This window comes from Lactuca saligna, chromosome 8 (genome assembly GCF_052625555.1).
Source record: "Lactuca saligna cultivar CGN05327 chromosome 8, ASM5262555v1, whole genome shotgun sequence".
Lineage (NCBI taxonomy): Eukaryota > Viridiplantae > Streptophyta > Magnoliopsida > Asterales > Asteraceae > Lactuca > Lactuca saligna.
Window position 1 is genome coordinate 66,401,378 of NC_136424.1, and position 72,089 is coordinate 66,473,466.

Consider the following 72,089-nt stretch of genomic DNA (forward strand, 5'->3'; position numbering starts at 1 on the left):
TAATAAAGTACTTTTTGTTTTTGTTTTTGACACATCCATACTTAGTAGTAGCAACAATAATGTACTTTTTGTTTTTGTTTATACCACATCCATACACACAAATACAATCACATATAAAAACATGGTCACACACAATGACAAACACATACAATGCTATAGTATTGTAATATGAAAACCCCCTTGACTATAACAACATATAATTTAAGTAGAATTATGTAAAATTATAAATAAAAAAATATATTGGTTCGTGGAAAATGAGTATTTAAAAATTATCAATATTTTTTATTAACTAAGTTTTTAGAATATTTTAAAGTTGTCAAGTAAATATTTTTATGTTTTAAAATGGTAACCAACTCATTTCTTCTTATGGTTAACTTTTGTATAGGTTAAATAGCTCACTTTTTTTTTTTTTTTTCAAATTTTATATTTTTGTCCAGATTTTAAATTTGATCTAACCTTAATATTTTGTTAAGAAAATTCGTATTTCTTAATTTGTTTTCCAACTTTTGCATTGCCTCATGGGTTAGCAAACCAATTTTTTAGTTGATTGTGTACACTTGAATTGAATTTGATGAAATCTGGAAAAAAAAAAAATAGATTAAACGACTAATCAATGTTTTATTATTTCCTTTGATTTTAAACGACTAATCAATGTTTTATTATTTCCTTTGATTTTAAACCATATTTATTATTTCATCAAATCCAAGGGTCGTACAATCATCGAGAAAATTTGGTTTGTTAATGTATGAAGCAATGTAAAAGTTGAAAAAATATTATTATTAACTTAAAAAAAACTTATAAATCTGTGTAAAAAATATTTAAAAACTTGTAGGAAAATATATACGTAGAAAACTAAATTTGGACGAATTCTTAACAAAAATTTAATTTATGACCAAATTTGCAATAAAAATTTAAATCTAAGCAAAAAATGTAAAATTTAGAAGTGGGGTGACCTATTATATCCGAGATAGCAAGTAACGAAATTTAAAAAAAAAAAAAAAAAGAAAGTTTGTTATCCTTTTAAAATATAAAATCGGCTACTTGATATTTTTAAGTTCTGAAAAATTAGTTCTAAAAAATAATGACAACTCTAAAAGAAAGTAGTCTTTATATATTTTGGAAGCTTACATACATGAAAATGAATATTTATAAAAATTGAAAACAAATTAAAAAAAAAAATTTATAAAGGAAATTTTTTAATAAGAATATACGTAACAACAAATATGTAAACTTAATAATTTTGTAAAAATGAACTTGTAAAAACATAGCTGTAAAAGAAGTTTTTTCAAAACAAGCCTAGTTTTAAAAACATATAAAAATAAAGTTGCCATTTTTTTTTATAAAAAAAGTTTAGACCAAACTCAAAGAACAAATAAAAAAAATGCCCAAATGGAAATATCTAAAAGCTGGATGGCCTATCATAGGTCCAAATTCTAAAAAAGTAAATAATATGGATTATTTCTGTAGTTTTTTCTCAAACAGGTACCATTTATAACTATTTGAGAACTACATGGACCAAAAAGAAAGATAACATTGTAGCTAAAGTGCGTTAGGAACTGTAGCTAAACGATTCAAGCCTAAGGTATCAGGTGTTTGAATTCGAAGGTTCGAGTCCCGTGGTAATATGAACCCATCATGGCCATAGTAAAATTATGGAGTAGTTTAGGTTTAGATGTGATTCATTTGTCGATTTAAAATATATATATATATATATATATATATATATATATATATATATATATATATATATATATATATATATATACTACTTATAAAAGAAATCTAATTATTTCTATAAATAGATTGAATATAATAATATTATTTTTTTAAAACGTCCAAACTATTAAAGCTTGAAGTACAACCCATTTATAATATAATAATATTAAAAATTTAACCATATCCTTTATCCCTTAAAAATCTCGTATCAAATTAATAGAAGAATTCATTTGCAAATTGAACCCGTCAATCTCAACACTTCAATCATTTGAAGCGGTCAATGTCAACAATTTATAGAGGATCTCTTCTCTCACATTGATAACAAACAATCTCATAATATCTATCTTCGTAATCCCTTCAAAGTAAGAAATATACGCACACTCTCTCGAAGAACCCTAACCAGTAACCAAGACAGTATAACCACCACCACCACAGCCGCTCTGCCTCCTTTCGCCTTCAATCAACCACTATCACGACTACCGCCCTTCCTCTCACCCACGACATGAACTTTCTTTTGGAACATAACATTTTTCTTTAAAAAAATATCGTTGAAAGAAGCTATTTGTCCCCGCCGCTGTGCGCGGGTAACGGCTAATATATATATATATATATATATATATATATATATATATATATATATATATATATATATATATATATATATATATATATTCAGAAAAGCTCGTTATTTCCGATTGAGGTGTTTGGTTTTGATATTATTCAATGTTTTGTTTTGTGGTGAAAATGGTGAAATGTAAACTGTAAAGCACTCGTAGCTGGTTACAGCAATTGTTTTAAAAATAAAATAAAATAAAATAAAAAATATTAATTTTGGTTTTGTTTTGAAGTTTTTTGCGGTTGTTCATCCAAAACACTTGAGACTAACTTGTATTTCATTTGTTTTGGGTGTGACGTAATAGAATTAAGAAAAAAGAAGCTACAAGATTTTAGTTGTCAATTTTGTTTGTTTGTTTTCTTTTCTTTTTAGAATCAAAACTGAAAACGTCCATCAACCCAACAATAATCGGAGATGATCTATCTCCTCCTAACCCGCCACCTTGAAGCTTCATTCCGGCCACCACCAGCACCACCCCGGTCTCTAGACCTAGAATGCTCATTTTGCATTCTCAACATTTCTGGCCTATTATTACTGTAATTATAACCATAGCTCCTCCGGCTATGATCCTCCCTCTCCCTCTCCCTCTCCCTCTCATCATATTCACGAGACCTAACCGGACTCTCCTCGGGGCTCCATGAATCAAACCCACGAGGATGATATCCTCCACTGTTGCTGTTTCTCCCCCACGAAGGACCCGGACCCGGACCCGGACCCGCCTCTCTTGTACCATATGCATTGTAGTTTGTACTACTATGATCAGCCGGAGCATATGGACTCTCCTGCCCCGCCCATGCATGCGACCCACCCACACCGGGTAAAAAGTAAGCATTAGAAGACGTGTTCACTCCATGAATGTTTCTCTGAGAAGAAGTTGCCTGTTGGGTCAAATTACTTGGTGCCGGAATGTTTCTCTGGTCAGGGACCACATCGGTGAATCTTTGATGATGCGTAATCGGAGCATTTGCATGTAATTGTTGGTGAGTCAGCAAACTGGTTTCTTGAAAATGGACACGTGGAATGGGGTAAGCGTCACCATTAACCGTCACACTTTGTCGGGAACTAAACTGATTTTTACCACTTTCCGCCCCCGCCCGCCATCCAATTCCACTCTGATAAACCAAAACAAAACCAACCAATCAGCAAACCATAAACTAAACCGTTTGAACTTATATTATATTTTTGTTTTAATGAAATATTATCCCGGTTTATTACTATCCCACAACCAAAATGGAGGAACCTTACGCATCGATCTTTCTTTGTTACCAAATCAATTATTGTGCAATTAATTTCAACCCATTATTTTTCAAACAAATTCACAGGCGTTATCAAGCATATTCGTTCTCGATTGTAAGGTCTTCCGGAAGATTTAAAAAAAGAGAGAGAGAGGGAGGAGAAAATGGGTCGATAATTATATAAACCATTATGGATTTGTACAAAACATGATAATGTTTTTTTATTATATAGTTGACATTGACGCACCGTTACAGGGTTGGTTGATGGAGTTGGAGATGGTAGAGATACTTCAACCACCCTCTTCTCCTCTGTTTTGGTTTTGTGTGGTTCATCAACTAATAAGCCGCTAACAAGGCTATCAATGGAGCCACCAGAAGCCGCATTGGCTTTCATGGCATCAAGAAGCTTCACCATTTGTGCATTGCTCAAGCTCCCACCTTGACCAGCCGTCAATGCAAACACAATCTGTGGGTTCTTAAGCAACACTGCCAACAGTTCAAGATCCGGACCGATGCTGCTCAGCTTGTTATTTTCAGATATTGTAACAGCTTCTGTTTGTGTGGGTTCCTGGGTTACCATTTTCATATTCTCATCGTCTTCATCAGGAAGCTGTTCAGTTGGGATTTCGGGTGTTAGGGAATCATCGTAGTCCATTTCTCGGTCCCATGGTTCTTTGGGATTTGCTGGGATTTCAAGATTTGTGTTGTAAAAAACTTCTTTTTCACGTTTCATTCGTTTGTTTTGGACCTCGACTTCTTTGCTGTTCTCTCCATAACACACACTCCACTCCTTATTCATCTTCATTTCTGCATACGTACACAATAAATAGTGAGCAACTTTCCCAAAACTCTTCTAGGTTTCAAGACTTGATGAATGAAAATTATTATATTGCCTGCTCTTTCTTTTTTAATTTGTTTGTTTTATCCATTTTAATTTTTTCCGTAGATCAGAAAAAACAAAGGACAACCGAGTTCACAAACATTGTTTTCTTTTCTTGAATCGTATAAACCAATGGATTGTTTCTACATGAAAATGAAAGCATGCCACGCCACACAAGACAGCTCAAAATTTTTTAGGCTAACTAACAATGATTACAGGCAGCTCAGTTAAAGAATGAAAGAAATAACAAATTCATGAATACTATCAGACTCGAGACAGAGCACTTGTCCATCCCAACACCCTGTCTACTAGGGTAGTCAGTTATGCATGGACAAATATGCCCCTGATATGATTGTGTTGGGACACAAACAATTAGTGACTTCCAATCCACGTGAATTAAGCCAATTTTTACATGCCAAGTAAATGTATACACTGCATCCATATTTGATGATCTTAGGATTCTAAACGTGAGAGATTCATGTTGCAATTTGCAAGTAAAAATGGAATGATCTTAGGATTCTAAACTCCAGGTGACGCCTGCTGTCTTTCCTAGGTCTTTTTTCTTTCAAATTGAAATCACTTTTCAAAAAATTATACAACTGCAAGGGTCTTGTTTTCAATTATTATCCTTCACAAATAACGTTTTTGACAAATTCACTCAAGACAGGTTTGTCTTTATCTTCCTCACTCGTTTTATGGGAATTGCACACACACACACACACACATGTGAATTTCACATCTTGCTCATTGTTTAGATTAAATTCTGTAAGTAATAAATATTCTATTCCTTAGTGAAAACTATGCATATAATGTCGTCTAATTATATTAGTTGAAGATCAATTGATAATCTTAATAAAGTATTTTGATCAAAAAGTGACAAACAAAACCAAACTGTACATTCAACAGCCAATAGAGTGACATCAGAAAGCACCACCCCATATCTCTAGTCTATAGAGCATCTCACATAAGAACCTCGTACATACTAGGAGAACAAATATTTGAATTGGGTCAACTGTTATGTACAAGTTGATTATTACAAATCGCATGTCTTATCAATTGGTTGGTTGTACAAATCTTGTACTGTGATGGCATTTCTAATATTATGTTTTTTATGTTGAAATAATAAATAAATAAATAAATAAGAGCTAAAACAGCATATGAAATACCAGCGACACAACTAAAAACACCCTACCCTGATTGTTTGAATACACTGGACATTTTTTGATCATGCTAAACCTGGATATATCTTCATTTTGTAAAGTTTCATAGGGCATAAAATGAAAATCCTGTGGCAGTTTGATGGAATTATATATAAAGTGCTAGTCTCTTTTGTACCCTCCATGGAACTGGATGATGAGATACCAGTTTGTTAACTTCGAATATAAGTTATATGCTACAGTAACAGAAACGCACTTGCAAGTACTTTATTCATGAATAATTTGTTTAAAATTTGTTCATTTTAGCTAAGAAACAATTTGACTTAGTTTGGTGGTGATTTTTATCGCCAACGGGTTACAGTCACATGGACAAAGTTTAAAAAACATAGCAAAAAGTCAAACAGGTTTAATTTGTCAAAAATTACCCAAACAATATCCAACTCCTGCAATCTCTTAAAACTAATTTATTGACTTGCACCCAAAAAAAAAAAAGTCCATTGTTTTATTATTTTTTATTGGTGTGGTCTTGCTTTTTCTGTCCCGTAATGATATGCTTGATCAGGCTTTCAGTCCCTGGGTTAGTTAGACGATTTTGCCCCCAACCCAATTGCTGCACAACCCACTTTCAACTCCTTCCACCTTGGGCATCAACCTCAACTGTTCTTCCCCTTGTCAATAAACTAACTACTAATCTTACTTATATTAATTAGATAGTATTGTAAAGAACTGAACCATCCTTGCTAGTTTGGATTTAGATTTATGTTTTAGTTTTAAATTTTATGGGTTTTGGTCGAATTTGAAGGTAAAATGGTCATATTTATGGATTTCACAAGGATTAAAAGCATGACCAAATATCATTATAGATTTAGAGGAACAGAAAAAAGCATTCAATGAAACTATTGTACCATATCCATAAAAAATCGGTAACCAGAAAACGAATTTTGTAATTAAGGATTGCTTTATTCATTATAATTAGTCCATTTTTTGGGTTCTATTTTAAAGTGTCTTTCGACCATGAACAGAAAGAAGCACAACGAATTCGCAATTGAACCTGCACACAGCCAGCTCCCAAAAATATATATATATAAATAAATAAAAAAATCTGAAAGTGAGTTTTATACCTGGTGGATTCACCCATGATATGAGTAAGCTCTTGCACTTCTTCCACGCAGGTTCCTCCACCTCCTGCACTTCATTCTTTACTAGCTCCTTCTTTTCCTCATCAACTTTAGGCTGAACCTGAACATGAGGGGTCTTAGGCTTAGCTGCTAAAGGAGTCACCATGCTAGAAGAGGAAGTAGCATGTTCCTCAACTTTAGGATGCACAGGAGCTTTAGATGATGAAGATGAAGATGATGAGGTGGCAGACATCAACACCCGAGGAACTTCAGTTTTCACGTGAGGGTGAGAGCCCACGTAACTTTCCCCGTACTTACTACGCATGAACTGAGCCCGTATTTTGGCTTTCTGTATATCATCAGCCGAAAGTGGACGTCCCTGTGCTGAAGGAAACAACCTTGTAACCTGTGGGCCCCGCCCACCTGCTCTTTGGCCGGGCTGCTCCACCAGCTGTACTTTCCTGCGTTCTTTGCCATCTAAAACATAGTTAAGGCGATAACTTAGTTTCACACATAAAATTAAATTACTTAGGGTCAAATTGGTAATTTTTTTTCTAATGCTGTTGGTCTCCATGGAAAAATGCATATAACCACAAGGATACGAGATGAAGATACGCCTTTAAGAAGCTTCATATTTGAGTCATCGGATGGTGATGCGAGCAATTTGATCGACTGTGACCTGTATGTATGAAATGGGATAATCAAGATTTATTGTTGAAAAGCCCTCGAGTCTGAATGTATACAAATGCTTCATACCTTGAGTTTTCAGAGTTCTCTAGCAATGAATATATCGCTGCCTATTTAAGAAAATATGTTTTAAGAGGTTAACAACTGTACGATGCAACTAAGCTTTTTTTCGCAAGAATAAACAGTTTCAAGACTTGAACTCACAGGGTTCTCAATTCTTGAGTGGAAAGATTCATTTTCCATAATTTCACCAATGCTATACAAGATCATAAAACAACAATGAATATAAAAACCATGGAAAATAATTAGGCACCTAAAAAAAACACGGAGAGATAGAAAGATGTGCTTGCCTTTGCTTCAGCAATATCTCATTTTGTGCATCAACTGCGGAAATGTTGGCATTGGGTTTTCTCATGGCTTGGCTTCTTGCAAACATTTTGCTCCATCTAGACAACAGACTTTTTGCCCTGTTTGAGACATCTGGTCTTCAAATCAGATAATGAGATTCAAATAACAAAAGAGCAAACACACAATGTCTTACTTTGTTCACAAACATATAAATTTGACAGCACCAACCAAAGAAAACACACCTGATACCCTGTAAAACCGAAGTTTATTGACACTTTGCAATATGGCTGACATGTGTGCTGGAAGAGCTTTATGTAATGGCAGGTGACAAAGAACCTAAACATGGCTCCATCAGTAGATGAAATAAATGTTACATTGTAAACAAGATCTTGGACAATATATGTACCCTAAGAATGACATGAAGAACACTGGTTTGTTCTTCGATTGCTGCTTCACTCAGCCACGAAGCTAAAATCATCACACCTCCATTTGTTAGAAACCTGTAGTTTCATGAAAGGATGATTAGACCATGAAGTTTCTACTCAACAGATAATGAAGTGGATGATAAATATATGAATACCAATAGAGCACTGAAGGATTTTGTATCTGCAAGATCCATTCCATCAATTTGACTTGTCCAGAAAAGGTTTCTTCTTTCCGCATCAGACTAAAAATATTGGCTGTAAAATACTTATCCGAGTCATCTGTATCAGGTAACACTTCATCTTGGGTGGAACATGAAGGTGCTTCAACACTGGATGGACCCACAGAGTTCAATGGAACAGGGTGATTAAGTGGGTCCACATTAGAGCTCAATGGCCCATCTTGATTTTGCACACATTCAGAAGATTGGTTTGCCTTCTCTCTTGATATGCGGATAAATCTCCGAACTCTCGAGCGTTGACTAGTAAAGAAGTCCCTCACCTTAGAATTATGAATAAGTTGAATTAATTATTATGGGTTTGGATGATACAAACTACTTTAAATGGGAACTTATATGCTTGGATGGGTAAACAAAAAATAAAGATAACTGGGAAACTAAACAGAAACCTGTGTTGCTGTTAAACCAAAAAGAGCACTAATTGCTCGGATTTCCTTCTTGCTGATTTCATCTTTGACAGAGAAAATTGATTGCATGTATTTTATTGCTTTTGGGTTCAGTAGATCCCTGGGTCTTTTCCCTGAAAAATAGAACAAAAAGAAAGGCACACTAAATGTCATTGCACGCTCCTGCAGACCTCTTAATACTACTAGTCTGCTATAAGCCTGTACATGAACCTTTTAATAGTTAATAACTTTAAAACAGTATAGAAGGACCAGATAGGTTTAAATTTTAGAAGACAACAGTGTACAAAAAAAAATGTTGGATCAAAATCAATAGCATCTAGGAAGGTTATGCAGCTTACCAATTTTAATTGAAAGAGCACCAGCTGCCTGCAATCATATCGCAAGACACATGATCAGCACACATACAATATATACTGTCAAAAGATAACTCGGTGCTTGGGATATGTATACAACAAAAGTAAATTTAAGTTTACAACTGGTTGCTAGTATTTCTTTGCTAACTAAAAAATTGCATTGCAGTTGCAATCTCTATAGAGCTCTATAGTGCAGACTCTACCCTTATGAACATAACAGATCTACTTGAAAAGTTGAAAGCAAAAGTCCATTGCACAGCACTCCTCCGTGTATAAACAAGAGGCTAACCATGCAATAAAACAAATACATCTATTTGGTGAATTTGGTTCACCTGCAACCTTGTTCTCAATTGAACTAAGTGTCAAACATTACCACCACCCTGTCCTCTGTGCTACAGAAACATCATCTCAAGTTCATTCCTAAATTCAATTACCCGTTTTCTCTCCCCTGTAAAGTCTAACACTAACAGTACTTACCAGCTGACATCTGAAAATATAAATTAGGAACTCCAAAAATAGAAAATACTTATAATTCATATCTCGATAAAGTATTCTTTTAACAAGTGACGCCTAATTTACTGCTTTTGAGCCATGTGCGGTGTATGTACAGATGCAACCCCTAATTAAAACAATTGAAGCCCTATCACATGAATTATTGTTATAAGACGAACAAAAATTCGAGTTCCCACGCACCATTTCTTGAGAGAGAGGGTTGACGCCGGTAAGTTTGCATTGCCTTGAAACGATGTTTTGCAGCTCACAGATCTGTTTGCTCAATAGTTCTTTCTGAGATTCCAACAGCCCCTCATACGACGTTGTCGTGTTCGACGGTACTACCAGAGCGAGCTGATGATTCGCGTTCGATATCGCCATCTCTTATTAATTCACCGAGCTAGATCAACATGATTACGAGAATAATTTGGGTTATGGTGCGAGATTGATGTTGATCGATGAGAAGTGTCGAGGATTAGGGTTAGGGTTTGGAAGAGAACGGTTTGTTTTGGGAACGTGCATCCTTCGCGATACAAAGACGAGGGGCCGGATACGGGAATGTGGGTATACCCACCATCCGGGGGTCACTACAACGGAATGCCATTTACATTATAATATTTATTTGGAACATTATAATTATATTTCATTCTTGGCAGATTCCTATATGGTCAAACATCAATGTTATATCCGGGACGTACATATTTGGTCTTCTATTGAAGTTCAACAAGGAGACCCATTGAGACCACTTCTTTTTGCCCTTGTGTTGCACCCACTCTTGCATGATATTAGAGATAATTGCAAGTTTATTCTCCATGCATGGTGCCTGGATGATGGCACACTTATTGGAGATTCTGAGGAGATGGCAAAAGCCTTAGACATCATTAAGGTTGTTGGCCCACAATTGGGCCTTTAGTTAAATATCAAGAAAACCGAGCTCTTTTGACCATCGTGTGGAAGGAAGCTGCGTGAGGGGCTATTCCCGGTTGGCATCGGGAGGCCTCCATTGGGGGTGAAACTTCTCGGGGGAGCTGTTAGCAGAGATGCTAGTTTCATTAGCAACTTAGTCATAAAGAGAGTTGAAAGCGTTGTGAATTTGACGCGTATTCTTCCACAATTGTCCGACCCCACAGAGTGAGCTCCTTCTACTTCGGTATTGTATGAGTATTGCTAAACTTTTATTTGGGATGAGGACGTGCTAACCCTTTCACATGGAGGAGGCGACGTTCTTCAATAATGGATTACACGGGGCGATTGAGGACATTGTGATTTTTGGTGGCCCCTTCTTTGGCGACTTACAGTGGCGACTTGCTTCCCTACCCATTCAGTTTGGTGGTTTGGGTCTATAATCGGCAGTAGAGGCTACCTCATATTCTTTTGTTGCCTCAAGGGCCCAATCTTGGGTATTGCAATACCACATCTTATGGGATAGCGACAATTATGGTATGGATTCTGATTATGCTTGTGCCTTAGATTCTCTTCGTAACAAGCTTTCGGACATTGACTTTAGCAGTTTTACTACTAAGGACACCGCCCCCCTATCCCAGAATACACTGGCGAGTGCCATTTTTAGTAAAATTATCCAAGATATGGAAATGAATTTCAATACGACGGCTCGACAGAAAACAATTTTCCAGTGTTTACGTGCACCACATGCTAAATATTTTCTTCTAGTTGTCCCTATAGATGAGCTTGGCCAACATATGTCTCAAGCGGAGTATCATACCATCTTCAGATATCGACTCATGATTCCAATATTCCCAGCCGATGGGATATATCGGTGTGCCGCAAGGCATGTTTGGACTATTTCGGCGAGCATGCAGTTCATTGCAAAGAACTCCCAGGGTTCAAATCCAGACACAATATGGTTAGGGATGTTTTGGTCGACATATGTAAGCGTGCCGGAGTTTCCGCCAAGAAAGAGGCTCCTGTGAATTTCCTAACTGACCCGACAGAAGGCAAGTCAACCCTTAGACCGGTTGATGTTTTGATTTTTGGATGGGTTGGAGGGAAACACACATGTATGGACCTTACAGGGGTATCCCCTTTCGTAAGTTTGAGGGCCGGGGGTTTTACAGCGGGACAAACTGGATTAAAAGCTGCTACTTGCAAGGTCACCAAACATGAGAAACGTTGCATGAAAAATCAGCACGTGTTCATACCATTTACATTTGATACTTCTGGTTTCCTTGCGCCGGATGCAGTTGAGCTTCTTAGTAGACTACAACGGATTATGCATAACCATGTTAATATCCCCTAGATCTATGAATGTAGTTTTTTAAAAAATTGGTTTTACCATACAAAAGGGCTTTGCGGCGCAACTTGTTGCTCGTTTGCCTTCTCATTCGTTGTATGATGATAACTAAAACAATTAACCTTCTCCTTATTAATAAAACAAATCAATGATAATTTTTTTTTAACTAAATTATTATAAAGGTTTTTAAGTTTATTGTGTCTTAGTTTTATTCTTATTTCCATCAAAGATATCTCTCTTCTATATGTATGTTCATATTCTTGGGTCGATTTAATCGAATATGATTTTTTTTTTTATATTAAATTTATTTGATGAGATATATTTATGATATGTGTTTTTAAGCTATTTGAATATATAAATCAAAATTTAAATAAGAATCACAAATCTCGAATATACATGGAAAAAAAATCAGCCAAACAAATAATTGAGATAAATGCTAACCTAAAATCTCGATGTTGGATAATTGAACTTTTAAACTTCTTTCCGTATGCGACGCTCTAATACCGCTTATTAGGAAATAAAATTAAAAAAAAAAAAAAAAAATCCCACCGTCAGGCGGCTAAATATCTAGAGTTATATAATGACAATTTTGTACCAGAAAAATTAAACAACAAAGCAGGGTGGACTCCGCCTACGAAATTGATTCCTCTTTGCTTCTCTATCGACGAATCGACGAAAACCTTTTTACGATGCACTAAGATTTTTGATCTCAGATTTTTCCCCTCCGTCGTATCGTAAAATCTCAGGTACTTATCGAGATCATTACTCTGTAAACTTACTTCATGATTCCGAGCAATCATTATGCATCGTCGTAATTCGATTTCACAGTCCTCATCGGAAACGCGTTTTTATTTCGTTGTTGGAGATTTTGTTTTATTTGCTCTGATTTGTGGAGGTTGATTGCTCTGCTTGTCTGTCGTAGATATAATATTATTGCAGAAAATATGTCCCGAAGTAAACTAGGGTTTGACTTGAATAATTGTTTGTGGGCTTGGGGTTTGGGTTTTATATCTGTACAAACATTAAGGATGTTGAGGATGCTATATATGTATGAATGGTTGGGGCACACACCTACATAGCTTCTGATATATTTGTTCATAAACGTTTAAAAGACTATCAACACCGTTTCCTCTCTATTATCTTGTTTGTTGTTTTATCGCAAAACAACAGTATATGTGAGGTAGTGCCCTAGCAGTGTCTCAGTATAACTGTTTGTATTTTTTCTTTTTACAATGTTTTAGGCAAAAAAGACTTTATGAAACTATATTTTGTTTCAGAAATTTCTTGAATTATTTACCCAAGTGTATGGACTTGGGGTTTATTATAGTTTATTCACTCTAATATGGCCTACAAACTTCCATTTAGCAGAACTGTTTGATCTTAAACCCACTTTCCAGCTCATTATCTGTTTGAAACATATCTTCTTGTTGATGTGCTTCTCAATCAATTTATTCCACCAGTTAAGGTGGTAAATGCATTGTTATGCTCTTTAGAAAGAGAAACCACCTCTCACTAAGATAAATCATCAAGGAAGGTGAATAATTAGGCTGTCATAGCACATTGCAAAGGAATCTGTAATCCCACAAAGGTTTGGATGGATGGATCATGGATAGTCTTTTATTTTTGTTATAACTGTCACTATTGAAATTTCATGTGATCTATTATGAGATTGTGTTATTGCTTTCTGGTGGAACAGGTGTCCTCTTTCAGCTGCTACCTTGCTGAAGGACTGGTGTGATTATGACGATGTCCCAGATGAAGACCATTGAGTTGGAGGAAGGATGGAGTTTCATGCAGACTGGCATACAGAAGCTGAAGAAAATTTTGGAAGGGCTTCCAGAACCACAGTTTAGCTCAGAAGAATACATGATGCTCTACACGTATTCTTATCTCCAGATTTATCTTTTTCTTTTTCCACCTCTGTAAAAGTCTCATCCCCTGGGATGGATTTACTACATTATGCTACTAATTTTTCTAAGATTTTGACTTAATCTAAATTGTCACTATTGTACAGCACCATCTATAACATGTGTACTCAAAAGCCTCCTCATGACTATTCCCAGCAGCTGTATGATAAATATAAGGAAGCTTTTGAAGATTATATTGGCTCTACGGTAACCCCCTTCTCTTTTTGTTTTGCTTTCAACACAAATTGCTATTGGTATGTAACAAAGCATGTGGTTTTGAATTAATCAATTAAAGAAATAAAACATTAGTAGACATCATGCACACATATAGCAGGTGACAGATAATGGAAAGTCAGATGGAATGTCTTCCTTAAGATTGATTTCTCCATGCTATTCTATACATGGCATACATACCTTTGCTATTGATTCTTACAGCTACATTTGACATCTTTCTTTTAAGGTATTGACATCATTAAGAGAGAAACACGATGAGTTCATGTTGCGGGAGCTTGTAAAGCGATGGGCAAATCATAAAGTAATGGTTAGGTGGCTTTCACGGTTTTTTCATTATCTTGATCGTTATTTCATTGCTCGAAGGTCCCTACCTGCACTCAATGAAGTTGGTCTGACTTGTTTTCGTGAATCGGTTAGTATTCTTTTTAACAGATAGTTAATAACAGGTTTTGGTTTCTTAATTGCTAAGTAATGGGATTTTTTTTTGGTGTACAGGTTTATGAAGAGGCTAAGGGTAAAGCTAAAGATGCTGTTATTGCACTTGTAAGTTGTTTTATTTGCTCATGCACCAATTTCTGTTGGTGATGTAGAGTTGAAGTTAACATTGCTTGTGATCCAGATTGATCAAGAACGTGAAGGAGAGCAGATTGATAGAGCATTATTGAAAAATGTCCTTGGTATATATGTTGAGATTGGAATGGGACAGATGGATTTCTATGAAAAAGACTTTGAAGCTGACATGCTTGTTGATTCTGCTGGTTATTATTCCCGGAAAGCATCAAACTGGATTGTGGAAGATTCATGTCCTGATTACATGTTGAAGGTATCTTCTGTTAAGCTTTTCCTCTTGTTAAAAATTACTGCTGTTTGTGTTACTGTTCCTGTCACTGTTAGGCTATTCCTTTTTCGCATTAAGAACTGTATCAGTAAAGTGGTTGAATAGGTGATGATGTCTATTTGGATAAAGTTTTGCGTACATAAGGTCTGTTTCTTTTCTAGACTGAATAATCCATCCGAATGAGACTAAAGGACCTTTTTAGTGTTACATTCCAAAAAACAAAATTCATTATTTTTTACAATATTAATCAGTTCTGGAGTGAGTGGAGTTGTGAGTAAAAAGAAGGCAATTAGGTAAGGGATTAGTATCTATGTATTATCTAAATACATTAAACCAAGTCTTATGGCTGGCTTAACCCATTAAGCCATTCTGTCCAGATCAAGTCCCTAACCCATTAAGCTCATTTAGTTAAAAAGAAATAGCCCCTTGGTGTTACAGTATTATGTAGGTATTTCATTTTTTTTGATCGAATTCTTGTATTGAACACAGGCTGAGGATTGTTTAAGAAGAGAAAAAGAAAGAGTAGCTCACTATCTGCATTCAAGCAGTGAATCAAAGCTGTTAGAGGTTTGGTTTTCTGAGATTCTTATGTGGAGTTAGTTAGTTTATGGCATTTCATTGTTCTAATTTAATGACTTGATATTTGTATATATATATATATATATATATATATATATATATATATATATATTCTTTTTACCCTTACAGAGAGTGCAAAACGAATTGTTGGTGGTATATAGCAGTCAATTACTTGAAAAAGAGCATTCTGGATGTCGTACATTGCTTCGAGATGATAAGGTATTTAAGGATTTTCATATTTAAGGAGCATCTGTATCATGATCCTTATCTAAATTTATTATCATGTTCATTAACAAACAGGTGGACGATCTGTCAAGGATGTATAGGCTCTTCTCTAAAATTCCCAAAGGATTAGATCCCGTTGCTAATATGTTCAAGCAGGTATTATTTTCCCCTTTTCCAGATTTCAGCTTTTGATGCTGATGATATGATTTGATTTGGTTATTGTTACTTTGGGGGTGATAGCATGTTACTGCTGAAGGAATGACTCTAGTCCAACAAGCTGAAGAGGCTGCAAGTAACAAGGTAAGATTCAACCCAACTTTTAATCTTTTTCTTATTAAGACATTGTACTTTGAAAAATCTACCCCAATCATGCTATTTAATCTTCTAGATTTTTCAAAGTACAATGCTGTAATGGAAAGAATTGGAAGTAGAATGCTATAATAAACAGATAAATGAAATATGTTGTTGTATTACATGTTTGCTTGACTAATTCTTGCAAATGGTTTTTTTTTACACAGGCGGAGAATGTTGGGGGTCCACAAGAGCAGGTAATTGAGTGTAAAAAATATGCAGAGGTTGTTGATTACCCACAAAAAGAAATATATAACATTTTCGATTTTTCAGGTGTTTGTTAGGAAAATAATTGAGTTGCATGACAAGTTCATGGCATATGTTACAGATTGCTTCATGAATCATACGCTATTTCACAAGGTCAGTACTATCATCTTTTTTGATCATTTTGTCTATTTCAGTATTAATTGATTTAGCAAACAATTTACCCTGTTTATGGTTTTTGTTTAGGCCCTAAAAGAGGCATTTGAAGTTTTCTGTAATAAAATTGTGGCTGGTTGCTCGAGTGCGGAGCTTCTGGCTTCATACTGTGACAATATCCTGAAAAAGGGGGGTAGTGAGAAGTTGAGTGATGAAGCAATTGAAGAAACCTTGGATAAGGTAGCCTTAACTGCTTTGCTTTTATTTGACATTGTTTGTGGCATGCGATTGTGATGACATGGACTTTGATTTTACAGGTGGTTAAGCTCCTTGCTTACATCAGCGATAAAGATCTTTTCGCGGAGTTTTATAGGTAGGTTATACTACATATATATAGTAAGATTAAGATTCATTTGTGGTGTTGTCACTTGTTTAGGAAAAAAAATTCATAAATTTTTTGCAGAAAGAAACTATCTCGGCGTTTGCTTTTTGATAAGAGTGCGAATGATGATCACGAAAGGTTGATACTGTCAAAGCTAAAACAGCAATGTGGTGGACAGTTTACATCAAAGATGGAGGGCATGGTGACGGATTTGGCATTGGCAAAGGAGAATCACAGTCAGTTTAACGACTACCTTTCCGGTAATGCTTTTGCCAATCCTGGAATTGATCTGACAGTCACTGTTTTGACTACGGGTTTCTGGCCAAGCTACAAATCCTCTGATCTTAGCCTACCTGCAGAAATGGTAAAAAAAAAAAAAAATTAATCAAACATGGGTTTCATCAACATGTTATACTTCTAGATACCTCTGATCTGATATATTGTTTTTTTGGGTTTGGGTTTCAGGTGAAATGTGTTGAAGTGTTTAAGGAGTTCTATCAGACGAAAACCAAACACAGAAAGCTGACCTGGATTTACTCTCTGGGGACATGCAATGTGAATGGTAAATTTGATCAGAAAACCATAGAGCTGATTTTGGGAACATACCAGGTAACGGTTTAGTGGAGGTTGTTTTGTTATTTTTTATTGCTTGTGTTTGTGGCTGATAGTTTGTTTGTTTCCAGGCAGCAGCACTGCTGCTGTTCAATGCTTCAGATAGACTAAGTTACTCGGATATCAAGACACAGCTAAATCTTGCTGATGAGGATGTGGTGAGATTACTCCAATCACTGTCGTGTGCCAAGTACAAGATTCTCATCAAGGAGCCAGCCTCGAGAACTGTTGCTGAAACCGATTCCTTCCACTTTAATTCAAAGTTCACTGATAGGATGAGGAGGATCAGGGTGCGAATGATTTCATTTCATTTTAGTTATGTGTATATAGTATAATTATTTTTGTGGATGACTGATGTGTGTGAATCAGATTCCTTTGCCACCTGTGGACGAGAGGAAGAAAGTTGTGGAGGATGTTGATAAGGACAGGCGATATGCGATAGATGCTTCCATTGTTCGCATCATGAAGTCGCGTAAGGTTCTTGGTCATCAACAGCTGGTGATGGAGTGTGTAGAGCAGCTAGGCCGCATGTTCAAGGTTAGGTCTATTCCATTTCCATATTTATTAATAAGCAAACATTTCTGGAGAGAGCAATAAGCAGTGAGCAATGATTTGATTGTATCTGTGCAGCCTGATTTCAAGGCGATAAAGAAGAGGATTGAAGATTTGATCACACGGGAGTACTTGGAGAGAGACAAGGAGAACCCTAATCTGTTCAAGTATTTGGCCTGATCCAGTCAATGGAATAGCTAGTGAATCACAATCACGTTTTGTTATCTCTGTGCTTACTACTACTACTGCTACTGCTACTTGTTTTGGCTTTTACTACCCCGTGAGCATTGAATGGGATAGGAATGGGTGGGGTCTGTGGATATATTTTCTTCTTTGACAATCACTTCACTTCATGTGCAGTTGACAATGACATATTGAAAATCTCTTATCTCAAATCTCAAATCTGTTAGGGACGAAGTAAATTTGATATTTTGATGAAAATGCTGAGCAAGGCCATTTTTATCAACTGATTTTTTAGGCATTCATTAGCCACGTAACAGTTGTGATAGTTTGGGCTTTCTTCCAACTGGTTTCCAATTCCAGTCCACTGTCTTGTCTTGATTTGGTAATGGCAGTAAGTGATAGATATTTGATAAATAGATGCTATCTTGATATAAAAAATCATAACTGGTATGACCGATAAAATCAGGCGTTTTTATTAAGCTGTCATTCAAGCAAGAGAGAAAGTAGTCCACTCTCGATGAGCCCTACAAGGAGGGCCGCTTGTTAGATAGCGAACTGCTACCCTAAAGGTAGGTAGCTACTCCTCATTTGCTTTCTAACAGTAAGTTGCCGAATAACTTTTCTCTCCTCTCCCATTCCATCCACTGAAGCATTAACTGTAAAGCCATAAACACGTAAAGGAAAGGCGTAACATTCTCAATTTCTCAAAACATCTTTCAAAGAGTGCATGAACTCTTTTGTAAACATTCATGAGGGTCCATAGTGTAGGTAGTTCACTTGATTTTTGTTGTGTGCTAATTGCTAAAAACATCCTTTCTCACGAGTTTATGGGTTTCGATTAAGGCAATTGAATTGAAAATATGGACATGTTCTTGTGGAGTATGCATGCAATTTGCTACACTTCATAGGAGGCCTACGCTGTTTTGGCTTTTTCCTATCCCCATCAATGAACAATTGAAAAAGAAAATATTATCACCTTTTTTGTTTGTAGATAGATACATAATTAAATATAGACATACCTATTCTATTGCTCATTGTGGGTTGCCAGAATTAGATGGTAAGGACCACTATCAAAACATCTACATATTATCTATGTGGTCTCACTTTTTTGTGTGGTTGGCCATTTATCTATGTTTCTGCTGAGTTTTTTTTGAGATAGAAGATTCAAGCAAGAAATTGATACATCTCTTATCAACGGTGATCTAGGTGGAACTTCTTTGGACAACATGCCAACTAATGCAACTATTAAAGGTTAAACTAGGGGCGTATGCATGATTGACTCTTGTAGGTCTCTCTATATATAAGGTGTGTTGGAGGATATATGTATGGTGATGGTGGAAACTGGATTCCTTATGAGTCGCATATGTTCACTTTACGAACTGATATTTTCACCATATGTCTGGGTTTATAGGAAATCCAGTCTAGGATAATCCAAAAGGACAATTGTGTATTAAAGCATAGAAACACAAGCTAAATGACTAGAGAGTTATGAGTTTGTTAAGATGAAGAAGAGTTGAAGAAAATGTTCTGTATCGACTCAAAAGAGTAGCCGTATATATACATGACATATTAGTGTTAAATCTTCTAAAGTAGTTATCCAAATCTCGAAATTAATGACATAATCAAGATTTGTCAATCTTACCACCGCAAGGGGCTCTGCCCCCTTAGCAAGTTAGACCTTGCTAGGGGTGGTTGTCCCTTGGACCCTGCAAGGGGGTCCACCCCTTTGACCTCCACTTTTTTGTTTTATCGGTTTATAATTTGATCTTATATATGCATGTAGTCTGCATTCCCCAACAAATAGTATATAGTACAAATGATAAGCCCCTTAGCTTACATATGAGTTCCCATTACACAAAATGCTAGGTGACACTAAAATCACCAATAATCCTCCCTCATTTCAGTGTAACACGTGAACAAACATAAAATTATCTTAACAAACCAACCCATTACATAAATGAAAATGTCAAAACGACTGGATTCCTATTTTAGTATCAAATAATTCAAATATTCAAGAGTCAGGGTGTTCTAAGAATTGAACCCTTCAACCCCAATTGAATACCTGAAAGTAAAATACATACTAGTTTATTGAACTTTTTAGCGAAATACAACTTGACACTATTATACAGACGTGTCCTAATCCTCTCATGATTGTATCGAGGCCAAGTCCTCAACTTTTTGAAATGCGGCTACACTTTATAATCACGTAGGTAATTCCTTTACTTCATGTAGCTACACATATATTTTACCAAAGAAATTATTAAGAAGTTAAACTTCAACATGGTCAACTTGCTGAACCGAACACATACTTGGGATGCATACCTTATGTGTTTAAATCTAAATAAGTGATAACTTTCCACATTGAATTCAACTCCTAATGTCATATTAGAAGGAAATTGAGTATCTCATCATTACATCATTAAATGGACTTTAATTCCATCCCAATAACAAACTTATACACAAGTCTCTTGTCAGATCTTTAGACAAGTGATCGGCCAAATTTTGTTGCGATTTCACAAACTCAACTGAAATCATACTATTCATGATTAGTTCTCTAATCATATTGTGTCTAACACCTAAGTGTCTAGACTTGCCATTATAAACTTGGCTTAGCTAAAGCGGCCACATTAAATGATAGATATATGTGCTATTGGTTTTGACCATAAAGGAATCTCACAGACCAAATTCCTTAGTCATTTTGCTTCTTTACAACCAACAACTAATGCAATAAACTCAGATTCTATTGTCGACTTTGTAATGCAAGATTGCTTCTTGGTAGCCCAGTAAATGACACTTCCCCCAAGCAAGAACACCCAACCAGTTGTTGAGGAATGGTCCTCCATGTTGGTTGTCGAACTTGCATCCAAATGACCTTCAGACCGAAGGACTTCCCAAGTAACTCAATCCATAATCTATGGTTCCCTTGACATTGCATACATCAAGCTACTAATAGCCTTATAGTATTCCAATTATGAAATAGAAATGTCAGTTTTCGGCATTAATTTTATACTTGCATCCATATGAGTGCTTATAGAAGAACAATCACTAAAATTGAACCGTTTGAGAATTTTCTCAACATAATGACTTTGAGTCATTACAAATCCCTTGTTTACCCTCTTAATTCTTATACCAAAAATTACATCAACCTCTCCCAAATATTTCATGGAGAATTTAGATGACAACAATTGCTTTGTTTCATCTATTTGATTTTGGTCAATACCAAAAATCAACATGTCATCTACATATAAGCAAAAGATCATGCTTGCACTAGTAGCATCATTAAATCTACTATAAACACATTTGTAACATTGGTTTAACTTGAAACCAAAAGACACAATAACCTTATCAAACTTTTGATGCCATTGTTTGGGTGCTTGTTTAAACCCATACAAAGATTTTACCAGTTTACAAAACATATGCTCTTTACCGGGCATAAAAAAACCTTCTGGTTGTTTTATGTAAACTTCTACATCAAGTTCATCATTTAAAAGTGATGTCTTAACATCTTTTTGATGGATAATCAGATTGTGGGTACTTTTCAAAGCAATCAACAATCTAATAGTAGAAATACACGCAACTGGAGCATAATTATCAAAATAGTCAACACCGGGTTTTTGCCTAAAACCTTGCATGAACAACCGAGATTTGAACTAATAGTTCCATTTACATTCATTTTATTTTTTAATACCCGTTTGCAACCAAATGGTTTAGAACTTGGAGTCAAATCAGACAACACCCAAGTGTTGTTCTTAAGAATTGATGACATTACATCATCAATTGCTTCCTTTTAAAAGAAGATATCTCGAGAGTCCATGACCTCTTGATATGCATTAGGATCATCCTCAGTACTATAGCAATATGAGTATTCAAGACTAACTTCATCCCTTGAACCTTCCACCAAATACAGTTGGAAGTCGGAACAAAAATCTTTTTCAATTCGACCTCTTTTGCTTCTACGAAGGTCTTGTGTTTCTGGAGTAACAACACCGTAACATCCCAAAAATTTGTAAGTAAAAATGTCATTTTTAAACTAAAAGAAACATTATTAACTCATTCCAAAACTCATCAAAACGTGATAATGTAAATTAGTTATCGGAGCACAAATCATGTCATGAAATGCGGAATAATGGTGGATGCGGTGCGATCAAACCGGGCCCTTCCTTTTCGAACCGGAAGTACTTGAATCCATAAATATAAAACTGTAAGCACAAAGCTTAGTGATTTCCCTAAAAATACCACATACCACATACATATAAACGGGCCCCGCCCACAATGATATATAAAACATACATATGCAAGAGTTAAAAAGACAACAAGAACATACAACCATATCAATGAATGTCACAAAGATAACTATCATCCTACACACATAATTCAACGGGCAAGTCTTGGTAATTTCGACCCACGAGTATAGTGAAGGGACTCACCTATCAAACAATGATCAACTGCAACCGCTACTACTTTTTCGAACACAGATGCTACCAACCGCCTATACAGCAAGATAAAGTACACCCTTAGCTTTTTTACCAAGACTAGGGGCTTGACCAAAAGTCAACGAAAGTCAAAGTCAAAATCAACGATCAAAGTTGACTCGTCACGTCGTGGTCATCCTTGGCCACATTTTGGTGAAGGAATTGTGTAGCAGTGGTTCATCCCGAGGGACGTTTTGAGGGTCGTCAGTGTGATGGGTTTCCTAACCCGAGGGTGCTAGAGCTAGTTCAGCATGTGCATGCGATTGCAAGAGGAGAACTCATGGGAGTTGCTCTTAAGAGTGTGTCTTCTGTTAGCATGGAATGGATAGAGTTGGACTCGGATTGGGAATCAGGTGATGCATAGTTATTTATAGCCCATTTGGGTCGAGTAATGGTTGTGATTTGGAGCAGTGTTGCATCATGAGCGGTACTCAGTTGTTATGTGTGGTTATCAGAGGGTAAATCCGGTGGCCGGCTTGTGACGGTGGTCAGGACACCGCGAGCAAGGAGAAAGTGAGTTTATGGTTTCCATGGTTGTACCTTGAGAAGCCTGGTTGGGTTAATGCCAGGAGTTGTAATGCGAGGGAATTTCTAGAGTCGAGTTATCGCAGGCTTCGAGGACGAAGCCTAATTTAAGTGGGGGAGAATTGTAACATCCCGGAATATATCAAGAGTAGAGTTGAAGGGCTAAAAGTGTAAATTTGAAGGGCAACTCGGCGAGTCCATGGATGGACTCGACGAGTAGGGTCGCAACTTTGGTCGCGTGTCAAATGGCCTACTCGGCGAGTCCAAAGATGGACTCGGCGAGTAGGTGCTGAGTGGAGAAAACCCTAAATCCGGGGGATGAGCCCTATTTATAGAGCATTATATCCTCTCCCCAGCCTCTTTGATCTCCCTTGAAGTCTAGAAACCCTAGAAAGCGTGATTGTGGAAGATTGGAGTGCATTTGGAGCTTGGGGAAGTGTTTGTTGAAGAAATCTTGAAGGAGAAGAGGCTTGGATCAAAGGGCTTTGTTTAGATTCGGATTTCTTGCTGTTGGAAGCTTCATTTTGAGGTAATATCTCGTTCTTGGGCTGTGTTCTTCTAGATTCTTCATTTTGGGGTTGTATGGGAAGCTTAGATTTTTGGCATCTTGAGTTTGAAGGATAGATCTGAGGTTGCTACCTCAGATCTGGAGTGGAGAAGGTCTTAAGAGCATTAAAGTCCCTGCTCTTGTGTAGTTGATGGAGATATCTTGTCCCAAACCCCAAACCCTAGAGTAAAAATGCCTAAAGCTTCTTGGATTCACGTAAAGATTGCCACTTTACGTGATGGATGGCCTTAGGAGAAGTAGATCTATCGTTTGGATCATCTGCACGGCTTGGAAAGCTTCTGTATGGATTTAGACCCGGTGGTACTCGGCGAGTCATATGGGTGGACTCAACGAGTTGCTTGAAGAAAGTCTGGAACTCGACGAGTTGGAAGAACAACTCGGTGAGTAGGTTGAAGATAGTTGTAGACTCGGCGAGTCTGGTCGTAGGGTCCAAGTTTTTTTTTGGAAGTGCTGTGACTCGGTGAGTTATGTGCGAGTAGGCTCAGAGTTGTTGGACTCGGCGAGTCTCGGGGTGACTCGGTGAGTTGGGTCGCGAATTGAAGGAGGTTCTGTGTATGAGGACTCAGCGAGTCATTGGGTTGACTCGGCGAGTAGATTCAGTTAGGGGTAGACTTTGACCAAGGGTTGACCAGTTGATTTCCAGGGGTAATTTGGTAATTATTGGTATTTATTGGATTCAATCTTTTGGGTATTGACAGTGTTGGAGTTCGGGTTGGAGGCTGCAGCAGCGTGATTTTATCCTTTCAGTCATCAGTCGCGAGGTGAGTTATCCTCACTATATCAACAGGGTCTAAGGCACCAAGGCCGGCCCTTTATCGGATTGAGATCCGGGTATCTGTTGTTATGTTATTGCTTTGATATGTTTGCATCCGAGTAGTTAGGATGATATTCGTTAGAGACCTGGTTAAGGTCGGTATCCTGGTAGATAGGATGATGCTATGCTAGTGACCGGTTAGGTCGGTATCCTGTTAGAGTATGTTGTGTTATGTGATCTGCTAGATCGGTTTTCCTGAATACGAATTGTTATGTGACTGTATGTTTTTGTGCACATGGTTGTTTGGACTGGAGTTGGGTTGAGGCGGGTCCTGCTTCGTGCTGTAGGCCAAGATAACCAGGGCGGACCGGTTGTTCTGAAGGCCCAGCGAGCGGTCCGGATAGGCTGTAGGCCCCACGAGGGCGGACCAGATGTGCCGAGGCTCGGAGAGTGGACCAGGCCGACTGAAGGCCCGATGTGGGCGGACCAGTCATATTGTAGACTCAGAGAGTGGACCAGGTGGGTTGAAGGCCCGGTGCGGGCGGACCAACCACACTGCAGACTCGAAGGACATGATTGGACTCGGAGGGAGGACCAGGTGAACTGAAGGCCCGACACGGCGGACCAGTCTCACAGTAGACCCGATATGCACGGCTGTTCTGTGATTCGTTATGATATAGCATGTTATTGTTGGATTAGTGTCTAAGTCCATAACTATTTTGGTATGTACTTGACCCGATGGTGCATGGTCCTTTTGGGTTGCCTTCACCAAAGCAACTTGATTGGAGAAATAAATAAAGAGAGAGAGGATATTATGATTTATTAATATGTTATAAGAATAATATATTAAAGGATAAATCATATTTGTTTAATTAATATTGGTCAATAATTAATTAGGAATTAATTTTGTGATCAAGTGTAATTAATTAAACTAGAGGGGCTGAATTGTAATTATGTGATAGTTACAAAATAAGGTAAAGATTATCTTAAATATATGGTGAACGAATTTGAGGTGATAAGGCCTTAGAATTCGACTATGATAAGGATTCAAGAATTATCTTATGGGTTGCTTTGTGGATAAGCAACTAGATAAGGATAATGACTGAAACCCTATCTCTACACCTATATAAACACCCCTTGGCTCATGAATTCGTGTATCCCTTCCCAAGGAGTCCTAAGGAAAAAATTCTAACCTCTCTCCTCTCTCTTTATACCTTCTCCATTTGCTCTTGGTGTTTGTAAGCCATTAGAGGAGTGACACTTGTGACTCTATGCATTCCAAAGTCATTACAAGGAGATTTGGGATTGTTATTGCTACATAACAATCAAGGTATGTTCTTAAACCCATTCATATGTTAATATCGATTTCATATACTAGAATTAGGGTTTATAGTCTTGGATTCAAAGCATGTACAATAGAGAAACCTAGATCCAAGCATTAGGGTTTGTATGAGCACATAGGATGTCTTATGACCAAAACCCATCAGTGGTATCAGAGCCATTGGTTTGGTTTCAATTATATGAACTTGATATATTAGGGTTTATTTCCAATAAACCCTAAGAGGCTAGGGTTTTTTGAGATTAGGGTTTGCAAACCCTAATTTGCAAGAGTTTGAATAAGATCTTCAAATCCTTTCCTTAAACCCTTAAATTTCGAAATCTAGGGTTTGTTATAATCCCTTGATTTTCGAAATTTGCCTCCTCCCCAAGATAAGATCCTAATTTTTAGGGATTTGGATTATCCCATATCTTGTAATTATCCTCTAATTGTTATATATGGTAATTCAAGATCTTGCATTATCCATCCATATTTTCGAAATCTATATAGTTATTTAAGGGATTAGGATAACTTAAATGTATAAATGGTAATTATCCTAATTATTTAGATAATCCCTTATGATTTAATAATTAAATTAATAGTCTAATTCAAGATAATTATTAAATCAAGAGTTTTAATATTTAAAATTTTAATTTAAATGTCATAAATTCGAAATTTTAAGATAGATTAAAACTAAATTGTTTTGAAATGTTTCAAAACTTGCCCTCAAGTTTTGGAATTTAAATTTTGATTAATTGTTTAATTGTGATATAATGTTAAATTCTAAAACCCTAGTAATGTTTTGAAAAAGTTCAAATACACCATTATGGATTTATTAATTAATTAAGGTGTATAATTAAAAGAGATTTAATAAATCCATAAAAGTTTAGGTTAACCATTTAATTGAATTAAAAGTGTAATTGTTAAAGTTAACCACCTAGTATTTTAAAAGTGTAAAATACACCATATACTATATATAACATTAAAAGTCTAACATTATATATATGTATGAGTAAAAGTCAGTCTTACCGTTAGTAGGCCTCATTCACGAAGCTGGTCTATAAGGGGTGTTTAAGGAAATTGCCTATAATATGGCGATTGAATGGGTATCCACTCTTACCCACCGCACTCTTGAATAGTGGAGGGTCGTTAGCCGAACGGGTAGGATAGGACGAAACCTTCCATTATAAGTATAATAAATTACTAAAGTAACTAAATGTTTTTCAAAATTCCCAATCTTAGTTACTTAGGAAAAGTGAATTGATGCAATTCCATGAAATTACACTTTGTGCCATTGCGAAGACGTTAGTGGAGCGTGTATGGTTAACTGGCACACTAAATGGTTCTAAGCAAAGGTAGCAAAGGGTGACTCAATGTTTGTCATAGTTCGGTGGAGCGTGTGTGGTTTACCGGCACATCGAATGGGTGATTGTAACATGTGAGGGCACCATGTAAGTTTGCATGGTTATTCACACCCGCTTTGTGATCCTCGGCATCGAGATTTAAACATGCCATTGAAAGTTCAATGAATCTCAAAGGATCTAGGAGTTTTCATAGATTTAAAACTCAAATTTCTTTTTCGTTTTTTCGTGGTGGAAATTAGTGAATCGTCATTCACTTACCTTCAAATGTTCTGCAATTTGGGTTACGGCATCCCTCTCCCGAATTGTAGAATATTGTGTTGGGTCCTAGCCTTAGTATCTCATTTGGGTGATTTACTAAGGACTCAATCAATCAACTAACTTGAATTCGTTTTCTCCCGTTTTGTAGATGTCAAAGTTCGACAACTATGGTCTTCCCAAATCCCGTGGAACAAGCATTCCACATGAAGATGATATTCCACGATTCGATCGAGGAACAAGAAATCATGCTTCACTTCCTCCTCCTCCTCCTATTATTCTCCCTAACCCACAAGTTCGAAGGCTTGAAAAGTTCAAGCTCACTCAAGCCCTTTTGGCAAGTAAACATAAAGAAGGAAAGTCCGTGTGTGCACACGTCCTAGGGATGAAGTCACACATTGATAAGTTAAGAATGTTGGGATCCGTTATCTGTGAGGAAATGGCTGTTAATTGGTTTTTCAGTCACTTCCCAACTCATATAGTGAGTTCGTAAGAGAGTACTATATGATGAACTACGACGTGACCCTTATAGATCTCACCTATATGCTTATTGCTGCTGAATCAGCAATGATTTGGCGCAATAGAATAGCAAAGTTGATTGGTGAATCTGCCTTCGAGACCTCTATGGATATAGACAATGGAAACGAAAGACATGCTATGATCGAAAATTTTGATCATAAGAGAAAGGCGATGTCTGAAGTAGTTCCATGTCCTGTTCCAAAAGAGTCAATTTGCTTTTATTGCCAAGAGAAAGGGCATTGGAGACAAAGCTGCCCCATTTACCTAAGAGATCTAAGAGATGGGAGAGTCGAAATGTATGGCTCTAATTTAGGTAAAATACATTGACTAACTCTTTTAAGCTTCATTCTAGATTCTGAATACATAATGTGATAAGATTACAATTGATGTTTTGAAGGATCGAAGAAAAGAAAGGAAGCTTAAGGGAAGAAGTGAGCAGAATCTAACCGTGAAGGAATGGATTTCGATCGCGTTTCTCGAAGATTAGATTCTTGAGCTACTACTTAGAGTTAGAATTAGATTGCTAAGAAAGATGTATTAGCATAAGTTTTTCAATGAGTTGCATTGTAAGGACAAATTTTTCCGCAATAAAATAAATTTTGATTTTATATTTTATTTATTTATCCTTAAAATGGCGTGGATGAAAAATTGATGTTAAAATGTTTCTATTAGTAGCAATAATGGATTTGTTTCTTATTGTGTTATGGAAAGTCGAGAATTTACCAAATAGAGAGAGTTTCTCATCGCCCAAGTTTCAATTGGACAGAAACTTGGAATCATGCAACGTGGATGCACGATGAATGAGAAATTTCGTATTTGGAAATTAGACTAATTCATTGACAAAGTGTCAAGTGAAGGACTAGGAGATCGAGTACACAAAGTTGTGTGTTGATCAAGTTCACCATAAGAGTAACAAAGATATTCGTCATGATTTACTAAAGGCGTAGTAAATATGATTACACTTACAAGATTAAGTGTAATTCTGAATTGATTAAAGGGTTTAGATTAATAGTAGAACGAATAAGAAGAATCAAGTAGGCAGAAAGATAAGAGTTTCTCCATTCTAAGAAGAAGGGAGAGTAGCTTTTATGCTTTATGATAAGTCTTAATGATTAAGAACCATATCTCAATTGATCCTTTAAGTAAGTCTTAGTACAATTGCATGTCTAAGTAGAGGAATCAAGAATTGAAGAAATGGTTAAATCAAAAGTCAATCATAATTCGTTCCAATAACAAGTCTTAAATTTAAGATTGTGACAATGAGTAAAAAGTGTTAAAGGTTTATAACATTCATCAAATGTGGAAAGTTGTGATGTCTTGAATAAGACAAAGACCAACTAGGACCAATTTATGAAGTGTTTTGATAAAAGCAACACTAACTCTTGAATATTTGCTTTTGTCAAGGAATGGTTATTGATAAGAGAATCTTATATGTCAAAGAGTCAGTGGGAGTCTTAATGGTCTTGAAAGGTTTCAAGAACAAATCAAATAAACCTTATTGATCATCACTAGCACACGAGTTAAGGTTTACAACCTATCGTGATGACATTATTTTATTTATGTGCTATTCCAATTAAGTTAATTATGCATGTGAGTTCTCTGAGTTCTCATTTTGAATGCATAAAAGGCAAGGCAACTTGATCAATGAAAGGTACATTGATAGGAAAAAGGTGAGATGCTTAACTACTTGGAAGACGTGGTGGGCAGCTGTGCTACCATAAGGCAAGAAATCAAGATTAAGAAAGTTCGATCCATATGAGTTTGAATTTGTCGTAAACTTTGGTTTTAACAAATTTACATGGATAGGAACAAATACACCGCTTTAAATCTAAGTGTCATAAGATTTCCTCCTTCATGAAAATGATTGTGAGGAAATTCTTTCACTAAGAAAGATTTTAAGAAGATAGTAATTGTAAAATTGCATTCTCGAATTCGATCATGGTTACAGTATCCCTTTCCATAATTTGAATTGTGAGGTTTGACAATTAGTCTTAATTGTTTAGACACACATATGAACTATCGAAGACAAAGGTGTACAAGTTCAAGAAGCATTGATAAAAGATTATCAAAGTACTAAGTATTAGAAACATGAACTTAAGAAATTCAATAAGTATTGTTTTTCTGAAAGTTAAGATGTTTATGAATACATGTCGTAGCTAGTGGGAGCATAAGTGTTATGTTTTATAATAATCATCATGATAGTGGGAGCATAAATGTTATGATTGTATGATTATTAAGGCACGTATTGCAAGTTGGCAATATTAATTATAGAAAACAAGAGTTATACCTTGCAAAGTCGTAAGGGTTGTAAAGTTGTTTTGCTATAATTAAGAGAGAGAATATTATGCTTCATTTCAAATCTAAAGGCTTAGGTTGAGATATGTTAATAAATTTAGTCAAAGGTACATAGTGTGTTCTTAAAATTTCGATTATGATTACGGAATTCCTTTTCACAATTCGAATTTTGAGAACATAGCAAATAAAACATTGTGCATCGTGTCCCATACGCTTCGGGTATATGATCGATTGCAAATGCTTTAATGTTTGACCATTCTAAAATTTTCCAAATGTCTAGCGCATTTAGAGGGAAAAAGGACTAGGATCAGTTTTGACTAAAATAATTAAACAACTATCAAAGGACAATCCAAAGTTCGATGAAGATTGGTTGCTTGTGAGTAGTTGGAAGCATGGTATTGAATGGACCATATCGACATTATTATGAATAGAAAAGATTCTATTAAGAATGAGTTGTCATGAGGAAAATATGGAAGCGTGTTCATATTAGGAATTGAATATTGAAAATCTATGTCTAGATTAGAAACTTTTATGCAAAAGGATGTTCAAAGGAATGTACTTTGAGAGAGAGAGACATCATATCTAAGGGATTGTATTGTAACAATCTCCGTTAGAGGACTTTGTAATATCATTGACAATAGTCTTTGTGACTTTGGTGCAGTGACATTACGAAAGGTTCGTTGCGTAAAGTGTTAGAATCTAGCATATTCTATAAGTAGCAAGAATTTGATATTCTTACACTTATGAAAAAGGATTTGGAGTTGTGAAATGAGAATGATTGGAAATGTATTCAATTTGATCTATTTCACAAAGTAAAAACCATAGGTAAACATTGTGTGCATGCTAGGAGAATGGGACAAGTGTAATAATTCAAGTAAGAAGTTGATTACCCGAAACGACAAATAATGAGTAATCGATATGATGATAAATAAAACGTGTTTTATTTATGTTCAAAGGGTTGAGGCCATATGGGATTAGTATTATTCTTGTGTTTCACTTTGCATGTTTTGACTTCCAGAATAATTGAGTTTATTAAGAATAATCGAATTATTCAAACGGGCCACAGTCGTTCATATGTTGGAAGTAAATATGAATGAAGACTGTCGTGAATTGGTGTGTGGATTGTCTAAAAGAGTATTAGACATAAGCAAATGTTTGCTGCAACATTCATGAGTGCTTATGAATATGAATTTGAGCATTGGATTAAACTCACGCTCACTTGGATCACTGCATGAATTGTATCACGAGTGATTGGTGAGACGATAACATCTTATATTCTTGAAACTGAGATGTGTGAGTTGTATCTTGCTATTCGGTTGCACATTGATAATATGTAAACGCACTAGTAACTTGGTGTTATAAAACATATTGTTGTGTGTGATTTGGTTAGTGAGTGCAAGCGAGCATTGTATCAAAGTTTATCCGTTCCTTTTATCCAAAGAAGGATAAAAGCGATATCTTTGGGCCCCTCGATGGTTTAGTGATGACAAACGTAAATGCTCGGCCGGGCTAGGGCTAATTTGATTTGTTCAATTAGTCAGCGTCATAAATCGGAAATCGAGATATAGTACAAAGAGAATGATTTGAAATCATATCTCATATGATATCTAGAATGGAGGAATATATGATCCCTTATCTAAGGACACGCGTATCTGATAAGATCAGAGTTGACAACGGCTTTGGGAAGCTACGATTGCAGATCAGGATCTGAAGTCATATGCAGAATAGTTGTTAGACTTATCCAAGTGGGAGACTGTTGGATTAGTGTCTAAGTCCATAACTATTTTGGTATGTACTTGACCCGATGGTGCATGGTCCTTTTGGGTTGCCTTCACCAAAGCAACTTGATTAGAGAAATAAATAAAGAGAGAGAGAGAGGATATTATGATTTATTAATATGTTATAAGAATAATATATTAAAGGAGAAATCATATTTGTTTAATTAATATTGGTCAATAATTAATTAGGAATTAATTTTGTGATCAAGTGTAATTAATTAAACTAGAGGGGCTGAATTGTAATTATGTGATAGTTACAAAATAAGGTAAGGATTATCTTAAATATATGGTGAACGAATTTGAGGTGATAAGGCCTTAGAATTCGACTATGATAAGGATTCAAGGATTATCTTATGGGTTGCTTTGTGGATAAGCAACTAGATAAGGATAATGACTGAAACCCTATCTCTACACCTATATAAACACCCCTTGGCTCATGAATTCGTGTATCCCTTCCCAAGGAGTCCTAAGGACAAAGTTCTAACCTCTCTCCTCTCTCTTTATACCTTCTCCATTTGCTCTTGGTGTTTGTAAGCCATTAGAGGAGTGACACTTGTGACTCTAAGCATTCCAAAGTCATTACAAGGAGATTTGGGATTGTTATTGCTACATAACAATCAAGGTATGTTCTTAAACCCATTCATATGTTAATATCTATTTCATATACTAGAATTAGGGTTTAAAGTCTTGGATTCAAAGCATGTACAATAGAGAAACCTAGATCCAAGCATTAGGGTTTGTATGAGCACATAGGATGTCTTATGACCAAAACCCATCAGTTATGTGTATGGTATATGTGGTTGGTATTTTGGGGGTATCTCACTAAGCTTTCGGGCTTACAGTTGTGGTTTAATGTTTTTCAGGTTCTTCAGGAGACTGTGGCAAGGCAAAGGCGTGATCGTACCGCTCCTCGTGTTTATGTTTTATGAAATGGACCTGGGAATACTCTGATAATAAATGTATTGAGAACCTTTTTGTAATAACTTAATGAATTGGGATGTTTTTGAAAAGTTTAATTTTTATTGAAATTTTGGTCGTTAATGTATCTCAAATCATCATAACAAAATACTATATAAAAATCATATGCCAAAATATCAGAGTAAATCATCCCAAACTAAAAGTTGTGGTGCGTGCCATATAGTCATCCTGAGCTCTTCCTCTTGCTAGTGGAAGCACCTAAAACAAAAACTGAAAACTGTAAGAACGAAGCTTAGTGAGTCTCCCCAAACTACCACATACCATACAGATAATCACATAATGCACACAATGGGCCTAGCCAGCTACATTGGACCCCGCCCGACATCAGACAAATCCGGCATCAGGCCCCACCTGGCATCGAGCCCTGCTCGGTATACATATCTGTTTCTACTAGGCCTCGCCTGCCTTTGGGCCCCGTCCGCTATACACATACAAACATATAATCATAATCATGCTAGTACATAACTCAACTCTATAGTTGCTAGTCTCAAGGCCCCGCCCCTACTCTGCTAATAATGAGATATGGAACCCCGTCCACACTCAGCTAGTGATGAGATACGGGTCCCCACCCACACTCACCTCCTTACTAGGCACATAAAAGTATCACAAAGACAGCAAGTATAACTAAACATGTATTCCTTCCTCGGTCCAACCCGACATCGGACTAAAGTCCGAAAAGCTTAGACCTTCCTCGTGCTTGCCTCGACATCAGACCGAAGTATGAAACATACAACACATAGCATATAAACTAAACTTTTCTCGGGCTTGCCCCGTCATCGGACCGAAGTCCGGAACATGCAGTCTACATCGGGCTAACCCTGGCATCTGACCTAGGTCCGATATACACTAACACACATAAACGGGCCGCCATTGGTGCCTTCGACCCGATCCTACAGGAGAAAACTCATCGCACAAGCTGACTGCAGAATCCTACGAATAAACCTCTCGCTGATAGCTGGCAGATCCTCGAACTGCTGATCTCTCGACTCCCCGAGCTATCATTACCAACATAATACTTAGTCCAAAACTGATAATCCCTCTTAGGGTTAGATGACCATTTTACCTACGGTCAAAGTCAACATTCTGGTCAAAGTCAATGCTTGGTCAAAGTCAAGTCAACCCTAAGTTGACCCAACTCGTTGAGTCACTCCCTTGACTCGTTGAGTTTCCATGCTACTCACTGATGGTCAACAGTCAAGTCAAGTCAAGTCAGTGATCAAGGTCAACAGTCCATTTTGACCCAACTTGTCGAGTGCACCAATAAACACGCCGAGTTTCTAAAAAATTCTGAATCGGGACAAATCAAACCAACACGCTGAGTTGGACCAACAACTCACCGTGTTAGTTCAAATTCTAGCAGCTTAATACATTAAGCCCTTTTTATCAATCTAAGGCTTCAAAATGTAGATCTGATAGCCTGGAGCTGGAAAACCACGTAAAGTTGCCAACTTTACGTTGATGCATGCCAAAAGAAGCTCTAGAACTCAAGAAAGGATTAATAAAGGACTTAATGCATGAAGGAGACCTAGAACCTAATAAAGCTTGCAACTTTAAGCCAAATGAGGTGCCAGATCTAATGTAACAACCCATGAAATGCTTAACTCCTTGAACAATCCATCAATGAGCCAATAATCACGATAAAACTTCAAGGAAGAGATCTAAGAAATAATTAAGCAAGGTATTGACTTTATACCTCAAAAGGACTGCAACAAGTGGGGAGGTTCTGGATCTATAGCCTTCCTTCCAAAATAGACACCTCTAACTTTAAGTTTCCTTCAAAAGAGTACCAAAAATCAACTCTCAAAGCTCACCACAAGCTCACATACACTCAACCTTGGAAGATGATGCATGAAATTAGGGTTTTTGGACTGAGGAAGCTAGTAAGGAGGCCATACAAGGGTCTTAATTCCTTTAAATAGGGTACAACACCCTAAAAATTAGGGTTTCCTTCGTAGCTGCCAACACGCCGAGTTGAGGCACCTCGACTCGCTGTGTTGGTTCATTAATATCCACGGCCAAAAGTCATTTCAACTCGCCGAGTTTCCAAGGAAAAACATGCTTAAAGAAAAAAAATCTCATACATATGGATCAGGATGTTACACATTTAAATGAATGGCAGAAGCAAAGTTCGTTGACACAAAGGCTAAGGGGCTTTGTGTTCGTTGCGATAGGCACTTCGCGTCGGGTCATCGTTACCCGAAGAAAACACTCCAGGTGTTGCTGGTAGAAGAAGAATGTGAAGAAGAAGAGTCAGAAATGGAAGACCACACCCATTTGGATATGTTAGTAGTCTCAGATAGCTCGATCGTGTGATTCACTACACTGCACACCATGAAATTACGAGGGTGCATTGGTCAACACGAAGTGGTGGTGCTCATTGATAGCAGAGCCACCAATAATTTTTTGTCTTTATGGTTAGTATATATAACGCCCGCGTTTCCAGCTAGATTAGTCATAGTTTGTAGTTAATTTGGTCAACTATTGTAACCTTTATATGAATGAATAAGAAATGATTATTCATATATTTATGTGTTTATGTGTTTTATGCAAATTGCATAAGTATTTAATAATATAATAAATAAGATTAAAATATGCATCGAAGACAAAAGATTATTTAGGACAAATAATCTTAACCTAATTTTAGTATATGTTATAAGGATTCTGGTGATATAAGGAGCGTTCAAATCCGACTTCGTATGAAGTTATGTTTTTTTGAAGTTTCGCGATTAAACCGACATAACTCCGCGTATGGTAAAAAGTGATATTTTGATAAATTACTTTTTAGCTTAATTAATTTAAACTAAAGTATGAGTAATCGTTAAATCGAGAGCGTGCATATAGAGAACGTCTAAATCTTACTTCGTGAGAGAAATATGATTTTTCTAAGATTCAACGTAGTAATATACGGCTCAGAAATTGAATTTTAGATCGGCCGATTTTTAGCCAACACAATCTAAATGAGAACCGAAGATCTTGTTAATAGGAGTCCAAAAATATAAAGTCTGTCAAAAACGGACCCCGGATAAGAAAGTTATGCATTTTATATGAGATTTAACAGTCTAAGTCTGTCTGAAAAAAAAAAGTCAAAATTATCCAATGGAGACTACATGAAAGTTTTAGATCTCGTCAAGAGATTTTCGGGGATATAAAGAACGTCAAAAACGGAGTTTGTATGAAGAAGTTACGTAATTTTGAAAATCTAAAAAACCACACGCGTGCATGACACGTATCGGGGTTCTAGAAGCAGCCACGTTAGCCTAGTGTGCGATGCGCAACCCTAGGATGCATGGCATGAAAATAATTTTTTCTCCTATAGATACTCTGCTTCGTATATGCTCCTTATATCTTACCCCTAGAGCACTTTCCTCTCAAAACTCCCTCTGGTAGCCCCATTTTTCTTGAGTTTATGGCCTACGGCAAAGCCCTGCGATACCCCGAGTACTCAGTTGATTAGTAGCCTTCGAGTAAAAGATCCCGAGTCAATATTCTGTCTGTTTAGATCCCGGTTCTCATCAATAGTACTCTGTAAGTGAGCTATACTTACTATGCTTCCGTATAAATTACGATTATAATTATAAGTTGTTACTAGGAACTTATAATTAAGATTTATTAATGATCTCAAGTCGTTATATTGATTGATCTACTTATTAGAGAGTTGCCTAGAATGGTCGCGTCGGCTTTGTTGTTGGATTTCAAAAATGCTATATGTTGAAATGGTCCTGCCTCCCAACTGTCATTCCTACCTGATCCTTACTTAATAGATCTTGAACTAGAATTTAGGATTTTTGAGGAATCTAAACCTTGAGGGTAATAAATCCATGAAATATGACATTAGACTAAGACTTAGCATTATGTACATCTAGGTCTTTTGGAAAAGGTGTAAGGCGAAGCTTTGTCCAATTCACCAATCATGAGACACTTTGTCAAGTGATTGCCTAGTTATTATCAAGAACACAATCTTAATTTAAAGAGTAAATTACACGAATGGTCCATGTGGTTTGGGGTAATTTGCATGTTTTGTCCCTAATTCTTTTTCTTAACTCAGATGGTCCTTAAGATGTAATTTTGTTGCACGTTTGGTATGGATTAGAAAGTGTATTAGGAATCGATTGCCTTTAGTTATAAGTCTTGCCTTACGTTTGAGAATAAGACTTGTAAAGGTTGCTTAGGTCTCATATTTGGGATAACATGTGAGATCAGAATGGAGTGAAGTCCTCCTCTTTCTTGGATGACTAGAAATGGTGGGTCTAGATCAGACAACTGTTAAGTATGTCTGGTCATCGACCATAGTAGATGACAACGCTTGACTATTTTAAGCAGTCTAGTGAATTACGTTGCTAGTATGGATTTATAATCCATGTAAGTAGATAAAATGGGATACCATATTTATCAAATATCTGAACATTGGTTTCCTTATATGACTTACATTGGCCAAGGACACCCCTAGTTGTGTAGTCAAACATATACTGAGACAATTCATCAGGTAAGGTGATTTTTCCAGATGATTGTTGAATTAGGATCTATGAGGATTGGTTGGGTTGGGTAGCTGGTCTTAGGTTCGATTTTATATACACTTATATTATCCGATAACATTGTTATGCAAGAATGATATTTTTTATCATCTTAAATTATTATGGGCTTGAAAACCCTACGTATCTCACTAGGTTTTCAAAATCCGACCTACTCATTTTATGCATCACAGGTAGCGGATGTAAGGTTGTTGAAGTCTAGCTAGGATGTCGAGTGGAATAAAGAGATGTGCCTGTAATAAGTAGTTTCAAAACCTTTTATATTTTACGCTGTAATGTATGCTTGGATATGAACAAATGACATCATCAAGGTTTTAATAAAACAACTTTCGTTATATTAAAAATGTTTTGTCTAATTGGGAATTTCTACATCTCAATTTATAAAACCTAAAAAAATATTTTAATTGATTCTGAAAAATGGGGTATGACATAGTAAAACCTCTCGAACTAACCATAAAAGGTGCATGGGAAAAGGGCGTGATGTTGGGAAACGGTAGGTTTGACAGAAGTGTTGGAATTTTCAAGAATGTAACGTTATCGTTACTAGGGCACCTACTAGTACACGATTTTATCCGTTAGAATTGGGTAGTTCGAATGTCATATTGGGTGTCAAATGGCTTTAGACCTTAGGCGAAACGTGGTTCAACTGGCATGAGTTGACCATGGCATTCATGGATGGAGATCGTAAGGTAACCTTACAAGGAGAACTTGGATTAAACCTACGAGGTCTAACTCAAGTTAGTCATGGGTTTCTAATAATAATCCAGTAGCTAGAGGTCGGGGAGGGTCCTGAATCGCAAGCATATCCGACACTCCAATGGATTTTTGAAGAATTTGCTGACATGTTCAAGTTATGAGAAATTTTACCATCACCTCAGGGGCACGAACACACTATCACTTTAAAGACAGGCATCGAACTAGTCAATGTCCGGCCATATCGCTAGCCACCATTACAAAAAAATGTATTCGAAAGGTTAGTGGAAGAGATGCTTACCGTCGAGGTAATTCAGCCGAGTACAAGCCCGATTCTTTTAGTCAAGAAAAAATATGGGAGTTGGCGCTTTTGTGTAGACTACTGGGCGTTAAACAAATTTACAGTACTCGATAAATTTCCTATTCCCGTTATCGACGAGTTACTGGATGAGATACATGAAGCTACGATCTTTAGCAAATTGGATCTCAAATTGGGGTATCAACAAATCCGTACGAAACACGATAACATACCAAAGACGACTTTTTGGACCCACGAAGGGCATTTCGAGTTTCTTGTCATGCCATTCGGCTTAACGAATGCACCCTTAAAATTTCAATCCATCATGAATAAGGTTTTTCGCCCTTACTTACGCAAATTTGTGCTTGTTTTTTTTTTTTTTTATGATTTTCTTGTCTATAGCCACACCATGAAGATCATCAACAACACAACAGGGTGGTATTTGAAACCCTTAGAACCGAGAGCTTATTCTGCAATCAAAAGAAATGCATTTTTGGTCAAGATTAGGTTGATGATTTAGGGCATGTAGTGACAAGTGGGGAGTGACATCGGATCCAAGCAAGCTCTTAGCAATGCTGGAGTGGTAGGAGCCAAAGGCGTTAAAAGAACTGAGAGGGTTTTTTGGGACTAAGGGTTATTATCAGAAATTTTTGCAGGATTACGGTAAGATAGCAAGATCATTGACCGATTTTCTCAAAAAAGACAAATTCCTGTGGAGCGACGATGCGATACAGGCTTTTCGATAACTCCAACTAGTGATGATGAAAGTAACAATGCCAGATTTACTAGATTTCATGAAGGATTTAACAATCGAGATGGATGCATCCGACTTTGGCGTAGGGCATTACTTATGCAAGAAAATGGACCAGTGGCTTATTTTAGCCAAGTTTTAGGTAACCGATCCCAACTTAAACCGATGTATGAGCGAGAACTTATGCCTATCCCAACTTAAAAGTGACGACACTACCTTTTAGGTCGACGATTCATAGTGATTACTGACCAAAAAATTCTGAAGTATCTGTTGGAACAAAGAGTGGTGGCGAGCGAGCATCAAAGATGGATTTCAAAATTATCCAGGTTCGATTTGAAATTCTATACCGATCAAGCAAGAAATGGGGCAACTGATGCGCTTTCCAGGCGACGAAAAGGCGTGTCCTTGGCAAACCTTACAATGTCACAGGTGAGTCATGGGGCGGAGCTGTTGGCAGATTTACATAACGACCCAAGATTGGTGTCGATAAGGGGTGTTTGGTAATCTCACACACATGTAAGTAGGTGTTACGTTTATGTCAGGCTAGTCATGGAGGAACGATACGGGGATATGATGGCATGCAAAAGACTTATCAACGACTCGTGAAAGAATTCTATTGGGTGGGCATGCGATAAGATGTGGCTAAATTTGTGTCAAAATGTATCATATGCCAACGTAACAAGTATCTGAATCTGGCTCCAGCGGGTCAGTTGCAACCGTTAGCTTTGTCAGATCAAATTTGGGTGGACTTATCGATGGATTTTGTAGAAGGATTACCAAAATCGGCAGGGTATAGCATCATTTTTGTATTTGTGGATCGCTTGAGTAAATTCACCCACTTTATCCTTCTCAAGCATCCATTTACGGCTTCATTTATGGTGAACATTTTTATTCAGGAAATTGTGCGCTTACACGAATTATGTGAGACAGAGACAAGATTTTTGTGAGCTTGTTTTGGAATGAATTTTTTAAATTTCAGGGTACCACATTGAACCCAAGGACTACGTACCACCCACAGACGGATGACCGGATGGAGGTGGTCAATAGAAGTCTTGAGACTTATTTGAGATGTTTTTCTTCCTTGCAACCCAAATAGTGGGTGAAATGGTTACCTCTTATCACTCATCGATATGAATGACCATGTTTAAGGTGTTGTACGGACGTGATCCTCTGAAATTTGTTAATTACAATCGTGGATTGGTTGTCACGTTTAAGGTGGATGAGTATTTGAGACGTTACAATGAGGTTCTTGGGCAGCTGAAGGGTCATTTGCTTCAAGCCCAACAGCTCATGAAGGCTCAAGCAGAAAGGAAGCGACATGAGGTGGAGTTTAATGTGGGGGAACGTGTGTACTTGAAGATCCAACCTAAAATGGAATAAAAAGTTGTCCCCACGTTAGTATGGGCCCTTTCAGATAATGGCACACATCGGTAAGGTGGCGTATAAGCTCAATTTACCTGCTACAACTTCGATTCATCCGATTTTTCATGTATCGCAGCTCAAGAAGGTGGTGGGTGATCAGTCGGTACTTACCAACCTGTGGGTGGAGCTGGCTAAGGAGGTTTCGAGAGTGATGATTCTAGAACAGGTGATACAGAGTCTAGAGAACTTGGATGTTACGACATGGTTGATCAAGTGGAAAGGGTTACCAAAAGAAAAAGCCACCTCGGAGGAGTGCGGGTTCATTTGTTGCAAGTTTCGAGAGCATCACCTTGAGGACAAGGTGAATTTTCAGGGCGGGAGTATTGATATGAATCGCCCAAATAAGTGGTCAAAGGTTTGCCAGAGGATGGGAAAGAAGTCTGAATGGGATAATTAACTATTTTTTCTCAAATAGTTGTATTTTGTTTTAAATCTTTTTTTGCTGGATGATGTTTTTGGTTTTGTTTTAGATGGGCTTTAATATTTTCGACTAGGAGGGGTATTGGATATTTTGTTGTTTTTCTTAGACTGTCTTATCTTGGAGATCCCCATGAATATTAAAGTTCAGGTTTACTTTGGTTGAATGCAAGCATTAGGCTACTTTTGTTCTCTTCGATTGTGTGTTCATAAGGCGTATTTTGGGATGTTTCTAATCATTTGTATATGTGGCTTTTTTGGCATGATTTGTTTAAAGTTTATTTATGATTTATTTCCGAACCCTATGATTGATTGGACCTCATGTGTTTGGTATTCCAACCCAATGCTTGATTCGGCCAAAGATATGCAAGAAACAAGGGTATTCCATCTGAGAATGACTGAACCCATCATAGAGTGTGTTTTGTGTTTTGTGTGGTCATCATAGGGTAATACGCACAACAAATGTGGGCGTTTGCCCACCATTCATAGGAGCCAAAAAAGTTAAACAAAAATACAGAAAAAGATCAGCAGAAGCACAAAAATGCAAAATTGATTTTAGGATTTTTATTATATCGGGCGAATCATATGGTATATGAAAAAAGAAAAGGCTAATACCCACTTATAAACAATTTGCCACAACCGTAACTTGCCTAAATCCACGATCGTTGCTAGGATTCTCATTATACAATCCATGAGTTCGTTAGTACATACCAACAAATACTCTCAGTTCCTTCTCTAACAATAATTCGAACCGAAAAAGATTACGTGATTTTGTCACAAATTATCCAAAAAAAAAAATCTATCGCAAACAACCGCAACCTAAATGTCTTTATATGCTTAACAAAGTGAATCAAATCAAACTTCTTAAACCATCTTCGATGCTACATTAAGTATTTACTCAACGATTTCGGTCATTTCTCAATGTAAACTAACTCCACGACACCATTATGTACAAAACGGTCAACTGCAGTCAAAGTCAAAAACTACAATTAATAAAAATGCATAACTTTCAAAAAGAACAACAACGAAGATGGCAAATCGGATTAAATTCAATTCAATAGCATAGTTGTAAGTTGTAATCATATTCTTATCACATTAATTATGGTATTTAATTCAAGTAAAATAAAGAATATAATATAACATTTACATACCTGGAAAGACAGAAACTTGATGTCAACCCCTTGGACTTCAGCAAACTAAATCACGACACTGACAACATGGCAACCTTATGATTTTTCCAAATGACAATCAACAACATAACAAATTAACAATGCTCAATCCAATCAATCAACCCTCCTTCTCACTCACTAAACTGATCAATCAATCTTTCATCTGCAACTTTTTATTTGATCAGCTCCTTATTTGTACTGTACACTTGTACAAAGGGTGTTGAAATCTTGTCCCCAACATCTAAACAGGTTGTTTTATAGAAGAGCTGAAAGAGATCAAACTACCCAAAAAAAATCACCTGCTAATTACTTCCATTGCAACCCTTACAAGTTGTAACAATCCTTCAACATCCTGAAAGTTGAAATCCAGAGCTGGTTTGATTATTTCTTTATGGTGGGCATGTTCTGGTTGTGAACCACATGCTGCATATGCAATCTGAGATCTTCTAGAAGCTTCCATTGCAAAGTTGACATCCTGTGCCTGCAAATTAATGTTTTTTAAGAACCCAAAAAGCTGCTAAGGTTTGTGTTTGTGGTTGTGGTTTCAATGAAGAGAATGAGAGGGGCATCAAGGACAAAAACCATCTTTTTGGGTGGGAATTACAACATGATGATTCATTCATTCATTGTGCACTTACAAAGTTAAGAATCCGCACAAAGTTGGGCTTATTTCGAGCAGCAATTATATGATTTCCAGCAATTTGAGGATCACTAACACCCTTGGCTATGGCAGCTTTGTCAACAGCTGCTGGGTTGTTGTTATTCAAGTTATCGATATCAGAAGCTGAGGAAGAAGGGGACTCACCTACAACAAATATAAACATCGCATAAAAATCTTTATCAACACGTGTATAAATTTAAACTAAATAGTAATGTGCCTTTAGTTCAAAGTGTTTAATAATTAATACAAGATAAGTGTAAAGGCTTTGAAGAAAATGAGAAGAAAAAAGCATACATACCAGTAGGACCTATTTGGAGAGACGATTGCAATTCTTGGCGATCTTTGCATGCGTTTGTATGTGATGAATAGACCACCTTTAAATATGCCACCTCAGCCAATTTGTAGGCCAGAGCTGCAGCAGCCATTTCTTTTGATTTCTCGTATTCATGTGCAACATACCTATTATTAATATCATCATTAATCAAACATTGTTACAAGAAAGGAAAATGTATAATGGGTAAAGAAATGTAAGCAAGCATACTTACTCGCAAAGTTTTGCAGTGCTACCATACATGACCATTGACTGAATCATATCACCATGTTTCCCAGTCTCGTTATGGCTGGATTCCAATAAAGAGGACCCATAAAGAAACTTAAGGGCAGCTTGGAAATAAAGTGAATTACTCTCATGGTTGGATCCAGAATTCTGCAAATATCAATTATCAATCAATCAACCACCTCATCACACACATAGACATAGTCGATTTAAGGAATAACTTGAACAAACCTTAAGGCGATCAGCCATGTGCTTAAGAGCTTTTGCCTCTTTAACAGCACTTGCAGCCTGACTCGATGATTCCCGTCTGAGTGGACTCGGTGCATCATGATCTCCCCTTCCCTTATTATGCCTATTCGGGGGGGTTGGATGTCTTACACTTGTGGACTGGTTTTCAACTTTCTTTTTCTGCTTTGCTCCTTTCAATACATCACTCCCTTCAGCAGCATCAACCAGTAAACCGTTTTCTTTTTGAGAAACCACGCAAGGTTGTGGAGGGCGTGACGCGTCATTTTGACCTTTTCCTGTAGGTGGTAAAGAGTGTGACTTTCCTCTTCCGGAAACATCCTTCTTTGAAATCCTTTCAACATCACGCTCCATTGACACGTTATTTTGCTTCACGTCATGAACCGGGACAGGGGCAGAATCGTCATTGTGTCCATGCTTTGGTTGGGGATCCCGTTTACTAGTGTTCTCACTCAATGGTTTTGAAGAATCTTTTTTTGAAGCTGACCCTTTTTCAAACTTATCAGGATATACAGATGGCTTCTCTTGAGACTTGTGTCGCCCTGCCTTTGACTTTTCTTCATAAATAGGGACATCTGATATCTTAAGGTTAATTTTGTCAATATCAGATTTGGAACTCCGGTTTTTGTCTTTAGATCTTGAGGAGGATCCTTTCCCGTTTTTCCTTGAACGGGACCCGTTGGAATGAGATCTGTCATCGTTATGGCCTTGAGCGGACGGTTTTGCCCCTGAGGTACCAACACGAAATGTTTCAAATTCAAGTGAAGGGGCAATTTCCACCTTACCTAAACCCTTATCTAAAGATTCTGTTACATCTAAATCCTTCTTGAATGTTGTGTTTGATCGGAAACTTCCTCTATCTTCCTCCCAGTCTTTTTTAGGACTAACAACAGCATCTTGACAATTATCAACACCTTCAATGTTCCTTCTAGAAGATATAATAAGCTTATCAGGATTCAAGATTCTCAAAGGAGATGAAGAAACGGATTCCACTGGTGACCCTTTTGCTTCCTGGATATTGGTTTTAGTTTTATGAGAACCGGATACTTTTGAAGAGCTTGAAGTAGCAGCCAGTGAAGCATGCACATGATCTCTTTTAGAAGAATCTATCACTCTAATTCTTCCCTCACCTTTGCTTGCAAACATTTCTTCCTCACGGGGTTCAGGTACTTTTACCCTTTTACCCTTCCTATGCCCATTTTCACTCGTTTCTTCCTCAAATTCATTAGATTTCCTTTTGTGCACAACATGGGGGGGTCCATTTGGGTTTTTGGGATGCATACCCAAAACTTTTGAGGCAGATTTTGAATCTTTAAGGCGATCATCATATTTCTTATGGTCAGAAGCCCAATCTTTATCGGTCCCATGATTATCATCCGTTTTCACTTTCTTTGAATCTCTAGAACAATCTTGACTAGTCTCTCTTTTGTTCTTAATCTTCAATTGAAGAGGATTATTGTTATGATTATGATTATTATTATTATTACCTGTACAAAAAAAGATCAAAGTCAAGAAACCGAACAAGAAAAGAAAATATCAGAATCAACATCAAAATACCTTCATCCACAAAGTTCTCACGCAGCTTCTTCTTTTCTTTATGCTTCAATCTGTGCTTTTCTGCAATCATGCTACTAGATTGGCCAGAATCTTGAAATTCTAGATGAGAGGGAGAGTGGTGTGCACCATTCAAGCTTCTAGTTTTATTGGATGTTTGTAAATTCTTTTTTGCAGAGTTAGAAGACAACGATGGTCTCTCTTGTTTCGGTTCATTTGGGACATCTTTTGTTCCATGTTTTTTCTTTACAGCAGCTTGTGGACCAAAAAGATGGTGTCTTTGATCAGGATGTGGAGGGGGATCAAGTGACATGGGCCCACCAGGATGCACCGGCTGTAACCCTTGGGCTGTAGGGGCTGGGCCTGGAAAATGGGCCATAATGGCCTTTGTTGTCTCTTCCTGACTGATGCTGCAGCGGTTCATTCCAGGCCTATTGATGTGACATATGTTAAAAGTATGTCAACAACCATCACCCTTATAAAAATGCAAGAAAGAAAAGCTATAGTTTGCATGAATGAGAATTCTGCTATCGATATGGGCATTGTTCTACATCTGTTGCATATAACTTTTTCAAAAAATGAAACGATAAATTTATGGAAGAAAAAAAAACACTTACAGCCATTCGAGCATGCTACAGAGCCACTTTTCAGGAAGACTAGAAGGATTGACACCAGGTGGAAGAAGCCTCCATTTCTCACATTTATCACAACAAACCCAATCTTCATTGACAACAGCAGCCACTGTTCCAGAAGCTGCATCAGAAACAGGTGTGGGTCCCGTTATCGGGGCTATAAGTGGGGCCACTCCCGGATACACTACCGAAGAGGGTTTCTGATCTTTCTTTCCATTTAGTGATAGTCTATCTTTTGACAAAATATTAGTCTCTAGAGTACCCTTTTCGGTTACTCTATTGTCCTTTTGCCTATCCCCAAAAGGCTTTTCCTCTAAAGCCATGTCATCACCCTCTTCAAGTTCCGGATCAAGGTCTCCAAAGAAATCTTTGTATGTAGTATCTCTCACTTTGACATTATTGCCCCTCGGATCATCCGTTTTCGACCCGTGGGCGTTGTTTTTACTTTTGGAAGGGTCATTCTTGACTTTCAAGACCTCGACACTTTCAAAACCATTTTCCAAACTTCCTTTTGATTTCTTTTTTCCCCCGGAAGATGACGTGGCCAATTTTGTGGAATCTTTTTCTCGTGATGTAGCTTTGTGAGCAGCCTTCTGCTTTGGGGGCTGGACTTTTCCATTCTTGGAAACGTCTGAATCGGATTTTGTAGGGAAAGTTGGATACTTTTCATCAGAGTTTGAATCTTTTTTATAAGGCTTCTCAGCCCGAATATCATTTGGTGTCAACCCTGGATATAAAGATTCTTCTTTTGGTATAACGCCAGATGATCCACCCTTAAAGGCAGCAACTTTTCTGAAATCCACCCTCATACCATTAGAGAGAGGTTCTTCACAAGACAAATTATCCATGTCAGCTTCCTTTTTTGTTACACCACCAATGCTATCACAAACAATGTTGACGTTTTTCAGTTCAGGTGGGACCAAATTACCCTCGGTCTTTGGCTTCTTGTCGTTTCGGTCAACTTTGATATCAGGCCTATTAACTGCCAAAGTACTTTCTTGGCTTTTCTTATGCACAGAACCACAACTACTATCCTCCCGTTTTTCTTTTTCATTCAAATACAAGAGTTCATACGGAAGAGGAGATAACAGTAGACCTCCAAGAACCGGAAATGATGTCATCATCTATTTCAGAATCAAAAATTCAAAATTAAAATCTTACCCACGTAAAAAGAAGATCAAGATTCAAGAAAACATTAGGAGCTTTACCAACCTCAAGAATACTAGTAGGCGATTCCTCATGAGGGCTGCCATTAGGCAAGTGACAAAAATCATCACTGTCTACAGGACTAGCTTCCAATGATGATGAAGGGGAGACATCAAGGCCAAGTCCACTGTAGATTTCAGCATTTTTTTGAGTCGACAAGTTATCAGAGCCAACTTTGATTCTAACCTTGAGCGACTTTTGGTCAGAAATGTTAGCAAAGTTGTTAACAGATTGTCCATTAGAAGTGAATTTGTCACCAGCCTTATTAAATAAGGGGTGCCCTTCTTGTTTCACTTTACCATTCATCAAGTGACTCCTTGGTGGTGGTGCAGATGCACCACCAGTCAAAACTGGACCATGCTTTGTTGATTGAGATGCATTTGATGTGGATACAGAGCTCTGACGACCACCCTGTGTAGTAATATAACTAAATACACTTGTGCAAAATGTAAATGCAACCATTAACTATGGTATTGATTATTGAAAGAGGGGTTGTTACTTGTTATTATGCCAATTATGGTGGATGTGGATTACCTCTACATGGAGATCATTTGGAGATATGGATTGATTATTGGTGGGAATTTTTGGTGGCGTCTTTGGATGAGGGCAAGCAGGAGAACGTTGATAAGTGGGCAAAAATGAACCGTATCCCCCAAACTTTGCCCCTGCAAATAAGCACAAATGCTAGAATCAGCATTCCAGCACTTCTAGTTTGGGCATACCAACGATCCGCTACTTCTTTAACTTACCCAAATTTTCAGCTGAAACTCCACCTTCAAAATCCTTCTGAAAATGTCCCAACACATCTTGAAGTTTCTCATCCTTCAGAAATTACAAGTATGTGTAAGAGAAACAACTACAAGCTTTGATAGGACATGAAAAGAATCACATTGCATATAAATTCTTTGTCTTGAATATGATATACATACAGATTAACTGTTTCTTTACTTCAAAAATAGGAAGAAAAAGGAACCAAAGTACTACGCAAATATAGAGACTAGGCATACGTCTTCCGTTTCTTAATCATATTTGTCCTTGAACGAATACCCTTATTTACCTTTTCTATCTGTTATGTTTTGAATGTCTTGTTCTCTCATCTAGGTCAAATCAACTACCTATTAACCTATTTTGCAACTGCAAAAACGGAATAGCATTTTGCAAATTGCAATTACTAGAAACTAGAATTACGTTCCTTAATAAGCATGGAAAAACATTAAAGGACTAACCTTTTCGAACGGAAGGTCTAATAAGTAAAGAGCGATAAGGTCTAAGTTTACGCATTTATTATATGAATTTATAAGAGAATTTCTGTCTTTTACTGGTTTCCTTATAGACTTCATGCATACATACTCACATATATAAACTCATCCATGTGCATAATCTATATATCATGCATTTGTTTCTCTCCACATGTACTCTTGCAACATAGATTCGCCTCGTAATTACTAGCCTGACAACAAACTAATTTTTTTTTTGTTACTCTTGGTTCATACAAGGAGCAAGTCACTTGTTACAACACAATAAGTCAAGATTCAGAAACCAACTCAGAATGTCCCTAACCCTAAAAACTCAAAAACTGTCACACTCCATAGATGTAGGTTAATTAATCAATGATGCTTGATAAGCATCCAATGCTCTAAAGATAGGGAAAATTTTAACGGAAGGTTCAAAGGTAGCTACAAAAATCCATGTCCACAATCATGTCCAAGAATTTATTTGTTGAGGAGAAATTTACAAATAGAAACAAAGATGGGTGTGGGGTTGTTGGATGTGTGTTTCTAAGCTATTTATTGTGAAATGGATGGATATAATCAAATAATGAGCTGACTGAAGCTAGGAATAGGTAGGTAAGATCAGATTTCTCTCAATAGCAACTTCTTACATACTTCCCCAAATCTGATTACTTTTACCCTAACACTCATGCTGATTATGGAAAAAGCACATCCAAACACCCCCTGTACAGGCTACTGAAATTCAGGCAAACATCAATTCACGTCGTTACATATACAGATAGAAAGCAAATTATACATACAATACATAGATCTAACCATCCAAGACGAGGAAATTGATTTGAAACAATGCCCATTTACTAATTAATTGTAATAGAGCAATACAATTCAAAACCTAACAATTGAAACAGCTTAAACAGTAGTCGGAGAAAATTGTTCCTTACAAGATAAGAAAGAGCAACGTCAGGGTCAATTGTTGAATCATCATCGTTATTGTTCTGAAAACAGGCCTCTCCTTCTTCAAGTTCAGTCTCTAAATCCATATCTCCGCCTTCAACACCATACCTCAAACTTAACCCCTTCATACCATCTCTACTCCCAACAGAAATCATCCAAAAGAAAAACCCAAAAAGGAGACCAATCAAATACACTTTCTTCTAAACAAAATAATTTGAAAGAGAACAAAAAAGGGGAAAAAGATATATCTCAATCAACCAAAACTTGCTTTACAAAACCGTAACAAAACTCGAAAATCTCATCGACCTTTTTTAGATAATCGAAAACCCATCAAAACCCAAAAAGGAATTCTCCCGAAACATCAAGATCGGAAACAATACCAATTTTCGCCAAACAAAATCCAAACATAAACAATGAAATACCGCAAAAAAAGAAAATAATATTGTCAGCTCAGTTCCCGATCTCTGATCAAAATTGGTTAAATTTGCTGACCCTGTTATGCTTGGATCGTGCTAAATTTTGACGATCTTCTGTTAGCTCAAATCGATGAGCGATGAAAGAAACAAAAACGGAGGAGACTCTGGTTTTGGTGTACAGCTGCCGCTTTTTTTCCTTTTTATTTATTTTTCATATTTACCTTTTTATTTGTTGTTTGGGAGTGAGGATTTTATTATATTATTTATACTTTTATTTTATATATGTAAATGCTGCTAAAAAATGTTATTTCTTTCAATTATGATAACGTTTCCAATTACACCCTATGTTCTTATCCCACTTTAATATCACGACTTTCCTTTTTAAAATTAATATAACGTATATCCAAAATCCAAAATAAATAATTAAACTGTTCGTAAATTTTGTCCAAATCATCGATGAAAATATCATCTATCCTTAGTGGAATATCACAATTATTTGATATACATGTAATCTCATTCCGATATATTTGGGATATTGATGTTGATGTTGAGATAAATAATGAAAATATATAATAAGTATTGTAGGTATCTTCCCATTCTAATTAATATAAAATAAGTTTAATTTTTTAAATCGAATAATATATATATATATATATATATATATATATATATATTTTGAAAAATTGAATACAGAACCATAATTATTGATTTTCTAAGGAACTAATTTTTTTTTTTAAGTTCTAGAGCTTATTCTTTATTGAAAAAAAAATATAAAAATATCTAAATTCATATATTAACATTGTGAATATGAAAAATATTTTTCGAATTCACCGTGTGAATCCGGATTCACATTATGAATTTTCAAATATTCACATTGTGAATTTGACGATTTTTTTTTTCCGAATTTGATATCATTGGAAAAAGGATAAAAAGTTATGAATTTCTGTATTTTTAGTTTTTTGATAAAAAATAAATTCTAAAAGTTGAAAAAAAAGATTGGTTCTTTGGTTAATTATGAAACTCTATTGAATCTTACCCTATATATATATATATATATATATATATATATATATATATATATATATATATATATATATATATATATATATATATATATATATATATAACAAGCTTTGTAATAAAAAATAAAGTAAAATACGCATGCGATCTTTGTGGTTTGCCCAAATTCATACAATTTGGCCCTAGTACTAATTTTGTTAGAATCACACTATTTGGTCCTAATACTAATTTTGTTACATGGTTGGTCCTTATAGTTTGCATTATTTAAACGTCCCTCAACCTAACTCCCTTTTATTCCCACCATTAATGAGAGGCATGTGATCCTCACGTGAGAGCAAAATAATTTTTGATTTGTGCCAACGGCTTGCCACCTTAATCATGCATTAAATGAGATGTTGATCTCGACCATCATTTCTCATGTATTGCTAATCATCGGCTCAAGGAACCCAATGCACCTTTTGTAACCTTCGTCCTCATTGCTAGAAGCTTATAATCATAATCATACGGGGGAAAAATCTTGAGCAGATCAAGATGAATCAACCCATAATGTGGAGTATGCATACCACTGAAGTTAGTGTGGATATGAAAGAAATTTATGGTAAGTTCATAACCATTTGCCTTAAATCTTTATCTATTTGAGTTATTGTTAATAATTTTATGATTTTATAGGACGTTTTGCTAATTTATTCATAGTGAGGATTAACCATGATGGATTTCACCAAATTACTAGGAAAAAGGTATATAGATGGAAATGTAACTTATGTGGACGTAAATGAGTTTTACGTACACAGACTAAACTTTATATTGAGAGAAATTAAGTTTTTTAACATTGTCCTTTTACATGTCATAGGTGCAATTGGACTTTGGTAATTTACCACTTGGCAACGACCAAGATGTGATTACTATCTATGTATGTTGCTAAGTGTAAGCAAATCGTGATTTACACTAAGCATGGATGGTGTATGTAGCACCCGGTTCCTGGTATGTATTTCATTCAAGTATTTTTCACATTTTGGAATGGACCCGGCGAGTTGAAGCCCAACTCGTCGAGTAGAAGTGACTTGGACCTGAGGGATAAGTGGCGGACTTGTCGAGTCGGCAGCAAGACTCAACGAGTAGACCCTGTCTGGATAAAACCCTAATCCAAGGATTTGCACCCTATTTAAACATCTTATTCAGCCTCCATCGTCCCCTATGCTTTCAGAGCACCTCATATTAAACCCTAATCGTCTTTGGTGAAGATCTAAGGCCTATTTGGTGGATTTTGGTGGTTTGTGATCACAATAAGGAAAGAAAAGCTTGAAGAGCCAAGAGGAAATCATAAGATCCTGAGTTTGTGCTGCATCTACAGTTCTTTGGAGGTATAAAGTTTATACCTTGCTCATTCATGTTCTAGATCCCTTTTGGAGTGAATTAGGGCTTTAAGGAGCCATTTTTGGTGACCAACTATGAGTACAAGCATGGTTGAGGTTGAGACTCTAGATCCAAGGTCCTTAGGGGACTACAAGACATAAAGTGGTTGACTTTGGGGCCTTAGAAAGCCCCATGCATTTTAAGAGTTTCTTTTGGAGCCTTTTGAGCTTATTCTCCCATGCATGCACGTAAAGTTTGTAACTTTACGTGCTAGATCGATCTTAGGAGCCTAGATTTATCTTTTGGGCAAGTGTTGTACATCAGAAATCGAGAAATGAGACTTGAACAACCTTGACTCGACGAGTTGTTCTTGGGACTCGACGAGTCCGAGGCCTGACTCCCCTTTCTGTTAGGGTTCAAAGGAACCCAGTGAGTGTTAGAATGGTCTTAGAGGGGTCCGAGGGTGTGACCCAACGCATTGGACTTAGCCATAGACCTGGAGTTAATAGGACTTGACGAGTGCATGAGCAGACTCGGCGAGTCCAAGGCAATCTCCCAACTTTTGAAGATGAACTCGACGAGTTGTTCATACAACTCGGTGAGTCAAGGACAATACTTGTTTGTAGGACGAGGATGAACTCGACGAGTTGTTCATACAACTCGACAAGTCGGATGAAGGTTCATTCAAGGTTGTTTTAGAAGGAGAACTCGTCGAGTCATTGCTAAACTTGACGAGTAGAAGTGTGAAGAAGGGTAAATGAAGGGTAGGGACTCGACGAGTTAGAGGCCCAAATCGGCGAGTCAGGTCAACTGGAAGTTGACTTTGACTTGGTTAGGGGTAAAATAGTCATTTTACCCTAAGAGCAGTTATCAGTGCCTGACTAAGTGTTTTATGGGAATTATAGCCGGAGGACCACCGGAGCAACAATCAGACATTTGCGGATCAGCTTTTCAGCAATCAGCGTTACGAGGTGAGTTACCTTCCAGTAGTGGTGAGTCTACGGCCACAATGTCGGCCCACCAGTAGGAGTTTGGTACTCGTCTCCATTTTAGCACCGCATTCCACCCGCAGACGGATGGTCAAAGCGAGCGGACCATCTAGACTCTGGAGGATATGCTGCGAGCATGTGTGCTAGACTTTGGTGGTAACTGGGATACTTACCTCCCATTGGCTGAATTCTCCTACAACAACAGCTACCACGCGAGTATCGATGGCCTTCCCTTTGAGATGTTATATGGGAGAAAGTGTAGGATCGCGATATTTTGGGGTGAGGTTGGCCAAAGGGTCATAGGGAACACCGAAGTGGTGCTCAAGACGACAGAGAGGATTCAGCAGGTCAGAAGCAGGCTCCAGACTGCACAAAGTCAGCAGAAAAGCTATGCCAACAAGCGTCGTTCAAACCTGGAGTTTCAAGTCGGGGACATGATTCTCCAGAAGGTGTTGCCTTGGAAGGGCGTCATTCGATTCAGGAAGCGGGTCAAGTTGGGCCCTAGGTATATCGGGCCTTTCAGGGTTTTAGCCCGGGTGGGCAAGATGGCATATCGGCTGGATCTGTCAGCCGAACTTAATCAGATCCATAGCACTTTCTGTTGGGTTTTGAGCAATCTAACACTTCCTAAGTGTGCATGCAACCCTAGTAAACCTTGGATCTATGTTTGTCTAAATACATGCAAAATAATAATTTTCCAAGGTTTATAACCTATCTAACATGGCATGGGGAACATTTCAATATAAAAGAGTTAGAAGAGATTACATACCTTTTGGTGAGTTTGGTTCTAAGGAGTTTAAGGGCCAAGCACCAATAGTGTGAATGCCTCAAATGGAATCACAAACACCACAAACTCTTGGAAAACTTTGAGAGAGTATACACCTTGTATAAAATCGGCCACACACATGCACACACACACTAGTTCACTAGTTTTTCTCTTAGGCTTCATTTCATGCTCCATAAGCATGCTTATATAGTGTGAATGGTTAGGGTGAAACCCTAATAACCCATGTCTTTTCCTTTTCCAAGGATCCATGGGTTAAAAGCTCCATGGATCATCCATGGACTTCCACATAAGCCTAGCCCATTAACAAATGAGTATTAGCCCACACTATATAAAACAAATAGCCCATAATTTAATTAGTATTCCTTTTAATCTCTAAATTAATTCATAATTAATTTAAGACTAAAACTAATTAAATAACGTAACTTCATATTAATATATTATAACTCATAATATATTAATAAACATATGTGTATAACTCTCATAAAATTATCCATAATAGTTTGGATGAGATGCAACCCAAATGGACCATGCCAGTCGGGTCAAGTATATACCAAATAAGTTATGGACTTAGACACCTTATCCAACAGACTCCCACTTGGATAAGTCTAATAACTATATTTGCCTATAACTTCAGGAACCAACCAACAATCGTAGCTCTTGAAAACTCCCTCAAACAATGAAGACTTTGTCGAACTATGAAGCGCCATTTTAGATAAGTGATCACATAATCCTCTGTTCTCATGATATCAGCCGGACAAACACATGGAACTATGTCTTGCTTATTGTCTAGCAGTTGTTTCTCGATTTTCTGATTTGTTTGACGAAGAACTTCACTGAACACATCGGTTTAGTTCTGACCAGGCCTGGTACATGGGTCAACACAAAATCATCGAGGGGCCCAGATATCGCTTCTATTTCTAGAAGGAACAGATAAACTTCGACTGATATGCTTGTTCTACTACTTATTGAATTGTACACAAAGGCACGTTTTATAACATCAAGTTACTGATGCGTTTACGTGCAATCAATGCACAACCAACTCATAGGTAACAACTCATATCTCTAGGTTTAAAGATTTATATGATGTTATCGTCTCACGATCACTCGAGATAAATTCCATGAAGTGATACAAGTGAGCGTGGGTTTATACCAATACTCATAACTTATGAGTACTCATGAATGTTGCAGCAACCATTGCCATGTCTAAACACCTTTAAGGCATCTACAAACCCAATTCATGATAATCTTGATTCATACCTACTTCCGACGTATGATCGATTGTGGAGGTTTGAATAAATTAATTATTCTGGAAGTCAAAACATGCAAAACTGAAACAATAGTAAATAATTGACAATGATAGTAACACTTTACTCATAAATAAATCACAAATTTTATTCATCATCAAACGTCGATTACATTTTACAAGTTTCAGGAAAACTATCTAATCTGTAAAACTAATATCGTCCCTCAGCCCGATGCGTCTCGCATGCTGAAAATGCTTAACCCTCGTCAGTCCCTTCGTAAGGGGATCTGCAGGATTCTCATCCGACGATATCCTCCTTGTCACAAGGAGTCCTTCTTCAATCTTGTGTCTTATGAAGTGATATTTTCTGTCAATGTGTCGGGATCTGCCATGATCTCTTGGTTCCGTGGCTAAGGTAACCGCACTAATGTTGTCACAGAAAATCTCTATAGGTTCCTTAATAGCTGGTACAACTCCAAGGTCTCCGATGAAGTTCTTTAGCCATATCGCCTCCTTCGCTGCTTCACTCACTGCTATATACTCTGATTCACAAGTCGAATCAGCCACCGTCTCCTGCTTGGAACTCTTCCAAGAAATTGCCCCTCCATTTAAGGTAAAGATCCAGCCTGACTGAGAGCGGAAATTATCCCTATCAGTCTGAAAACCAGCATCACTATACCCTAATATTCTCAAGTCATCACAACCACCAAGGGTAAGGATCCAATCCTTAGTCCTCCGTAGGTACTTGAGAATGTTCTTTACCGCGGTCCAATGAGCCTTGCCAGGGTTCCCCTGATACCTGCTGACCATGCTCAAAGCAAATGCCACATCAGGACGGGTACAAGTCATAGCATACATGATCGAGCCAACTGCGGAAGCATACGGTAATTGGCTCATCTCAGCTATCTCTGCCTCTGTACTCGGACTTTGAGTCTTACTCAGTTTGGTATTGCTTTGGATCGGTAAATCTCCTTTCTTGGAATTCTCCATGTTGAACCTTTTCAACACCTTATCCAAGTAGATACTCTGACTAAGTCCAATTAGTCTTCTACTCCTTTCTCTTAATATCCTTATCCCTAGGATATAGGTAGCCTCCCATAGGTCCTTCATAGCAAAGCACTTCCCAAGCTAGGACTTAACCTCCTGCAAGGTTGGGATGTCATTTCCTATGAGTAGTATGCCATCCACATACAGTACCAAGAAGCTAACTATACTCCCACTAGCTCTGACATACACGCAAGACTCATCTTCGCTTCTCGAGAAGCCAAACTCTTTTACCTTATCATCAAAACAAAGATTCCAGCTATGAGATGCTTGTTTTAATCCATAAATGGATTTCTCAAGCTTGCATACTCTATTGGGGTACTCTGCACTTACAAAACCCTCTGGTTGATTCATGTACACATCCTCAGCCAACTTTTCGTTGACGAAAGCGGTTTTGACATCCATTTGCCATATTTCATAATCATGAAATGCTGCAATGGCTAACATAACCCTAATAGACTTAATCTTTGCTACCGGCGAGAAGGTTTCATCATAATCAATACCTTGAGTTTGAGTAAAACCCTTCGCAACCAGTCGAGCCTTATAAGTATGCACTTTTCCTTCCATGTCTGTCTTCTTCTTGAAGATCCATTTGCACCCGACTGTTTTATGGCCTGGTACATTGTCAACCAAGTTCCAAACTTGATTGTCATACATGGACTGTATCTCGCTGTCCATAGCCTCCTTCCATTTAGCAGACTCCGGGCCTACCATGGCTTCCTTAACACTGCTAGGTTCATCCAAATTTACTAGTGTACTATCACTAATAAACGTATCACCTTCCGTAGTAATATGAAAACCATAATAAAACGAAGGTGTGTTCCTAACCCGTGTGGAACGCCTCGGAGGTACAGACTCGTCAGTTGGATCAACAGGAGTTTCCTCCTCAGGTTGATTGCTAGTGTCTGAGGTTCCTTCACCAATTGATTCTTGAATTTTTTCAAGATCAATCTGCCTCCCACTGTCTCCTTGGCTTATAAATTCTTTCTCGCGAAAGATCCCTCTTCGCGCTACAAAGACCGCATTCTCACTGGGTCTGTAGAAGAAGTAACCGAAGGATTTCTGTGGGTAGCCGATGAAAATACACCTTTCACTTCGGGGTTCAAGCTTATCATGAGTTTCGCGCCTCACGAAGACTTCGCAACCCCAAATTTTGATGTGGTCCAAATTGGGAATCTTCCCAGTCCACATCTCATGAGGTGTTTTGGTAACCTTCTTTGTGGGGACTAGATTAAGGATATGGGCGGCAGTCTCTAAGGCATACCCCCAAAAAGAGATTGGTAATGAAACTCGACTCATCATAGAGCGAACCATGTCCAACAAGGTTCGATTACGCCTCTCAGCTACACCATTCAGCTGTGGTGTCCTGGGAGGAGTCAATTGTGAGACAATCCCACACTCCTTAAGGTAGTCAAGGAACTCGGTACTAAGATACTCACCACCTCGATCGGATCGAAGCATCTTAATGTTCCTGCCCAATTGATTTTCTACTTCCTGCTTGAATTCCTTAAACCTTTCAAAGGTTTCGGACTTATGTTTGATTAAGTAGACATACCCATATCTACTAAAATCATCAATAAAAGTCACATAATACCGATTAGCATCCCTTGTGGCGGTTTTGAATGGCCCACATACATCAGTATGTATTAGGTCCAACAAACCTTCACCCCTTTCACAAGTTCCAGTGAAGGGTGATTTTGTCATTTTTCCAAGTAGACAAGATTCACAACTATCATCTGATTTGAGGTCAAATGATTCCAAGACTCCACTCTTTTGGAGTTGGCCTATGCGTTTCTTGTTTACATGTCCAAGACGACAATGCCACAATGATGCTTTATCTAGGCTAGTAGAAGAATCAATATACAACACATTATTTCCTAAGTTGTCCACAATCGACACAGTTTCATACACACCATCACAAGGTAATGGTTTAAAATAAAACACATTATTAAAGAAAGCATTAATACCACCACATTCATTATCAAACGAAAAGGTAAAACCTTGTTTGTACAAAGCATGAAAAGAAATAATATTCCTCGCCATTTCAGACGAGTACACACATTTATTCAAATCTAATTTTAACCCATTATTAAGCAACAAAGTATAAACTCCAATCTTGGAAACAGGTGAAGCCTTCCTATTCCCCATGATTAAGTTTATCTTCCCGTGCTCCACATCCTCACTTCTTCTTAGGCCCTGCAAATCATAACATATGTGAATACCACATCCTGTATCAAGCACCCAAGAGTTAGAATATGTTGAGTAATTAGACAATATAGTGTAAATACCTGCATAGGTGGGTTTCACTTTCCCATCCTTTAGATCCTGCAAGTACTTAGGGCAGATTCGCTTCCAGTGTGCCTTTTCATGGCAATAAAAGCATTCAGCATCCTTGGGAATGGCAGAAGGAGTGACAGAACCGTTCTTAGTCTTTGATGAGGAGCCTTCAAGAGACTTTCCCTTGGTACCCTTCGAAGGGTGCTTCCTCTTTTTCCCTTTGCCTTGCCCAATAGCTAAAACAGGGGTAGATGTTGGAGTAGGAGTAGTAGAGGTAACAACCGCCTTACCCTTAAGACCGGTTTCCGCGGTCTTCAAGAGTCCTTGAAGCTTGCTGAGGGTAACTTCCTCCTTGTTCATATGGTATGTCATTCGAAAATGATCATAACAAGAAGGCAAGGAGTGCAAAATGATGTCAATTGCCAACTCCTCGGGGATGTTAACATTCAGCTTCAGCAAACGGTCCACATACCTTTGCATCTTTTGCATGTGGGCCGTGACGGATTCACCATCCTTCATGCGGGTAGTTATTATGGAGGAGATTATTTCATACCGCTCCTGATGAGCACTCTGATGGTACCTTTCCATCAGGTCTTGGTGCATCTCAAAAGGGTAGAAATCTTCATACGACTTTTGGAGCTCGGCTGTCATCGTGGCCATCATGATACATGCCACCTTAGTAGCATCTCTCTCATGAGTCCTGAATTCAGCGATCTCCTCAGGAGTAGCAGTAGACTCATCAAGTTCTTTTAACTCCTTATCGAGGACATATTCCTTGTCCTCGTAACGAGTAACCATCCTGATGTTCCTAATCCAATCCATGAAGTTGGAACCATCAAAGATGACCCTCCCACAAAGATTCATGAGAGAGAAAGAACCAGTTGGGTTAGAGCCTGAAGCATTAGTGTTGGAAGACATCTGAAAGAAGAAAGTAAGTTTAGATTAGATATTTAGGATCCTTAATAAGACACCCAAATGTAATATTAAGGCTAGGATCCAATCACAATATATTACACTTAGAAGAGGGATGTCGTAATCTAAGTAATAATATATTTGAAAGGTAGGTGAATGACGATTCACCAATTTCCACCATGAAAACGAAATGATTTATTAGGTTTAATTGGATTTGAAATTCCTAGATTCTTTTGAGATTCATTGAACTTTTCAATGGCATGTTTCAATCTCGATTGTGCCCTTCAAGTTTTGTGACTGGGATGCCGAGGATCACAAAACAAGGTGTGAATAACCATGCTAATTCACTTGGTACTCTTAATATTATCACCTAATCAATGTGTCGGTTAACCACACACGCTCCATTGATCTATGACAAACATTAAGTCACCCTTCGTGATCCTTACTAGTCCTAGTTAGTGTGCCGGTTAACCACACACGCTTCACCAATGACTTGGTAAGGTACAAAGTGTGAATTCCATGGACTAGCACCATGTTCACATTTTTCCTAAAATAACTAAGATTGGGAATTAAAAGAGTTTAGTTATTTTATAATATTCATTATACTTTTAATGAGGATTTAAAGTCATTGTTCTACCCGTTCGGCTAACGACCCTCCACCGATCAAGCAAGCGGTGGGTGAGAGTATACACCCATTAAGTCGCCATTTTATAGGCAACAACCTTATACCCACCTTATAGACCGGCTTCGTGAATGAGGCCTACTAACGGTAAAACGACTTATTCTTATACATATATATAATAATTAACCATTAATGTTATAAATAGTATAAGGGTTGAATTTTAACTATTAAAACTCTAAGGTTTGGAATTAAAGTTTATTAAAGTGTGTGAAACTTTACAAATTCCAAAACTTGAGGGCAAGTTTTGTAACTTTGCAAAACTCTTCATTTCATAACTTATGAATTAAAGGTTCATAAAAATGAAGACTCTTCATTTTCATGTAACTTATGTGTTTTAAGTGTGTGTTAAATAAGAGTGACCTTTGGTAATCCATAACTTGAGGACAAATTATGGACTCCATTAAAACACATAAATGATAAAGAATTAATCCTAAACAATTCAGCAAATAATTACTATCATTTTCTAAATTCATAAGAACATGAACATGATCATCAAAAATTCAAGAATTATATGAACACATAAAATCATGGAATTTTGATATATGCTATTGTAAATGGATTAGAACAACCATTACACCAACTAAAATAAGTTTTATAACACCAAAACAGTTTAGGGTAATGTTTCTAGTCCATTTCCAGCAGCCAAAGTCGAGAATCTGCACTCTTTCGATCCTACTCGTCGAGTGCATGAACTTACTCGCCGAGTAGGTTGAAGTTTGCCTTGGACTCGTCGAGTCCCCCCAATGGACTCGGCGAGTCCACCATGCTGACAGCAACGATTTCGACTTTTTCCACTATTTTGCATCAAGTATCAAACAAGCAAGCCTAGGCTCTGATACCACTGTTGGGTTTTGAGCAATCTAACACTTCCTAAGTGTGCATGCAACCCTAATAAAACTTGGATCTATGTTTGTCTAAATATATGCAAAATAATAATTTTCCAAGGTTTATAACCTATCTAACATGGCATGGGGAACATTTCAATATAAAAGAGTTAGAAGAGATTACATACCTTTTGGTGAGTTTGGTTCTAAGGAGTTTGAGGGCCAAGCACCAATAGTGTGAATGCCTCAAATGGAATCACAAACACCACAAACTCTTGGAAAACTTTGAGAGAGTATACACCTTGTATAAAATCGGCCACACACATGCACACACACACTAGTTCACTAGTTTTTCTCTTAGGCTCCATTTCATGCTCCATAAGCATGCTTATATAGTGTGCATGGTTATGGTGAAACCCTAATAACCCATGTCTTTTCCTTTTCCAAGGATCCATGGGTTAAAAGCTCCATGGATCATCCATGGACTTCCACATAAGCCTAGCCCATTAACAAATGAGTATTAGCCCACACTATATAAAACAAATAGCCCATAATTTAATTAGTATTCCTTTTAATCTCTAAATTAATTCATAATTAATTTAAGACTAAAACTAATTAAATAACGTAACTTCATATTAATATATTATAACTCATAATATATTAATAAACATATGTGTATAACTCTCATAAAATTATCCATAATAGTTTGGATGAGATGCAACCCAAATGGACCATGCCGGTCGGGTCAAGTATATACCAAATAAGTTATGGACTTAGACACCTTATCCAACACTTTCCGCGTCTCCCAGTTGCGGAAGTGTCTGGTGGACGACTCAGCGGTGGTACCCCTATAGGATATTCAAGTTGATGACAGTCTGAACTACACTGAGCGGCCTATAGCGATCCTCAACCGAAAGTCGAAGGATCTGAGGAACATGAATGTTGAGCTGGTGAAGGTGCAATGGCAGCACCGGAAGGGCTCGGAGTGGACGTGGGAGCCGATGGAAGAAATGATGGAGCATTATCCAGAGCTTTTCCAGGATCAAGCAACAGACTTCGAGGACAAAGTCTAAAATAAGTGGGGGAGATTTGTAGCACCCAGTTCCTTGTATGTATCGCATTCAAGTATTTTTCACATTTTGGAATGGACTCAGCGAGTTGAAGGCCCAACTCGTCGAGTATAAGCGACTTGGACCCGGGGATAAGTGGCAGACTCGTCGAGTCGGCAGCAAGACTCGACGAGTGGACCCTGTCTGGACAAAACCCTAATCCAAGGGTTTGCATCCTAGTTAAACATCTTATTCAGCCTCCCTCGTCCCCTATGCTCTCAGAACACCTCACATTAAACCCTAATCATCTTTGGTGAAGATCTAAGGCCTCTTTGGTGGATTTTGGTGGTTTTTGATCACAAGAAGGAAGGAAAACCTTGAAGAGCCAAGAGGAAATCATAAGATCCCGAGTTTGTGTTGCATCTACAGTTCTTTGGAGGTATAACGTTTATACCTTGCTCATTCATGTTCTAGATCCCTTTTGGAGTAAATTAGGGATTTAAGGAGCCATTTTTGGTGACCAACTATGAGTGCAAGCATGGTTGAGGCTAAGACTCCAGATCCAAGGTCCTTAGGGGACTACAAGACATAAAGTGGCTGACTTTGGGGCCTTAGAAAGCCCTGTGCATTTTAAGAGTTTCTTTTAGAGCCTTTTGAGCTTATTCTCCCATGCATGCACGTAAAGTTTATAACTTTACGTGTTAGATCGATCTTAGGAGCCTATATCTATCTTTTGGTCAACTGTTCTACATCAGAAATCGAGAAATGAAACTTGAACAACCTTGACTCGGCGAGTTGTTCTTGGAACTCGGCGAGTCCGAGGCCCGACTCCCCTTTCTGTTAGGGTTCAAAGGAACCTAATAAGTGTTAGAATGGTCTTAGAGCGGTCCGGGGGAGTGGCCCAACGCATTGGACTTAACCATAGACATGGAGTTCATAGGACTCGACGAGTGCATAAGCAGACTCGGCGAGTACAAGGCAATCTCCCAACTTTTGAAGATTAACTCGATGAGTTGTTCATACAACTCGGCGATTCAAGGACAAGACTTGTTTGTAGGACGAGGATGAACTCGACGAGTTGTTCATACAACACGGCAAGTCGGATGAAGGTTCATTCGAGGTTGTTTTAGATGGAGAACTCATCGAGTCATTGCTAAACTCGACGAGTAGAAGCGTGAAGAAGGGCAAATGAAGGGTAGGGACTCGACAAGTTGGAGGCCCAACTCGGCGAGTCAAGTCAACTGGAAGTTGACTTTGACTTGGTCAGGGTAATATAGTCATTTTACCCTAAGATCAGTTATCAGTGTCTGACTAAGTGTTTTATGGGAATTATATCCGGAAGACCACCAGATCAGTCAAACATCTGCGGATCAACTTTTCAGCAATCAACCTTACGAGGTGAGTTACATTCCAGTAGCGGTGAGTCTACGGCCACAATGTCGGCCCACCAGTAGGAGTTGTATGTTAGATGACTGTCTTTGTGATATCATCTAGGTTTTCTACTACCTGATAAGTTATATGCTCGCATGTTATGTTATATATGACAATAGTAGAGTTCGGTTGTTAGGACCGAAGGGTAGGTCAGGCACCCCAGATATGTCTGACAGTATGTTATGAGATGTTTATATGATGACATGATATGTTATATGTGATAGTGGTAATAGGAGGGGAATAGTCCCTAAGTTCGGTTGTTAGGACCGAAGGGTAGGTCAGTACCCCATAATGGCTTGACATGGATAGGTCAGCACCCCAAAATGGCTTGACACGGGTAGGTCGGCACCCCAGATGGCCGTACCGGGTAGGTCTGCACCCCAGAATGGTCGTACTGGGTAAGTCGGGCACCCCAAAATTGCCCGACAGTATGTATGTTATATGATTGTATTGTATGTGGTACAATGGGGGAACTCACTAAGCTTCGTGCTTACAGTTTACAGTTTTGGTTTCAGGTACCTCTTCAGCAAATGGGAAGGAGGTTGCGCGGTAGATGCACATCATACACACTATCGTTACCTTCCGCATTATGAGATATTCTAGGATTGTACTCTGACATGCTATTATTTTCAGCATTTGGGTTTTCAAACATGATACATTGTTTATGAGATGATATGATTTCACATTGTTACTTACAAACATTTTGCAAATCCATTAATTAAAAATTAAATTTTTGGACGTGAAATTTAGGCTGTTACAGTGTAAGCAAATCATGATTTAGACTAATCATGGATAGATAATGTCTAATTCATATTATATGTCCCCTAATAAAGTTATCTTTAAGGAGATATAAGATGTACCATCTCCATGGTATATTACTAAGAGGAACACGAAGAAAGAACATGGATCTTAAAACAAGATAATAAATTTTGACTTGAACCAACATGTAGGGAATTCCATTATTGTTGATGTTGATGATAATTATAACATCTCACATGCTTTAGTTCTTTTTAAAAAAAAAATAACTTTATCGCAAAAGGACATACAGATAAGTGTTTAAGCAAGTCAAGGATTACAAAATGATCCATCATCGAGTAATGCTAGATATGTCCCATTACTGGATGTTTATAATTGTCAAATGCGAACAAGACATAACCTATATCCCTTTGAAAGTAGTTGTGTTCAATGAAGATGGAGTTGATTTCTTTAATCATTTATTTTATCGTGGGGATCAAAGTTTTCCATATAAAGGAAATTGATGAGGACTCTCATGTCAACTTAGGTGTAACACCGTGAAAATTTACAACCAATTTAAACTTTTCAAAAAAAACCTATATTCATTAAGATATTACAAAAAGGTTTTCAATTCATTTATTATCAGAGTATCCAAGAAACATTAACATAAAACTGAGGAGCGGTACGATCACGCCTTCAACTTGCCACGGTCTCCTGAAGTACCTGAAACAATACACTGAAACTGTAAACCCGAAAGCTTAGTAAGCTACCCCCAAAATACCAACCATAATATCATACATATATCATATCATATCATAAACATAACAGCCACGCATATCGAGTATACAGTGTGACTGGTCCACCTGCACCAGGCCTTCAATCCACCCGGTCCACTCTCTCTCCGAGTCTACAGTATGACTGGTTCGCCCGCATCGGGCCTTCAGTCCACCTGGTTCACTCCCTGAGTCTACAATATTACTGGTCCACCGCACCGGGCCTTCAGTCTGTCTGGTACACTCTCCGATCCTTGGCACGTCTGGTCCGCCCTCTTGGGGCCTTCAGCCTATCCGGACCGCTCTCCGGGCTTTCGGTCTAGTCGGTCCGCCCTGTGTATGTTGGCCTATAGTACAAAGCAAGACTCACCTCAACCCAACCCCAGTCCTATTGGATTAGTATCTAAGCCCGTAACCATATTTGGTAAGTACTTGACCCGGTTGTGCATGGTCCTTTTGGTTTGCCTTCACCAAAGCAACTTGACTAGAGAAATAAATAGAGAAAGAGGTTATTATTGTCACACCCCCAAACCAAGGATGGCGGAAACGTCCGGGGGTGGAGGACTTCATGTATAGTATCATAACCACAATTTCAATAATAATTTAAGCAAACACAACCAACATATATATAACTGAAAAAGTTACATCACTTGTATGAATTACATGATTCGAAATCAATTACAATATGTTGACAAAATATGAAAAGTTTGACGCCTTAACGTCCCATCCTCAAAAGCACTTGATTACCTGGTTAGTGTTTTCCTGAGAATACAAGTTGTTTGAAAAGTGTCAACACAAAGGTTGGTGAGTTCATAAGCTTTTATTATAAAACTTAGTAGAAGTCTTTCACATATAAATGTCGCGTTTGTTTCAGAAAAATCTGATATTTTCCTTAAAATCTGTATAATGTAGCCTTATAACCACAGACCAAAATGTATAAGAAATCATCCTTACTTAGTAGAAATGTCGTGAGTTTGAAATGATATGGAAAGTAAATTTTCAAATCAACCTAAAAACCTACTTCGGTTTTATGAAATCCCGTAAACTTTATGAATTGTTATCTCCCTAGGTGAGTCGCTATAATCATACTGTGACTATGTGAACCTGCCACAATGTTTCTCAGGCGTCGTGAAAATGAAATGACATTTGTCACCCGTAGACCTGCAGGTCCCACTGTAGCTAGCAGCAAGGTGTGGGGTGTCAAACCCAATATAGATCTATATACAAGTATCACGTTCTCCCTCAAGGAGATTCTGATTATAACTACCAGGAATTATATCCCGCACTCGGACGTACGGGGAGAGAGAGAGTCTCACAACATAGGTTAACAAGTTTACGTGAAATGTGTGTGAATATAAATCTTTCTTGTATGAATGTACCCTTTTTGTACAAGTGTGTTGAGTGATGTATCATAAACTATTCCTATTATAGTTTATCTAAAATGTATGTAATATGTATGAACTCTTTTATAGATATGTATTAGTGTTATGAATTTATCAAAGTATACTTTTTATAGTTTAATATACGCGTTCTAAATGAATGAATAGTATTTATTATGAATTACTTAGTTTCAGTTCATGATGACAAACTAACAAGGAAACACATTCAATAATTAGAACTCATGATTATACACTTTGCTCAACATAATACAAAGTGTTATGATATTTACATGCTGTTGGCTAACTTTAGCCATTCTGCCCTGTTTTGGAAAAAAATCATACGACGTCAAAAACTAGATCCGTAAATTCTGAGAGTTCACAAAATGTGTCTAGTTTACTCATAATTTTTATCATGATTTTTAATGACCTCCAACCTGGGTGAAAAAGTCCAAAATCACAGACTGGTCCGGATTGTTGTTTGAAATGATAGACAGTTTTGTAAAAATCACCATAAATTGTAGAAAAATCGTATGGAGATGTGCAAGTAGCCATTTTAAAGCTAAGAACTTGAACTATTTGCAACTTGTACAATTTTGAAAACAAAAATGTTTAAGATGCCCAAAACAGTCCATGAATGGAGTTGAACTTTTCTGATGAAGGCTGTTAGAAAATTTTAGTTATGTTCTTAGTGTTTTAGCTTGTATTCCCCCCCTGAAAACTTGAGAAAACATGAAAATATAGGGGTATGAACTCACCTTAAGTGATTTCAGTAGATGATTGTTGAAGAATGGAAGTGTTTAATTCAAGAACACTTGGAGATGCCTTGAAGATTTTCGAGAATCTAACATTATAGTTATGGAGTTTGTGTAAGCAATCAAAGATTTGAGTAGAATGAAGTGAAATAATAATAGGGAGGATGAATTTTTACTTACTAAGAGTGGAAGAACACTTGAAATCAGCCTTGAATCTCGAAAATTTGTGTAGAAAAAGTTTGAGAGAAAAGTGGTGTTTGTTACTTAGTGGAATGAGAGCAATGAGAGAAAATGAGGAGTGTGGGTGTTTGTTCCAGCTCAAAAAAAACGTGGGAGTGAGTGTAATTTGAGTGTAAGGGATATTGAAGTGACATAGGTAAGGTGGGGAGGTATGGCTGGTCATAGAGTGGGTATGGGGTGGTTGCTTGTGTCATAAGTTAAGGCAAAGTCAACACTCCACCTTAAATAAATCCTCCATTAGATCTTTATTATTTAGATAATGATTTTCATAAAAATATGTTTAAATTATGAATATTTAGAGTTTATTATGTTAAAATATAATTTCTGGAGAAAATCCCGCTTTAAAATCACGAAAAACGGGCTCAAAATGTTAAAAATATCAAAAATTGGCTAAAAGTGACAAATTTCCGAAATCTAGCCGAGGTTCGGCCTTCTGATGCTGAAACCGAGAGGAGGAAGGGTAGAAACCGAGAGGGGAGAAGAGAGAGGGTAGGAACCGAGAGGGGGGGAGGAGAGAACAGAGGGGCGCGAAGAGACAGAGAGGCGGAGTAGAGACCGAGAGTAGGGAAGAGACAGAGAGGCGGGTAGAGACAGAGCGAGAAGCGAACAGATGAGGCGACAGAGACAGAGCGAGAGAAGGGAACAGAGAAGGCGACAGAGAACCGAGGCTCGGTCCTCGCGTGCATTTAGCCAACAGAGGCTCGGTCCTCGCGTGCTTTAGCCAACAGAGGCTCGGTCCTCGCATGCTTTAGCCAATAGAGGCTCGGTCCTCGCATGCCACAGCCAACAGAGGCTCGGTCCTCGCCTAAGAAGCCTCTCTTCTTGGTTTCGGTTCCTAAAGCCTATTTTTCTCGTTTTCGCCCCGTTTTAAGCCGTTTTTGACCCAGTTAAGGGCCGGAATGACCCGAATGATTCTAAAAAGTTACGGGAACTATTTGAGGGAGATTTGGGAGAGATTTCTCATACTTGGAGAGATTTGGGAGAGATTTGACATTCTTGGAGAGATTTCTCATACAAAGAGATATTTGAGAGAGATTTCACATACTTGGAGAGATTTGGGAGAGATTTGACATTCTTGGAGAGATTTCTCATACAGAGAGATATTTGAGAGAGATTTGGGAGAGATTTCACATACTTGGAGAGATTTGGGAGAGATTTGACATTCTTGGAGAGATTTCTCATACAGAGAGATATTTGAGAGAGATTTCAAGTGTGGAATTTGTGAGTGTTTGGCTCCGCAATGCAAGTTTCTTGAGCCCCGTTAAGTCATGGTTAAGGATCCCACACACTCCCAATGAGTATGCAACATGGTTTTTATCAGTTTAGTTCATTGATTAGCACTAGGGCTTAGGAAATTTTTAACACAAGACTTTTCTCAAGTGATGTTTTCCCATTAATATAGCAAGTTATACAATATGAACATAACACAAACCCTAATACACAAGGTTTAATCGAGTTGACCGGCTTGACTTGATGAATTGACTTGACTTAAGATTGACGATTGTCACAATTATGATTTATTAATATATTATAAGAATAATATATTAAAGGAGAAATCATATTTTTTTAATTAATATTGGTCAATAATTAATTAGGAATTAATTTTGTGATCAAGTGTAATTAATTAAACTATAGGGGCTGAATTGTAATTATGTGATAGTTGCAAAGTAGGGCAATGGTAACCCTAGACATAGGTTGGACGAATTCAAGAGATAAGGAATCCTTGGACTCGTCCAAGGATAAGGGCTTTCAAGGCTTATCTTCTGGTTACTTGGTGGGCAAGCAACTAGATAAGGATAAGGACTGAAACCCTAATCTCTACCCTATAAATGGACCCCTAAGGCCATAGAAATCGTACACTTGATCCCTAGGGTTCCTAGAGCCGATTTCTACCTCTCCTATTCTCTCTCTATTGCCTCTCCAATTGCTTGTGGTGTTTGTGAGCCATTTGAGGTACTACACTTGTGGTACTTACTTTCAAGACTTAGGGTTTGAAGATTTGAGTTGTTATTACAATATAACAACAAGAGGTATGTGATCTATCTTTCTATGTGAATTTCAAAAATACTAGGAGCATGCTAGGGTTCTTCATGTGTTCATAATGTTGTGTATCTAATAGTGAAAACATAGATCCAAATCTAGGGTTGCATGCACACATAGGATCGTTTGTTCAAAACCCATCAGTGGTATCAGAGCCTTTGGTTAACTTGTTTTCAATTAGTATTATACAATTGTATGAACTTGACATATTAGGGTTTATAACCAATAAACCCTAAGAGGCAAGATTTTCGAGATTAGGGTTCCTAAACCCTAATTTACGAAAATTTGGTAAAGTGTTTTTTTTTTTTTTTTTTTTTTTTTCAAATCCTTTCCTTAAGTCCCAAGATTTCAAAACCTAGGGTTTGAAAACCCTAGGATTTTCGAAATTAGCCTCATTCCCAGGATAAGATCCTAAATTTTAGGGATTTGGATTATCCCGTATCTTGTAATTATCCTTTAATGGTTATATATGATAATTAAAGATTTTGAAATATCGTATCCCAAGATTTTCGAAATTTAGAGGGAATAAAAGGATTAGGATATATTAATTGTTTAATTGGTAATTATCCTTTATGTTTTAATAATCCCTTATGATTTAATAATTTAAATTAATAGTTTAATTCAAGATAATTATTAAATCAAGAGTTTTAATATTTAAAAATTTAATTTAAATAGTCTTAAATTTCAAAAATTTTAAAGTGAGATTAAAACCTAATCGTTTTGAAAAGTTTCAAAAACCTGGCATCAAGTTTTGGAATTTAAATTGTTTGATTAAAAGTTTAATTTTGAAAGTCTAAATTCTAAAACCCTAATTTTGAAAAGTTCAAATTACACCCTTATGGTTTTATTAAATTAATTAAGTGTATAATTAGAAGAGAGTTAATAAATCCATAATGATATAGTTTATGTTTAATTAAAAGTGTAATTTATAAAATTTAAACCACCTAGTATTTTAAAGGTGTAAAATACACCCTTATACTATGTATAACATTAAAAGTCTAATATTATATATGTATAACTAAAATGCTAGTCTTAACGTTAGTAGGCCTCATTCACAAAGTCGATCTATAAGAGGGGGGGGGGGGGTATCAGGTTACGGCCTAAAAAATGGTCGTTTAATGGGTATCCACTCTTAACCACCGCTTCCTTGATTGGTGGAGGGTCGTTAGTTGAACGGGTATGATAGGGCAATCCTCTCTTCATTAATAAGTATAATGAATCTATGTAAAGTAACTAAATGCTTTTACAAATTTCCAATCCTAGTTACTTTAGGCAAAAGTGAAATTGATGCAATCCCATGAAATTGCAGTTTGCACATTTGCTAAGAAGTTAGTGGAGCGTGTGTGGTTAACGGCACACTAATTGGTTCTAAGCAAAGGTGGCAAAGGGTGACTCAATGTTTGTCATAGTTCGATGGAGCGTGTGTGGTTAACCGGCACATCGAATAGGTGACTGTAACAATGAGGGCACCATGTACATTTGCATGATTATTCACATCTACTTTGTGATCCTCGACATCCCAGTCACAAACGAGAGGGGCATATCGAGATTTAAACATGCCATTGAAAAGTTCAATGAATCTCAAAGGAAATCTAGGAATTCTCAAATACATTTAAAACTTCAGCCTTTATGTTTTTCATGGTGAAGAATTAGTGAATCGTCATTCACTTACCTCCAAATTATTTGCATGTTGGATTACGACATCCATCTTCTAATATGTAAATAATGTTGTTGGATCCTAGCCTTACTGTGTCATTTGGGTGTTTCATTAAGTATTCAATCAACTAACCTTTTCTCCCATTTTGTAGATGTCTGATTCTAATCGTGGTCTTTTCGAATCCTAAGGAAAAGGTGTTCCTGTTGAAAATAAAAGCTTGTTCCAAAGTGAAGGATCAATGTGGACTAGCTTGATTTCACTTCCTCCTCCCCCTCCCATTGTTCTCCCTGGCCCACAAGAATGAAGATTTGAAAGGTTCAAGATCACCAAAACCCTATTGGCAATGGAACATGAAGATGGTAAACCCGTGTGTGCTCACGTCCTAGGGATGAAATGACACATTGATAGGTTGATTATGTTGGGTGCGTCTTTCCCCAATAAGTTGGTTGTGGAGTGGGTTCTTCAGTCACTCCCTGAATCATATGATAAGTTCAAAAGAGAGTATTATATGATGGATCTTGACACGACGCTCACTGACTTAACTTACATGCTTATTGTTGTTGAATCAGAAATGATTTGGCGAAGTAATGGAGCATATTTGTCTGGTAATTCAACCAACCATGCTTCCGTGGACATTCCAGAAGAACATACCTATTTCTGCTGCCAAGAGAAGGGGCAATGGATACGAAGCTGCCCAAGGACCTGAAGAGTCTAAGAGATGAGAGAGTCAAGAAGTATGGCTCTACTTCAAGTATAAAATCCACTATTTAACTCCATTAAATTCCTATTCTTTATACATAATGTGATAAGATTACATTTGAATGTTTTGCAGACTTAGAGAAAAGAAAGGAAGCTTGATGGAAGAGCAAGATGAGTCTGATCACGAAGAAATGGATTACGATCGCATGGATTCGAAGATCAGATTTTGAGCTTAAGAAGTTATGATAGATTTGTTAGGAGTATTTGATTACATAGTTTTTCAGTCGTATTTTGCATTGTAAAGACAAGTTTTTTTCGCTGCTTTTATGAATAAAATAAATTTTGGTTTTATCTTATTTGTTTATCCTTACAATGGCATACATGAAAAATTGATGTTTGTGTACTTCTATTATTAACAAAATGGATTTGATTCTTAAATTAGGTTATTTGTGTAAGTGTCAAGAGTTTACCAGAAGGGAGAGTTTCTAATCGCCCAA

The 72,089-nt window shown here is 37.4% G+C and overlaps 3 protein-coding genes and 1 long non-coding RNA gene across 5 annotated transcripts; 2 read left to right on the forward strand and 2 right to left on the reverse strand.

Moving 5' to 3' along the window:
- Positions 1-2,591: 2,591 nt before the first annotated feature.
- On the reverse strand, positions 2,592-10,270 carry LD (Homeodomain-like superfamily protein). Its single transcript, XM_078967205.1, has 13 exons — positions 9,872-10,270; positions 9,164-9,191; positions 8,808-8,938; positions 8,338-8,681; positions 8,164-8,257; positions 8,000-8,093; positions 7,760-7,889; positions 7,614-7,665; positions 7,479-7,519; positions 7,325-7,401; positions 6,726-7,199; positions 3,815-4,374; positions 2,592-3,444 (listed from the first exon to the last, which is right to left on the reverse strand). The coding sequence occupies exons 1-13, from the start codon at positions 10,049-10,051 to the stop codon at positions 2,752-2,754; spliced, it is 2,898 nt and encodes a 965-aa protein (XP_078823331.1). The 5' UTR covers positions 10,052-10,270; the 3' UTR covers positions 2,592-2,751.
- A 2,244-nt stretch (positions 10,271-12,514) lies between these two features.
- LOC145011941 (cullin-1-like) lies at positions 12,515-18,356 on the forward strand. The gene is made up of 19 exons (XM_078970686.1): positions 12,515-12,667; positions 13,618-13,801; positions 13,936-14,035; positions 14,289-14,474; positions 14,558-14,605; positions 14,682-14,885; positions 15,390-15,467; positions 15,609-15,698; positions 15,780-15,860; positions 15,945-16,004; positions 16,223-16,252; positions 16,329-16,415; positions 16,506-16,655; positions 16,733-16,788; positions 16,879-17,161; positions 17,263-17,406; positions 17,481-17,699; positions 17,779-17,946; positions 18,040-18,356. The coding sequence occupies exons 2-19, from the start codon at positions 13,662-13,664 to the stop codon at positions 18,139-18,141; spliced, it is 2,226 nt and encodes a 741-aa protein (XP_078826812.1). The 5' UTR covers positions 12,515-12,667; positions 13,618-13,661; the 3' UTR covers positions 18,142-18,356.
- Positions 18,357-38,104: 19,748 nt separating this feature from the next.
- LOC145012810 (uncharacterized) lies at positions 38,105-41,274 on the forward strand. The gene is made up of 2 exons (XR_013664681.1): positions 38,105-40,671; positions 40,740-41,274. It is a non-coding gene; the product is annotated as an uncharacterized LOC145012810 (long non-coding RNA).
- A 399-nt stretch (positions 41,275-41,673) lies between these two features.
- On the reverse strand, positions 41,674-49,933 carry LOC145010728 (cysteine-tryptophan domain-containing zinc finger protein 3-like). Of its 2 annotated transcripts, XM_078969247.1 has the most exons (13): positions 49,783-49,933; positions 49,278-49,425; positions 47,854-47,926; positions 47,639-47,769; positions 47,111-47,515; positions 45,884-47,022; positions 45,270-45,697; positions 43,698-45,199; positions 43,456-43,616; positions 43,209-43,369; positions 42,888-43,054; positions 42,232-42,730; positions 41,674-42,044 (listed from the first exon to the last, which is right to left on the reverse strand). In XM_078969247.1, the coding sequence occupies exons 2-12, from the start codon at positions 49,416-49,418 to the stop codon at positions 42,545-42,547; spliced, it is 4,494 nt and encodes a 1,497-aa protein (XP_078825373.1). In that variant the 5' UTR covers positions 49,419-49,425; positions 49,783-49,933; the 3' UTR covers positions 41,674-42,044; positions 42,232-42,544. The 2 variants fall into 2 exon arrangements, with proteins under 2 accessions (XP_078825373.1, XP_078825372.1); XM_078969246.1 differs by having other exon boundaries at positions 49,278-49,920.
- Positions 49,934-72,089: the final 22,156 nt, after the last annotated feature.

Coding starts and splice junctions, on each gene's coding strand:
- LD (XM_078967205.1), bottom strand. CDS start 10,051: ATGGCGATATCGAACGCGAATCATCAGCTCGCTCTGGTAGTACCGTCG. Junction 7,520..7,613: donor ACTCAAGAATTGAGAACCCT/GTGAGTTCAAGT, acceptor TTTCTTAAATAG/GCAGCGATATATTCATTGCT. Junction 3,445..3,814: donor CATCAACCAACCCTGTAACG/GTGCGTCAATGT, acceptor TTGGTTTATCAG/AGTGGAATTGGATGGCGGGC.
- LOC145011941 (XM_078970686.1), top strand. CDS start 13,662: ATGACGATGTCCCAGATGAAGACCATTGAGTTGGAGGAAGGATGGAGT. Junction 16,416..16,505: donor ATCATACGCTATTTCACAAG/GTCAGTACTATC, acceptor GTTTTTGTTTAG/GCCCTAAAAGAGGCATTTGA. Junction 17,947..18,039: donor AGCTAGGCCGCATGTTCAAG/GTTAGGTCTATT, acceptor GTATCTGTGCAG/CCTGATTTCAAGGCGATAAA.
- LOC145010728 (XM_078969246.1), bottom strand. CDS start 49,445: ATGATTTCTGTTGGGAGTAGAGATGGTATGAAGGGGTTAAGTTTGAGG. Junction 47,927..49,277: donor ACGTTGCTCTTTCTTATCTT/GTAAGGAACAAT, acceptor TAATTTCTGAAG/GATGAGAAACTTCAAGATGT. Junction 43,370..43,455: donor AGCACTGCAAAACTTTGCGA/GTAAGTATGCTT, acceptor TATTAATAATAG/GTATGTTGCACATGAATACG.